Source organism: Durio zibethinus, chromosome 11 (assembly GCF_047325235.1).
Source record: "Durio zibethinus cultivar Kanyao isolate XHJ-2024 chromosome 11, ASM4732523v1, whole genome shotgun sequence".
Lineage (NCBI taxonomy): Eukaryota > Viridiplantae > Streptophyta > Magnoliopsida > Malvales > Malvaceae > Durio > Durio zibethinus.
Window position 1 is genome coordinate 11,348,219 of NC_143172.1, and position 72,089 is coordinate 11,420,307.

Consider the following 72,089-nt stretch of genomic DNA (forward strand, 5'->3'; position numbering starts at 1 on the left):
TTTCAGATAAAACAAAAGGTCATAATGATTTTAAATAGATAATTGTTCAAATACTCACAACTATTTAAACTTATTCAGTAAATATATTTATTTTTTAAAATTTCCTGCCTATTAAGTTTTTGAATGTTTATAAAATAGTATTATTATTTTTGAATAAGCATGTATAAATTGGAACAATTATTTTATGACTAAACCAAAAGTCAAAATAATTTGAAATATATAATTATTTTAATAGTCTTAACTATTTAAACTAGTTCGGCAAACACATTTATTTTTTAAATCTCTTGCTTATTAATTTTTAGAATATTATTAGTTTAGCAATATTTTACTCCAAATAAGCTTGTATAAATAGAAACAATTATTTTATTACAAAACAAAGATCATAACAATTTGAGATAGATAATTGTCCAAATAAACATAACTATTTGAACTGGTTTGGTAAATTGATTTAGTTTTTAAATCTCTTATTAGTTTTTGAGATATTGATAAACTAGTATTATTTTATTCTGAATAATTTTGTATGAATAAAAATAATTATTTTACGATAAAACAAAATGTCATAATATTTGAAATAGATAATAGTTTGAATGGACAAGACTATTTTAACTTCTTTGGTCAACAGATTTAACTTTTAAATCTCCAACTTATTAATTTTTAGAATATTAATAAATTAGTATTATTTTATTTTGAATAAACTTGTATGAATAGAAATAATTGTTTTATGACAAAACAAAAGATTGTAATGATTTGAAATAAATAATTATTTAAATAGTCATAACTATTTGAACTTGCTCAATACATAGATTTATTTTTCAAATCTTTTCCTTTTTAATTTTTGGGATTTTAATAAATTTGTATTCTTTTATTTTGAATCTGCTTTTATGCACACAAACAATTGGTTTATGACAAAACAAAAGCTCATAACGATTTAAAATATATAATTATTTAAATAATCATAACTATTTGAACGTATTCAGAAAATAGATTTATTTTTTTAATTTTGACTTATTAATTTTTGAAATATTAATAAATTTAAATTATTTTATTCAAAATAAACTTGCATGAATAGAACCAATTGTTTTATGACAAAACAAAAGGTCATAATGTTTTGAAATAGATAACTATTCAAATGGTCATAACTATTTAAAATTATTTAGTAAGCAAATTCTTTTTTTAATTTTGTTACTCATTAATTATTGGAATATTAATAAATTAATATTATGTTACTTCAAATAAGCTTATATAAACTGAAATAATTGTTCTATTACAAAAGAAAAGGTCATAATGATTTGAAATTGATAATTATTCAAATAGTCATGGCTATTTGAACTTGCTCGGTAAATATATTTATTTTTTTAAATCTTTTACTTATTAATTGTTGAAATATTAATAAATTAATATTGTTTTAATTCAAATAAAGTTGTATGAACAAAAACAACTATTTTATGTTAAAACAAAAAGTCATAATAAGTTGAAATAATTAATTGCTCAAATAGTCATAACAATTTAAACTTGTTCGATAAACAAATTTATTTTTTTTTAAATCTTTTACTTATTAACTGTCTTAATATTAATAAATTTGTATTATTTTTTTAAAAAATAAGATTGTGTGAATAGAAAAAATTATTTTATGACAAAATAAAAGGTTATAGCAATTTTAAATAGATAATTGTTTAAACAGTCATAATTATTTAAACTTGTTCAATAAACAATTCATTTTTTAAATCTCTTTATTATTAATTTTCATTTTATTAACAAATTAGCATTATTTTTATTTCAAATAAGCTTATATAAACTAAAACAATTCTTTTATAATAAAACAAAAGATCATAATGATTTGAAATATATAATTATTCAAATAGTCATGATTACTGATCTAGTTTGGTAAACATATTTATTTTTTAAATTTTTTACTTATTAAGTGTCAAAATATTAGTAAATTAGTATTATTTTAATCTGAATAAGCTTGTATGGGCAGAAACAATTGTTTTAAAATAGAACAAAAAGTTATAATGATTTGAAATAAATAATTGTTTGAATAGTGATAACTATTTGAACTAGTTTGATAAATAGGTTTATTTTTTTAATCTCTTATTAATTTTTAAAATATTAATAGATTAGTATTACATTATTCTCAACAAAATTTTATGAACCAAAACATTTGTTTTATGACAAAACAAAAGGTCACACGCTTTGAAATATATAATTATTACAATAGTCATAATTATTTGAATTGGTTAGGCAAACAAAATTATTAGTAAATTCACTTTATTTTATTCCAAATAAGTTAGTATTAATTTAAAAAACCTTATTTTGTGACAAAACAAAAGGTCATAACGATTTGAAATAGATAACTATTCATATAGTCTTAAATATTTGAACTAGTTTGGCAAACAAATTTATTTTTTAATTCTCTTAGTTATTAATTTTTGGAATATTATTAGATTTGTTTTATTTTATTCCAAATAAGCTTGTATAAACAAAAATAATTGTTTTATGACAGAAAAAAAGGTTATAATGATTTCAAGTTTACAATTGGTCAAATAGTCATAACTATTTGAACTAGTTCGGTAAATAGATTTATTTTTTAAATCGCTTACTTATTAATTTTGAAAAGATTAATAGATTATCATTATTTTATTTCGAATAAGGTTGAATGTTAAAAAACAATTGTTATATGACCGAACAAAAGGTAATAATGATTTGAAATAGATAATTGTTGATAGAGCCATAAGTATTTGAACTAATTTAATAAACAGATTCACTTTTCAAATCACTTACTTTTTTATTTTTGAAATTTTAATAAATTAGTATTATTTTATTTTGAATAAGCTTGTATGAACTGAAACAATTGTTTTATGACAAAACAAAAGGTCGTAATGATTTGAAATAGATAGTTGTTCATATAGTCTTAACTGTTTGAACTGCTTCAACAAACAGATTTTAATTTTTTAAATTGTCTTAATTATTAATTTTTGGAATATTATTAAAGTAGTATTACTTTATTTTGAATAAGCTTATATGAATTGAAACAATTAGTTTATAATAGAATAAAAGGTTATAATGATTTAAAATAGATAATTGTTTAAACAGGAACTAGTTTCATAAGCTTTCGAATAAACTTGTATGACAAAAAATAATTGTTATATGACCAAACAAAAGGTAATAACAATTTAAAATAAATAATTATTGAAATGGCCATAATTATTTGAATTGATTCGGTAAACAAATTCATTTTTTAAATCACTAACTTATTAATTTTTGAAATATTAATAAATTAGTATTTTTTATTTTGAATAAGCTTGTATAAACTGAATCAATTGTTTTATGATAAAAGAAAAGGTCATAATGATTTTAAATAGACAATTATTCAAATAGTCATAGCTATTAAATTTGTTTAGTAAATAAATTTATTTTTTAACTCTTGCTTATTAATTTTCAAAATATTAAGAAATTAGTATTATTTTTATTTTGGATAAGCTTGTATGAACTGAACCAATTGTTTTATGTCAAAACAAAAGGTCACAATGATTTTAAATAAATAACTATTCAAATAGTGATAACTATTTGAACTTGTTCAGTAAACATATTTATTTTTTCAAATATTTTGCTTATTAATTTTTCAAATGTTAATAAATTTGGATTATTTTATTCTGAATAAACTTGTATGATATGAAACAAATATTTTATGACTAAACAAAAGGTCAAAATGATTGAAAATAGATAATTATTCTAATAGTTTTATGTATTTGATCTGGCTCGACAAACACTTTTTTTTTAAATCTCTTACTTATTAATTTTTGAATTATTATAAAATTAGTATTATTTTTAACCAAATAAGCTTTTATGATAAAAAAAATAACAAAACAAAAATCTTAACAATTTGAGGTTGATAATTGTTCAAATAGTCATAACTATTTGAACTGGTTTGGTAAATAGATTTATTTTTTAAATCTATTAACTTATTAATTTTTAAAATATTAATAACTTAGTATTATTCTATTTTGAATAAGCTTGTATGACCAAAAACAATTGTTTTATACAAAACAAAATATCATAACGATTTGAAATAGATAATTGTTCAAATGGGTATAATTATTTTAACTGATTCGGTAAAATGATTTATTTTTTAAATTTCTTACTTATTAATTTAGGAAATATTAATAAATCAGTATTATTTTATTCCATCTAAGCTTGTATTAGCTGAAACAATTGATTTATGACAAATCAAAAAGTTATAACGATTTTAAATAGACAATTATTCAAATAGTAATAATTTTTTGAATTTGTTCGATAAACAAATTTAGTTTTTTCAAATCTCTTTCTTATTAATTTTTCAAATGTTAATAAATTAGTATTAATTTATTTTGAATAAGGTTGTATGAATTGAAACAATTATTTTATGACTAAACAAAAAGTTAGAACAATTTGAAATAGATAATTGTTCTAATAGTTTTAACCATTTGAACTGATCTAGTAAATAAATTTATTTTTTAAATCTTTTACTTATTAATTTCTGAAATATTATTAAATTAGTATTATTTTAATTAGAGTAAGCTAGTATGAACAAAATAATTGTCTTACAACAAAAGAAAAAGTCATAATGATTTTAAATAGATAATCGTTCATATAGTCTTAGCTATTTGAACTGATTAGGCAATTAGATTTATTTTTTAATTTTCTTTTTATTAAGTTTCAAAATATTATTAAATTATTTTTATTTTATTTCAAATAAAATAGTATGAATAGAATCAGTTGTTTGATGACAAAAAAATATTATAATGATTTGAAATAGTTTGTAAACAAATTTACTTTTTAAATCTCGTACTGAATAATTTTCTAAATATTAATAAATTAGTATTATTTTATTCCAAAAAAACTTATATTAATAAAAACAATTGTTTTATGACAAAACAAAAAGTAATAAAGATTTGGAATAAACAATTATTCAAATAGTTATAATTATTTGAACTGGTTTGGTAAATATAATTATTTTCTAAATCTCTTATAATTTTTTGAAATATTAATAAATTAGTTTTATTTTATTATGAATAAGCTTGTATTGAAATAATTTTTTTTCTGATAAAACAAAAGGTCATACAATTTGAAATAAATAGTTGTTCATGTTGTCTTAACTGTTTGAACTTATTCGGTAAATAAATTTATTTTTTAAATCTCTTAGTTATTAATTTTTAGAATATTATTAAATTAATATTATTTTATTCCGAATAAGTTTGTATGAAGAAACAATTATTTTATAATAGAATAAAGGTTATAACAATTTGAAATAGATATTGTTCAAATAGTTATAACTATTTGAACTAGTTTGGTAAATAGATTTAATTTTTAAATCTCTTATAAATTCTTGAAATATTAGCAAATTAGTATTATTTTATTTTGAATAAGCTTGTATGTTGAAAAATAATTGTTTTATGACAAAACAAAAGATAATAACGATTTGAAATAGATAGTTGTTCAAATGGCCAGAATTATTTGAACTGATTTAGTAAATTGATTGATTTTTTAAATCTTTTGCTTATTAACTTTCGAAATACTAATAAAGTAGTATCATTTTTTTGGAAAAGCTTTTATGAACTAAAACAATTGTTTTATGATAAAATAAAAGGTCATAAGGATTTTAAAAATATAATTGTTCAAATTACCATAACTATTTGAACTTGTTTGGTAAACATATTTCTTTTTTCAAATCTCTTACATATTAATTTTTTTGAATATTAATAAATTATTATTATTTTATTACGAATAAGTTTGTATGAACTGAAACAATTATTATAGGAGTAAACAATAGGTCAGAATGATTTGAAATAGATAATTATTCTAATAGTCTTAACTATTTGAACTGGTTCGACCAACATATATATTTTTAAATCTCTTATTAATTTTCAAAATATTATTAAATTAGTATTATTTTTATCCAATTAAGCTTGTATGATCAAAAATAATTTTTTTATGACAAAACAAAGATCATAATGGTTTAATATTGGTATTTGTTCAAATAGTCATAACTATTTGAACTGGTTTGGAAAATAGCTTTAGTTTATAAATCTTGTACTTATTAATTTTTGAATTATTAATAAATTAGTATTATTTTATTTCAGATAAGTTTTTATGGACCGAAATAATTGTTTTATGACAAAACAAAAGTTCATAATGACTTTAAATAGATAATTGTTCAAATAGTTAAATCTATTTGAACTTGTTTGGTAAACAGATTTATTTTTTTTAAATCTCTTGCTCACTAACTTTTTGAATGTTAATAAATTAGTATTAATTTATTTTGAATAAGCTTGTATGAACTGAAATAATTATTTTATGACTAAAGAAAAAGGTTAGAATGATTTGAAATAGATAATTATTCTAATAGTCTTAACTATTTGAACTGGTTCGACAAATACATTTATTTTTTAAATCTCTTACTTATTAATATTTGGAATACTATTAAATTAGTATTATTTTAATTTGAATAAGCTTGTATGAAAAGAAACAATTGTTTTATGGTAAAATAAAGATCATAATGATTTGAGATAGATATTTGTTTAAATAGTCATAACTATGTGAATTATTTCGGTAAATAGATTTAGTTTTTAAATCTCTTATTAATTTTTAAAATATTAATAGATCAATATAATTTTTTTGATTAATTTTGCATGAATAGAAATAATTTCTTTATGACAAAACAAAAGGTCATAACGATTTGAAATAGATAATTATTCAAATGGACATAACTATATAAACCTGTTAAGTAAACAGATTTATTTTTTAAATCTCCTACCTATTAATTTTTAGAATATTAATAAATTAGTATTATTTTATTATGAATAAACTTGTATGAATAGAAACAATTGTATTATGACAAAGCAAAAAATCATAACTATTTGAAATAAATCATTATTCAAACAGTCATAACTATATGAACTTGCTCGGTAAACAGATTTATTTTTGAAATCTTTTACTTATTAATTTTTGGAATATTATTAAACTAGTATTATTTTATTTTGAATATGCTTGTGTGAATAGAAACAATTGGTTTATGATAAAATAAAAGGTTATAACTATTTGGAATGGATAATTGTTCAAATAGTCATAACTATTTGAAAGTGTTTAGAAAATAGATTTATTTTTTAAATTTTTACTTATTAATTTTTTTAATATTAATAAATTTATATTATTTTATTTAGAATAAGCTTGTATGAATAGAAGCAATTGTTTTATGACAAAATAAAATGTCATAATGATTTGAAATATAAAATTGTTCAAATAGTCATAGCTATCTGAACTTATTTGGTAAATAGATTCACTTTTTAAATCTCTTACTTAATAATTTTCAGAATATTAATAAATTAGTATTATTTTATTTTGAATAAGCCTATATGAACTGATGCAATTTCTTTATGATGAAACAAAAGGTCATAACGATTTGTAATAGTTATGACTACTTGAACTTGTTTGGTAAACATATTTATTTTAAAAATCTTTTACTTATTAATTGTCAAAATTTTAATAAATTAATATTATTTTAATTCAAATAAGCTTGTATGAATAAAAAAACAACTGTTTTATGATAGAACAAAAAGTCATAACAATTTGAAATAAATAATGTTCAAATAGTCATAACTATTTGAACTTATTCAGTAAATAGATTTATTTTTTAAATCTTTTACTTATTAATTGTTTGAATATTGATAAATTTGTTTTATTTTAATTGAAATAAGCTTTATGACTAGAAAATTTTATTTTATGATAAAACAAAAGGTTATAGTGATTTGAAATAGATAATTGTTCAAATAGTCATAGCTATTTGACCTTGTTCAATAAATGATTCAGTTTTTAAATATCTACCTTATTAATTTTTGGAATATTAATAAATTAGAATTATGTTATTTTGAATAAGTTTGTATGAATACGAACAATTATTTTATGACAAAACAAAATGTTAGAATGATTTAAACTAGATAATTATTCAAACTGTCATAATTATTTGCTTTGGTCAGGCCAACATATTCATTTTTTAAATTTGTTACTTATTAATTTTTAGAATATTAATAAATTAGCATTACTTTATTTTGAATAAGACTGTATCAATAGAAATAATTGTTTTTATGACAAAACAAATGAAAATAATGATTTGAAATAAATAATTGTTCAAATTGTTATAACTAATTGAACTAGTTTATTAAATAAATTTATTTTAAATTTCTTATTAATTTTTAAAATATTAATAAATTAATATTATTTTATTTTAAACAAACTTAAATGAACAAAAACATTTGTTTTACGACAAAACAAAAAGTCATAACGATTTAAAATAGATAATTATTCGTATAGCTTTAACTATTTGACTAGTTTGGCAAACAAATTTATTTTTTAAATCTCAAAATTATTAATTTTTATAATATTATTATATTAGTATTATTTTTATTCTGAATAAGTGTGTATTAACATAAACAATTGTTTTATGACAAAACAAAAGGTTATAACAATTTGAAATATATAATTGTTCAAATAGTCATAACTATTTGAACTAGTTTGGTAAATAGATTTATTTTTTAAATCTTCTACTCATTAATTTTTGAAATATTAAAAATTAATATTATTTTATTCTGAATAGGCTTATACAATGAAAAACAATTGTTTTATGACAAAACAAAAATTTATAATGATTTGAAATAAATAATTGTTCAAATGGACATAATTATTTGAATTGATTCAATAAACTGATTTATTTTTTAAATCTCCAAGTTCTCAAATTTTGAAATAGTAATAAAGTAATATTATTTTATTTTGCATAAGCTTTTATGAACTGATACAATTGTTTTATTATAAAACAAAAATGTCATAATGATTTTAAATAGATAATTATTCAAATAGACTTGACTATTTGAATTTGTTCAGTAAATAGATTTATTTTTTAATTTCTTACTTATTAATTTTTTGAATTTTAATTTAATAGTATTATTTTTATTTCAGATAAGCATGTATGAACTAAAACAAATATTTATGACTAAACAAACGGTGAGAACAATTTGAAATAGATAATTGTTCTTATAGTCTTAACTATTTAAACTAGTTCAACAAATAAATTTATTTTTAAAAGTTTTTACTTATTAATTTTAGAATATTATTAGCTTAGCAATATTTTACTTCGAATTGTTTTATGACAAAACAAAAGGTCATTATGTTTTAAAATAGATAATTGTCTAGATAGTCATAACTATTTGAACTTATTCAATAAATAGATTCTTTTTGTAATTTTTTTACTCATTAATTTTTTGAATATTAATAAATTAGTACTATTTTATATCAAATAAGCTTATATGAATTGAAACAATTGTTTTATTACAAAAGAAAATGTCAGAATAATTTGAAATAGGTAATTACTCAAATAGTCATGACTATTTGAATTTATATGATAAACATATTTATTTTTTTATCTTTTACTTATTAATTGTCGAAATATTAATAAATTAATATTATTTTAATCCAAATAAAACAAAAAGTCATAAAAATTTAAAATAAATAATTGCTTAAATAGTTATAACTATTTGAATTGTTTGATATACAATTTTTTTTTAAATCTTTTATTAATTTTTAACATATTAGTAGATTAGTATTATTTTATTCCAAACAAACTTATATGAAGACAAACATTTGTTGTATGACAAAACATATGGTCATAATGATTAAAAATAAATAGGTCATAGTGATTTAAAATAGATAATTATTCATATAGCCTTAATTATTTGAACTGGTTTGGCAAGCAAATTTATTTTTTAAATCTCTTAGTTATTAATTTTCATAATATTATTAGATTCATATTATTTTATTTTGAATAAGCTTGTATGAACATAAATATTTATTTTGTAACAAAACAAAAGGTTATAATGATTTAAAATATATAATTATTTCAAATACTCATAACTATTTAAACTAGCTTGGTAAACATACTCATTTTTTAAATCTCCTACTCATTAATTTTTGAAATATTAAAAATTAGTATTATTTTATTCCGAATAGGCTTACACAATGAAAACCAATTTTTTTATGATAAAGCAAAAGTTTATAACAATTTGAAATAGATAATTGTTCAAATGGCCATAATTATTTGAATTGATTCTATAAACTGATTTATTTTTTAAATCTCCAAATTCTTAATTCTGAAGTACGAATGAAGTAATATTATTTTATTTTGCAAAAGATTTTATGAACTAAAATAATTTTTTTATTATAAAACAAAAGGTCATAATGATTTTAAATAGATAACTGTTCAAATAGCTTAACTATTTGAATTTGTTCGATAAACATATTTATTTTTTAAATTTCTTGCTTATTAATTTTTTGAATGTTAATAGAATAGTATTATTTTATTTTGGATAAGCATGTATGAACTGAAATAATTATTTTATGACTAAACAAAAGGTCATAACGATTTGAAATAGATAATTGTTCTAATAATCTTTAACTATTTGAATTGGTTTGGCCAACAGATTTATTTTTAAAATCTCTTACTATTATTAGTTTAGCTATACTTTACTCCAAATAAGCTTGTATGAACATAAGCAATTGCTTTATGACAAAACAAAGATCATAACGATTTGAGATAGATAATTGTTCAAACAGTCATAACTACTTGAACTGGCTCGATAAACAGATTTAACTTTTAAATCTCTTATTAATTTTTGAAATATTAATAAATTAGTATTACTTTATTTTGAATAATTTTGTATAAAAAACAATTGTTTTATGATAAAATAAAATGTCATAATGATTTGAAATAAATAATTGTTCAAGTAGTTATAACTATTTGAACTCATTTGACAAACCAATTTTTTTTTATTCTTTTACTTATTAGTTTTTAGAATATTAATAAATTTATATTATTTTATTCAAAATAAGCTTGCATCAAAAGAACCAATTGTTTTTTGACAAAGCAAAAGGTCATTATGTTTTGAAATAGACAATTATTTAGATAATCATAACTATTTGAAGTTATTCAGTAAACATATTCTTTTTTAATTCTCTTACTCATTAATTTTTGGAATATTAATAAATTAGTATTATTTTACATCAAATAAGCTTATATGAACTGAAACAATTATTTTATTACAAAAGAAAAAGTCAAAATGATTTGAAATAGATAACTACTCAAATAGTCATTACTATTTGAATTTGTTTGGTAAACATATTTATTTTTTAAATCTTTTACTTACTAATTATTGAAATATTAGTAGATTAGTATTATTTTATTCCTAACAAACTTATATAAACAAAAACTTTTATTTTATGACAAAACAAAAAGTCATAACGATTTGAAATCGATAATTGTTCAAATAGTCATAATTATTTGATCTCATTAGGTAAACAAAATTATTTTTTAAATCTCTTAATTATTAATTTTTGAAATATTAATAAATTCATTTTATTTTATTCCTAATAAGCTAGTATTAAAAAATTATTTTATGGTAAAACAAAAGGTCATAACGATTTGAAATAGATAATTGTTCATATGATCTTAATCATTTGAACTAGTTCGGCAAGCAAATTTATTTTTTAAATCTCTTAGTTATTAATTTTTGAAATATTATTAGATTATTATTATTTTATTTCAAATAAACTTGTATGAATAGAAATAATTTTTTTATGATAGAACAAAAAGTTATAATGATTCGATATACAATTGTTCAAATAATCATAACTATTTAAACTAGTTATGTAAATAGATTTATTTTTTAAATCTCTTACTTATTAATGTTTGAAAGATTAATAATGATTGTTGTATGACCAAAAACAATTATTATATGAGCAAACAAAAGGTAATAATGATTTGAAATTTATAATTGTTGAAATGGTCATAATTATTTGAACTGATTTGGTAAACAGATTCACTTTTTAAATTTCTTACTTATTAATTTTTGAAATATTAATAAATTAGTATTATTTTATTTTGAATAACCTTGTATGAACTATAACAATTGTTTTATAACAAAACAAATGGCCACAACAATTTGAAATAGACAATTGTTCTAATAGTAGTAACTATTTGAATTTGTTTGGTAAACAAATTTATATTTTTGAACTCGTGCTTATTAATTTTTCAAAAATTAATAAATTAGTACTATTTTATTTTTGGATAAGCTTTTGTGAACTAAAACAATTGTTTTATGACAAAATAAAGGGTTATAATAATTTTAAATAAAAAATTATTCAAATAATTATAACTATTTAAGCTTGTTTTGTAAACAGATTTATTTTTTTAAATCTCTTGCTTTTTAATTTTTTGAATGTTAATAAATTTGAATTATTTTATTCCGAATAAGCTTGTAAGATATGAAAAAATATTTTATGACTAAACAAAAGGTCATAAAGATTTGAAATAGAAAATTATTCTAATAGTTTTAACTATTTGAATTGGTTTGGCAAATACATTTATTTTGTAAATCTATTACTTATTAATTTTCATAATATTATTAAATTAGTATTATTTTTAACCAAATAAGCTTTTGTGATCAGAAACCGTTATTTTATGACAAAACATAAGGTCATAATGATTTGAAATAAATATCAATCAAATTGCCATAATTATTTTAACTGAGTTGGTAAACAAATTTGTTTTTAAAATTTTTTACTTAATTATTTAAGAAATATTAATAAATTAGTATTTATTTTATTGTATCTCATCTTGTATTAACTAAAACAATTGTTTTATGACAAATTAAAAGGTTATAATGATTTTAAATAGACAATTGTTTAAATAATAATAACTATTTAAACTTGTTCAATAAATAGAATTATTTTTTTAAATCTCTTATTAATTTTCTGAATGTTAATAAATTAGTATTAATTTATTCTGAATAAGCTTGTATGAACTGAAACAATTATTTTATAACTAAACAAAAGGTCAAAATGATTTGAAATAGATAATTTTTCTAATTGCCCTAACCATTTGAATTGATTTGGTAAACAAATTTATTTTTTAAATGTCCTATTAATTTTCAACATATTATTAAATTAGTATTCTTTTAATTCAAATAAGCCTATATGAACAAAGTAATTGTTATAATGATTTGAAATAAATTATCGTTCATATAGTCTTAACTATTTAAATTGGTTCAACAATTAGATTTATTTTTTAATTTTTTTGGTTATTAAGTTTCAAAATATTATTAAATTAGTATTTTTTATTTCAAATAAAATAATATGAACAGAACCAATTGTTTGATGACAAAATAAAAGGTCATAATGATTTGAAATAGTTAATTATTCAAATAGTCAAAACTATTTGAAATGGTTAGGTAAGCATATTTACTTTTTAAATCTCTTACTAATTAACTTTATAAATATTAATAAATTAGTATTATTTTATTTCAAACAAACTTATATTAACAAAAACAATTATTTTATGACAAAACAAAAAGTAATAATGATTTAAAATAAATAATTGTTTAAATAGTTATAATTATTTAAACTGGTTTCGTAAATAAAATTATTTTCTAAACCTCTTATAAATTTTTCAAATATTAGTAAATTAGTTTTATTCTATTTTGAAAAAGCTTATATGAGCTGAAATAATTGTTTTATGACAAAATAAAAGGTTATAACAATTTGAAATAAAATATTATTCATATAGTCTTAATTGTTTGAACTGATTTGGCAAATGGATTTATTTTTTAAATCTCTAAGTTATTAATTTATAGAATTTTACTTAATAATTATTTTTCTTTTCCGAATAAGCTTGTATAAGAAAAAAACAATTGTTTTGTAATAAAACAAAAGGTTATAACAATTTGAAATAAATAATTATTCAAATAATCATAACTAGTTATAATGGTTTGGTAAATATATTTATTTTTTAAATCACTTATTAATTCTTGAAATATTAATAAACTAGGATTATTTTATTTTAAATAAGCTTGTATGTTGAAAAACAATTGTTTAATGACAAAACAAAAGGTAATAATGATTTGAAATCGATAGTTGTTCAAATGGCCATAATTATTGAAACTAATTCAATAAACTGATTTATTTTTTAAATCTCTTACTTATTAATTTTAGAAATATTAATAAAGTAGTATTATTTTATTTTGATAAGCTTTTATGAACTAAAACAATTATTTTATGATAAAATAAAAGGACATAATGATTTTAAATTGATAATTGTTCAAATAGTCATACCTATTTGAACTTGTTCGATACACACATTTATCTTTTCAAATCTCATGCTTATTAAGTTTTCAAATGCTAATAAATTAGTATTATTTTATTCTGAGTAAGCTTGTATGAACTAAAACAATTATTATATGACTAAACAAAAGTTCAGAATGATTTGACATAGATAATTATTCTAATATTCTTAACTATTTGAACTGGTTCGGCAAACACATTTATTTTTTAAATAACTTATTAATTTTTCGAACATTATTAAAATAGTGTTTTTTTTATCTAAATAATCTTGTATGATAAAAAACAAGTATTTTATGAGAAAACAAAGATCATAACAATTTGATATTGATATTTATTCAAATATTTATAACTATTTGAATTGGGTCAAAAAATGGCTTTAGTTTTTGAATCTCTTACTTATTAATTTTTAAAATATTAATAGGGTAGTATTATTTTATTTCAAATAAATTTTTATGAACTAAAACAATTATTTTATGAAAAAACAAAAGGTCATAATGGCTTTAAATATATAATTGTTCAAATAGTCAAATGTATTTCAACTTATTCGGTAAACAAATTTATCTTTTAAAATCTTTTGCTCATTAATTTGTCAAATGTTAATAAATTAATATTATTTTATTCTGAATAAGCTTGTATGAACTGAAATAATTGTTTTATTACTAAACAAAAGGTCATAATGATTTGAAATAGATAATTGTTCTAATAGTCTTAAGTATTTGAATTGGTTCAGCAAACACATTTAAAAATTTTTTAAATCTCTTACTTACTAATTTTTAAATTTTATTAAATTAGTATTATTTTAATCCAAATAAACTTGTATGAAAATAAACAATTGTTAATAAATTAGTATTAATTTATTTCAAATAAGCTTGAATGAACAGAAACAATTGTCTTATAACTAAACAAAAGGTCAAAACAATTTGAAATAGGTAATTATTCTAATTGTCTTAACCATATGAACGAGTTTGGTAAACAAATTTATTTTTTAATCTCTTACTTATTAATTTTTGAAATATTATTAAATTTGTATTATTTTAATTTGAATAAGCTTGTATGAACAAAAAATTATTTTATGACAAAACAAAAGGTCATAACTATTTGAAATTGAAATTGTTCATATAGTATTGACTATTTGAATTGGTTCAACAACTAGATTTTTTTTTAAATTTTCTTGGTTATTAAGTTTCAGAATATTATTAAATTATTATTATTTTATTTTGAATAAAATAGTTTGAACAAAACCAATTGTTTGATGAGAAAACAAAAGGCTAAAATGATTTGAAATAGATAATTATTCAAATAGTCAAAACTATTTGAAATGATTTGGTAAACATATTTACTTTTTAAATCTCTTACTGATTAATTTTTTAAATATTAATAAATTAGTATTATTTTATTTCAAACAAACTTATATGAACAAAAACAATTGTTTTGTGACAAAGAAAAAGTAATAACAATTTAAAATAGATAATTATTCAAATAGTTATAATTATTTGAACTGGTTCGATAAATGGAACTTTTTTAAAAATCTTTTCCTTATAAAATTTTGAAATATTAACAAATTAGTTTTATTTTATTTTGAATAAACTTTTATGAGCTGAAATAATTGTTTTATGACAAAACAAAAGGTCATAACTTATTGAAATAGATAATTGTTCATATAATGTTAACTATTTAAACTAGTTCAGCAAAGTGATTTATTTTTTAAATCTCTTAGTTATGAATTTTTAGACTATTATTAAATTAGTACTACTTTATTTTGAATAAATTTGTATGAACAGAAATAATTGTTTTATAATAGAATAAAAGGTTATAATAATTTGAAATAGATAATTGTTCAAATAGTAATAACTATTTGAACTGATCATAACTATTTTAAATTGGTTTGATAAAAAGATTTATTTTTTAAATCTCTTACTAATTCTTGAAATTTTAAAAAATTAGTATTATTTTATTTCAAATAAGCTTGTATGTTGAAAAACAATTGTTTTATGACAAAACAAAAGGTAATAATGATTTTATTTAATAAGCTTGTATCTTGGAAAATAATTGTTTTATGACAAAATGAAAGGTAATAACGATTTGAAATAGATAATTGTTTAAACGGTCATAATTATTTCATTTGATTTGGTAAACTAATTTATTTTTTAAATCTCTTACTTATTAATTTTTGAAATATTAATAAAGTAGTATTATTTTTATTTTGGATAAGCTTTTATACTGAAACAATTGTTTATGACAAAACAAAAGTTTATAACAATTTTAAATAGATAATTGCTCAAATAATCATAACTATTTGAACTTGTTTAGTAAACAAATCTATTTTTTCAAATCTCTTGCTTATTAATTTTTAAAATGTTAATAAATCTGCATTTTTTTATTTTGAATAACTTTGTATGAATAGAAATAATTGTTTTATGACAAAACAAAAGGTCATAACGATTTGAAATAGATAATTGTTCAAATGGACATGACTATTTGAATTGATTCAGTAAACAAATTAACTTTTTAAATCACTTATTAATTTTTGGAATATTAATAAATTAGTTTTATTTTATTTCTAATAAGCTTGAATGAATTAAAACAATTTTTTTATTAAAAAAAGGTCATAACCATTTTAAATAGACAATTGTTCAAATAGTCATAACTATTTAAATTTGTTCCACAAACAAATTTATTTGTTTAAACTCTTGCTTATTAATTTTGGGAATATTAAGAAATTAGTATTATTTTATTCTAGATAAGCTTTTATAAATTGAAACAATTCTTTTATGTCAAAACAAAAAGGTCATAAGGATTTTAAATAAATAATTGTTCACATAGTCATAATTATTTGAATTTGTTCGATAAAGAATTTATTTTTTCAAATCTTTTGCTTATTAATTTTTTGAATGTTAATAAATTTGAATTATTTTATTCTGAATAAGCTTGTAAGATATGAAACAAATATTTTTGACTAAACAAAAGGTGAAAATGATTTGAAATAAATAATTATTCTAATAGTTTTATTTATTTGAACTAGTTCAGCAAATACATTTATTTTTTAAATCTCTTACTTGTTCATTTTCATAATATTATTAAATTAGTATTATTTTTAATCAAATAAGTTTTTATGATAAAAAAAAATTGTTTTATGACAAAACAAAGATCTTAACGATTTGAGATTGATAATTGTTCAAATAGTCATAACTATTTGAACTAGCTTGATAAATAGATTTATTTCTTAAATTTCTTACTTATTAATTTTTGAAATAGTAATAAATTAGTATTCTTTTATTTTGAATAAACTTGTATGATAAAAAACAATTTTTTTATGACAAAACAAAAGGTCAAAATGATTAGAAATAGATAATCATTCAAATGGCCATAATTATTTTAACTAATTTGATAAACAGATTTATTTTTCAAATTTCTTACTTATTAATTTAGGAAATATTAATAAATTAGTATTATTTTATTTCGTCTAAGCTTATATTAACTGAAACAATTATTTTATGACAAATCAAAAGGTTATAAAGATTTTAAATAGACAATTGTTAAAATAGTAATAACTATTTGAAGTTGTTCAGTAAACAGATTTATTTTTTTAAATCTTTGATTAATTTTTCAAATATTAATAATTAGTATTAATTTATTTTGAATAAGCTTGTATGAACTGAAACAATTGTTTTATGACTAAACAATAGGTCAGAATGATTGGAAATAGATAATTATTCTAATAGTCTTAACCATTTAAATTGATTTGATAAACAAATATATTTTTTAAATCTCTTACTTATTAATTTTTGAAATATTATTAAATTAGTGTTATTTTAATTTGAATAAGCTTGTGTGGATTAAGCAACTATTTTTGTTAATATAAGTTTGTTTAAAATAAAATAATATTAATTTATTAATTTTTAGAAAATAAATTCGTAAGAGATTTAAAAAGTAAATTTGCTTACCAAACCATTTCAAATATTTTTGACTATTTTAATAATTATTTATTTCAAATCGTTATAACTTTTTATTTTGTCATCAAACAATTGATTCTATTTATACTATTTTATTCAAAATAAAATAATACTAATTTAATATAACCAAGAAAATTAAAAAATAAATCTAATTGCCAAATAGTTCAAATAGTTAAGACTCTATGAACAATTATCCATTTCAAATTGTTATGACCTTTTCTTTTATTGTAAAACAATTGTTCTATTCATACAAACTTATTTGGATTAAAATAATACTAATTTAATAATATTTGAAACATTAATAGGTTAGAGATTTAAAAAGTAAATTTGTTTACTGAATCAATTTAAATGGTTAAGATTATTAGAATAATTATCTATTTCAAATCATTCTAATCTTTTGTTTAGTTCATAAAAGTTTATCCAAAATACTAATTCCTTAATATTTCAAAAATTAATAAGCAAGAGTTTAAAAAAATAATTTTTTTATCGAACAAATTCAAATAGTTATAACTATGTGAATAATTATCTATTTAAAATCATTATGACCTTTTGTTTTGTTATAAAACAAATATTTCAGTTCATAGAAGCTTATTTGAAATAAAATAATACTAATCTAATAATATTTTAAAAATTAATAACTAAGATATTTAAAAAATAAATTTGTTTGCTGAACCAGTTCAAATAGTTAAGGCTATATCAACAATCATCTATTTCAAATTATAATGACCTTTTATTTTATCATAAAACAGTACTTTAAATTCATACTAGCTTATTTAGAATAAAATAAAACAAATATATTAATATTTCAAAAATTAATAAGCAAGAGATTTAAAAAATAATTCTATTGACCTAATCAGTTCAAATAATTATGACTATTTGAATAATTATCTATTTCAATTTGTTATGACCTTTTGTTTTATCATAAAACAAATGTTTTTGTTCATATAAGTTTGTTCAAAATAAAATAATGCTAATCTATTAATATTTCAAAAATTAATAAGAAATTTAAAAAATAAATCTATTTATCAAATCGCAAATTAAGACAATTAAGCAATTATTTATTTCAAATTGTTGTGACTTTTTGTTCTATTATAAAACAATAGTTTATGTTCATAAAAGCTTATTTGGATTAAAATAATACAAATTATTAATATTTTGACAATTAATAAGTAAAAAATGTAAAAATAAATATATTTACTGAACTAGATCAAACAGTCTTGACTATTTGAATAATTATCTATTTCAAATCATTATGACATTTTCTTTTGTTATAAAAAATTATTTCAATTCATATAAGCTTATTCAAAATAAAATAATATTAAGTTATTAATATTTTGAATATAAAAATTAAGAGATTTAAAAAATGAATATGTTTACCAAACAAGTTTAAATAATTATGATTATTTGAACAATTATCTATTTGAGATCACTATAACCTTTTGCTTTGTCATAAAATGATTTCTTTTGTTCTTACAAGCTTATTTCAAATAAAATAATACAAATTTATTAATATTAAGACAATTAATAAGTAAAACATTTTAAAAATAAATATGTTTACTAAATGAGTTCAAATCGTTATGACTATTTGAATAATTATTTAGTTCTAATTGTTATAACTTTTTTTGTCATCAAATAATTGTTTCTATTCATACAAGCTTATTCAGATTAAAATAATATTAATTCATTAATATTTCAACAATTTATAAGTAAAAGATTTAAAAAATAAATATGTTTATTAAAGAAGTTCAAATAGTCATGACTATTTGAATAATTATCTGTTTCAAATCATTGTGATCTTTTGTTTTGTAATAAAATAATTGTTTTAGTTCATATAGGCCTATTTGAAAAAAAGTAATACTAATTGACTAATATTTCAAAAATTAAAGAGTAAGAGAATTAAAAAAAATAAAATTTGCTTACCTAACAAGTTGAAATAGTTAAGACTATCTAAATAATTATCTATTTAAAAACATTATGACATTTTGTTTTGTCATAAAACAATTGGTTTTGGTCATGTAAGCTTATTTTGAATAAAATAATATAAATTTATTAATGTTCCAAAAATTAATAAATAAAATTTTAGAAAATAAAGCTATTTTCTGAACACGTTTAAATAGTTATGATTATTTAAAAAATTATCTATTTCAAATCGCTATAACCATTTGTTTTGTCATAAATCAATTGTTTCTGTTTAAACAAGCTTATTTGGAATAAAATAATACTAATTTATTAATATTTCAAAATTAATAAGTAAACGATTTAAAAAATAAATTTGTTTACCTAGTGAATTTAAATAGTTATGACTGTTTGAACAATTATTTGTTTGAAATCGTTATGATTTTTGTTTTGTCATAAAACAATTGTTTCTATTCATACAAGTTTATTTGGAATAAAATAATACTAATTTATTAACATTCTAAAAATTAATAAGTTGAAGATTTAAAAATTTAATAAGTAAAGATTTAAAAAATAAATGTGTTTGCCGATCTAGTTTAAATAGTTAAGACTATTAGAATAATTATTTATTTAAAATCATTCTGACATTTTGTTTAGTTATAAAATAGTTGTTTCAGTTCATACATACTTATTTGAAATAAAATAAAACTAATTTATTAACATTCAAAAAATTAATAAGCAAGAAATTAAAAAAAATAAATCTATTTACCTAACAAGTTCAAATAGTTATTACTATTTGAATAATTATCTATCTAAAATCATTTTGACCTTTTATTTTATCATAAAAAAATTGTTTCAGATCATAAAAGCTTATCTGAAATAAATAATATTGCTTTATTAATATTTTAAAAATTGATAAGTTAAAAGATTTAAAACATAAATCAATTTATCAAATCAGTTAAAATAATTATGACCATTTGAACATTTATCTATTTCAAATCATTATGAACTTTTGTTTTGTCATAAAACAATTGTTTTTCATCATACTAGCCTATTCATAATAAAATAATATTAATTTATTAATATTTCAAAAATTAATAAGTAGGAGATTTATAAAAAATTTGTTTATTGAACCAATTTAAACAGTTATGACTTTTATATTTCAAATTTTTATAACCTTTTGTTTTGTCATAAAACAATTATTTTTGTTCATACAAGTTTATTCAGAATAAAATAATACTTATGTAATCATATTTTAAAAATTAATAACTAATAAATTTAAAAAATAATTTTTTTGCTAAACTAGTTCAAATAGTTATGGCTATATGAACAATTTTTTTTATTCAAATAGTTATGGCTATATGAACAATTTTTTTTATTTTAAATTGTTATGACATTTTGTTTTATCGTAAAAGAATTTTTTTAGTTCTTACTAACTTATTCAAAATAAAATAAAACAAATTTTTTAATATTTCAAAAAATTAATCAATAAGAGATTTAAAAATAATTCTATTTGCTGAACTAGTTAAAATAATTATGATTATTTGAATAATTATCTATTTCAAATCGTTATGACCTTTTGTTTTGTCATAAAACAAATGTTTTTGTTCAAATAAGTTTGATAGGAATACAATAATAGTAATTTATTAATATTCTGAAAATTAATAAGTAAGAGAATTAAAAAATAAATATGTTTACTAAACCAATTTAATTAGTTATAACTATTTGAACAATTATTTATTTCAAATTATTATGACTATTTGTTTTGTCATAAAACAATTGTTTTTGTCCATACAGTCTTATTTAGAATAACATAATGCTAATTTATTAATATTCTAAAAATTAATAAGTAATGGATTTAAAAAATGAAATTGTTGGCGTAAATAGTGTAAATAGTTATGGCTGTTTGAACAATTATCTATTTCAAATTGTTATAACCATTTGTTTTATCACAAAACAATTGTTCTATTCATACAAGCTTATTTGAAATAACATAATTCTAATTTATTAATATTTTGAAAATTAATAAGAGATTTAGTTATGGTTATTTGAACAATTATCTATTTCAAATCGCTATAACCTTTTACTTTGTCATAAAACAATTTATTCTATTCATAGAAGCTTATTTCAAATAAAATAATACAAATTTGTTAATATTAAAAAAATTAATAAGTAAGAAATTTAAAAAATAAATTTGTTTACCGAATAACATCAAATAGTTATAACTATTTGAACAATTATTTATTTTAAATCATTATAACTTTCTATTTTGTCATAAAACAATTTGTTTCTATTCATACAAGCCTATTAGGATTAAAATAATATTAAAATAAATATATTTATCAAACAAGTCCAAATAGTTATAACTATTTGAAAAATTATCTACTTCAAATCGTTATGACCTTTTGTTTCATTATAAAATAATTGTACTAGTTCATATAGGCTTATTTGAAATAAAATAATACCAATTTATTAATATTCTAAAAATTAATGAGCAAGAGATTTAAAAAATGAATCTGTTTATCGAACAAGTTCAAATAGTTATGACTATTTGAACAATTATCTATTTCAAATCATTATGACCTTTTGTTTTGTCATAAAACAATTATTTCTATTCATACAAGCTTATTTTGAATAAAATAATATAAATTTATTAATATTCCAAAATTTAATAAGTAAAAATTTTAAAAATAAATCTATTTTCTGAACATGTTCAAATAAGTATGACTGTTTGAACAATTATCTATTTCAAATATTTATGACCTTTTGTTTTGTCATAAACCAATTATTTCTATTCATATAAGTTTATTTGAAATAAAATAATATTAATTTATTAATATTCCAAAAATTAATATGTAAAAGATTTAAGAAATAAATTTGTCTACCGAGCAAGCTCAAATAGTTATGACTTTTTGAAAAATTATTCATTTCAAATAGTTATGATCTTTTGTTTTGTCATAAAACAATTATTTCTATTCATACAAGTTTATTAATAATAAAATAATGCTAATTTACTAATATTTTGAAAGTTAATAGGTAGGAGATTTAAAAAATAACTTTGTTTACCAAACAAGTTTAAATAGTCCTGTCCATTTAAACAATTATCTATTTCAAATCATTATGACCTTTTGTTTTGTCGTAAAATAATTGTTTCTATTCATATATAATTATTCAAAATAAAATAATATTGATTTATTAATATTTTGAAAATTAATAAAGGAGTTAAAAACTAAGTCTATTTACTGAACCAATTTAAATAGTTATGACAATTTGAACAATTATCTATCTCAAATCGTTCTGGTCTTTATTTTGTCATAGAACAATTTTTTTTTCATATAAACTTATTCAAATTAAGATAATACTAATTTAATAATAAAAAATAAATGCGTTTTGTAGAACCAGTTTAATAACAAAGAGAAAATAATACTAATTTAATAATATTCTAAAAATTCATAACTAAGAGATTTAAAAAATAAATTCATTTCCCAAACCAATTCAAATAGTTAAGACTATATGAACAATTATAGATTTCAAATCATTATGAACTTTGTTTTGTCATGAGACAATTATTTTAGCTCATAAAGTTTATTCGAAATAAAATAAAACTAATTTATTAATATTTCAAAAATTTATAAGTAAGAGATTAAAAAAATAATTCTATTTACTGAACCACTTCAAATAAGTATAACTATTTGAACAATTATCTATTCAAATTGCTATTATTTTTTGTTTTGTGATAAAACAATTATTTTTGTTCATATAAGTTTGTTTGAAATAAAATAATACTAATTTATTAATATTTAGAAAATTAATCAGTAAGAGATTTAAAATATAAATATGTTTACTAAACATTTCAAATGGTTTTGGCTATTTGAAATATTATTTATTTCAAATAGTTATAACCCTTTGTTTTGTCATCAAACAATTAGTTTTGTTCACACTATTTTTATTTGGAATAAAATAATACTAATTTAATAATATTCTAAAACTTAATAACCAATAAAATAAAAAATAAATCTATTTGTCGAACCAGTTCAAATAGTTAAGACTATCTGAATGATTATTAATTTCAAATTGTTATAACCTTTTATTTTGTCATAAAATAATTTTTTATTCATACAAGCTTATTCGGATTAAAATAATACGAATTTAATAATATTTCAAAAATTAATGAGTAGGAGATTTGAAAAATAAATTTGCTTACTGAACCAGTTCATATGGTTAAGACTATTATAACAGTTATCTATTTCAAATCATCTTGACATTTTGTTTAGTCATAAAATAATTATTTAAGTTCATACAAGCTTATCCGAAATAAATTAATACTAATTTATTAACATTTGAAAAATTAATAAGAAAGAGATTTTAAAAAATAAATCCATTTATCGAACAAGTTTAAATAGTTATTATTATTTGAATAATTGTTTATTTAAAATCGTTATGACATTTTATTTTATCATAAAACAATTTATATGGAATAAAATAATACTAATTTATTAATATTTCTAAAATTAACTACAAATTTAAAAAATAAATTTGTTTACTGAATCAGTTAAAATAATTATGGTCATTTGAATAATTATCTATTTCAAATCATTATGACCTTTTTATTTTACTAGAAAACAATTGTTTTTGATCATACAAACTTATTTGAAGTAAAATAATACTAATTTATTAATATTTCAAAAATTAAAAACTTAGAGATTTAAAAAATAAATCTGTTTATCGAAGTAGTTCGAATAGTTATGACTATTTGAACAATTATCAATCTCAAATCGTTATGATCTTTCTTTTATCATAAAATAATTGTTTTTGATTATAGAAGCTTATTCGGTTAAAAATAATACTAATTTTAAAATATTTCAAAAATTAATAAGAGATTTAAAAAATAAATGTCTTTGTCAAACTAGTTCAAATAGTTAAAACTATTAGAATAATTATCTATTTAAATCATTTTGACCTTTTTTTAGTAATAAATATTTGTTTCATATCATACAAGCTTATTCAAAATTAAATAATCTTAATACATTAACATTTAAAAAATTAATAAGCAAGAGATTTGAAAAAATTAATCTGTTTACCGAACAAGCTCAAATAGTTATGACTATTTGAACAATTACTTATTCAGCCATGGTGTCCTTAGGTTTGGTCTAACCTCCTCTTGGCCTCCTTCCTCTATTTGTTGTCTCAAATGTTGGTTTATGATGGTTAAATGGTGATTATATGTTTGTTTAGAATGTTTTATGGTTGATTGAATATATATGTTGTTGTTTGGCTACCATTTTGTTCATATAAATTCTTTGCCATTTTTGGATCATTACATGTTTGTTAAAGTTGTTTTAAGGTTACATATCCCTTTATGAGGTAAGTATCAAGTGGTTAATACTTGTGTGGATGAAATGGGATGAAGGAAAGCATAGGGGAGTAGGCTAGGTTTGGCCAAATCTTTTTTCACTTGGTTCTTTGATTCATGCTATTTATTATGTTTTTTTGTTATTTGCCAATTTTCTAACATATTTAAATAAGAAGTTTCTTTGAAAAAAATGTTGTTTGATGGTGATTCTTGGTGAATTTTTAAAGTTGTTTGATTGTGTTAAAGGATAAACAATGGTGGAACATTCAAACCAAATTTAAAATTTTCCATGTTTGATCCATTTGTGTCTTCAAATTTAATGCATTACATGTTTGTGTTATTAAGTTAAAAAAATATCTTATTTTGTAATTATGATTCTACGTCATGCATTTGGCACATGCATTCAATAATGGCATTCTTGTAATTTTGCATTCATTTCATATCCATTTCTATAAAACCCCAAAAAAATATTTTGTGAGACCCCATACGCTTGTGTTAATAGAAACAATTGGTTTATGACAAAACAAAAGGTATAACTATTTGAAATAGATAATTATTCAAATAGCCATAACTATTTGAATTGTACAGAAAATAGATTTATTTTTTTAATTTTTACTTATTAATTTTTAAAATATTAATAAATTTATATTATTTTTTTCGAAAAAAACTTGTATGAATAGACCCAATTATTTTAAGACAAAATAAAAGGTCATAATGATTTGAAATAGATATTTGTTTAAATAGTCAAAACTATATTAAATTGTTTGGTAAACAAATTCATATTTTAAATCTCTTACTCATTAATTTTTGGAAAATTAATGAATTAGTATTATTGTATTTTGAATAAGCCTATATGAATTGATAGAATTGTTTTATGATGAAACAAAAGGTCACAACAATTTTAAATAGATAATTATTCAAATAGTTATGACTATTTGAACTGTTTGGTAGATATGTTTATTTTAAAAATCTTTTACTTTTTAATTATCGAAATATTAATAAATTAATATTATTTTAATCCGAATAAACTTGTATAAACGAAAGCAATTGTTTTATGATAAAACAAAAAGTTATAATGATTTGAAATAAATAATTGTTGAAATAGTCATAACTATTTGAACTTATTCGATAAACATATTTATTTTTTAAATCTTTTACTTATTAATTGTCTGAATATTAATAAATTTGAATTATTTTAATTGAAATAAGCTTGTATGAATGGAAAAAATTATTTTATGACAAAACAAAAGATTATAATGATTTGAGATAGGTAATTGTTCAAATAGTCATAACTATTTAAACTTGTTCGATAAATAGATTCAATTTTTAAATCTCTTACTTATTAATTTTTAGAATATTAATAAATTAGAATTATGTTATTTTGAATTAGCTTATACGAATAGAAACAATTGTTTTGTGAGAAAACAAAGATCATAATGATTTAGAATAGATAATTGTTTATACAGTTATAACTATTTGTACTGGTCAAGCTAATAGATTCATTTTTTAAATCGTTACTTAGGAATTTTTGGAATATTAAAAAATTAGCATTACTTCATTTTGAGTAATACTATATCAATAGAAACAATTGTTTTATGATAAAACAAATGGTCACAACGATATGAAATAAATAATTGTTCAATTATTATAGCTAATTAAACTAGTTTGATAAATAGATTTATTTTTTAAATCTCTTATTAATTTTTAAAATATTAATAAATTAATATTATTGATTCTGAACAAACTTATACGAACAAAAATATTTGTTTTACAACAAAACAAAAAGTCATAAGGGTTTGAAATAGATAATTATTCATATAGCCTTAACTATTTGAATTGGTTCAGCAAATAAGTTTATTTTTTAAATCTCTTAGTTATTAATTTTTATAATATTATTAGATTTGTATTATTTTATTTCGAATAAGCTTGTGTGAACATAAATACTTCTTTTATGACAAAACAAAAGATTATAACGATTTAAAATATATAATTGTTCAAATAGTTCAGTAAGCATTTTTTTTAAATCACCTAATTATTAATTTTTGAAATATTAATAAATTAGTATTATTTTATTCTAAATAGGCTTATAAGATGAAAAACAATTGTTTTAAGACAAAACAAAAGTTTATGATGTTTTGAAATAGATAATTGTTCAAATGGTCATAATTATTTGAATTGATTCGATAAACTAATTTGTTTTTTAAATCACCAACTTCTCAATTCTAAAAATATTAATAAAGTGATATTATTTTATTTTGGATAAGCTTTTATGACCTAAAACAATTGTTTTAGGATAAAACAAAAGGTCATAATGGTTTTAAATAGATATTTATTCAAATAATCATAACTATTTGAATTTATTCGGTAAACATATTTATTTTTTTAATTTTTTTGCCTACTAATTTTTTTAATGTTAATAAAATAGTATTATTTTATTTCAAATAAATATGTATGAACTGGAACAATCATTTTATGACTAAACAAAAGTTCAGAACGATTTGATATAGATAATTATTCTAATAATCTCAATAGTTTGAACTCATTCAGCAAGCACATTTATTTTTTAAATCTCTTACTTATTAATTTTTAGAATACTATTAGTTTAGTAATATTTTACTCCAAATTAGCTTGTATGAATAGAAACAATTATTTTATGACAAAACAAAGATCATAATGATTTGAGATAGATAATTGTCCAAATAATCATAACTATTTGAACTAGTTTGGTAAACAAATTTAGTTTTCAAATCTCTTATTAATTTTTGAAATATTAATAAACTAGTATTATTTTATTCTGAATAATTTTGTATAAATAAAGACAATTGTTTTACGATAAAACAAAATGTCATAATGATTTGAAATAGATAATAGTTTGAATGGACAAGACTATTTGAGCTTGTTCGGTAAACAGATTTATTTTTTGAATCTCTATCTTATTAATTTTTGGAAAATTAATAAATTATTATTATTTTATTTTGAATAAACTTGTATGAATAGAAACAATTGTTTTATGACAAAACAAAAGATTGTAGCGATTTGAAATAAATAATTATTTAAATAGTCATAACTATTTGAATTCGTTGGATAAATGGATTTATTTTTCAAATCTTTTACTTATTAATTTTTGGAAATTTAATAAATTAGTATTATTTTATTCTAAATATGCTTTTATGCATAGAAACAATTGGTTTATGACAAAGTAAAAAGTCATAATGATTTGAAATATATAATTATTCAAATAGTCATAACTATTTAAATGTATTCATAAAATAGATTTATTTTTTTAATTTTTACTCATTAATTTATGGAATATTAATAAATTTAAATTATTTTATTCAAAATAAAGTTGCATGAATAGAACCAATTATTTTATGACAAAACAAAAGGTCATAATGTTTTGAAATAGATTATTTTTCAAATAGTCATAACTATTTAAACTTATTCAATAAACAGATTCTTTTTTTAATATTGTTACTCATTAATCTTTGGAATATTAATAAATTAATATTATTTTACTTCAAATAAGCTTATATGAACTGAAACAATTGTTTTATTACAAAAGAAAAGGTCATAATGATTTGAAATTGATAATTATTCAAATAGTCATGACTATTTGAACTTGTTCGATAAACATATTTATTTTTTTAAATCTTTTACTTATTAATTATTGAAATATTAATAAATTAATATTTTTTTAATCCAAATAAACTTGTATCAACAGAAACAATTATTTTATGTCAAAACAAAAAATTATAACAAGTTGAAATAATTAATTGCTCAAATACTCATAATAATTTAAACTTGTTCGATAAAAAAAAAATTTCTAAAATTTTTTTTCTTATTAACTGTCTTAATATTAATAAATTTGTATTATTTTATTCAAAATAAGCTTGTGTGAATGGAAAAAATTATTTTATGGCAAAACAAAAGGTAATAACGATTTTAAATAGATAATTGCTCAAACAATCATAATTATTCAAACTTGTTAAATAAACATATTCATTTTTTAAATCTCTTTATTATTAATTTTCAGATCATTAATAAATTAGTATTATTTTATTTCAAATAAGCCTATATGAACTGAAACAATTCTTTTGTGATAAAAGAAAAGATCATAATGATTTGAAATATATAATTATTCAAATAGTCATGATTACTTGATCTAGTTCGGTAAACATATTTATTTTTAAAATTTTTCACTTAATAATTGTCAAAATATTAATAAATTACTATTATTTTAATCCAAATAAGCTTGTATGGATGGAAACAATTATTTTAAAATAGAACAAAAAGTCATAACGATTTGAAATAAAAATTGCTTGAATAGTCATAACTATTTAAACTAGTTTAATAAATAGATTTATTTTTTAAATCTCTTATTAATTTTTGAAATATTAATAGATTAGTATTACCTTATTCTAAACAAACTTATATGAACAAAAACATTTGTTTTATAACAAAACAAAAGTTCATAACGATTTGAAATAGATAATTGTTGCGATAGTCATAATTATTTGAACTGGTTAGGTAAACAGAATTATTTTTTAAATCTCTTACTTATTAATTTTTGACATATTAATAAATTCATCTTATTTTATTCCAAATAAGTTAGTATGAATTTAAAAAAACTTATTTTATGACAAAACAAAAGGTCATAATGATTTGAAATAGATAATTATTTATATAGTCTTGAATATTTGAACTGGTTTGGCAAACAAATTTATTTTTTTAATTCTCTTAGTTATTAATTTTTAAATATTATTAGAATAGTTTTATTTTATTCTGAATAAGCTTGTATGAATAAAAATAATTGTTTTATGATAGAACAAAAGGTTATAACAATTTGAAGTTTACAATTGTTCAAATAGTCATAACTATTTGAACTAGTTCGGTGAATAGATTTATTTTTTAAATCACTTACTTAGTAATTTTTTAAAGATTACTAAATTATCATTATTTTATTCGAATAAGTTTGAATGTTCAAAAACAATTGTTATATGACCAAACAAAAGATAATAACGATTTGAAATAGATAATTGTTAATAGAAACATAATTATTCGAACTGACTCAGTAAACAGATTCACTTTTTAAATCACTTACTTTTTAATTTTTGAAATGTTAATAAACTAGTATTATTTTACTTTGAATAAGCTTGTATGAACTGAAACAATTATTTTATGATAAAACAAAAGGTTGTAACGATTTAAAATAGATAGTTGTTAATATAGTCTTAACTATTTGAACTACTTTAGCAAACATATTTATTTTTTAAATGTTTTAGTTATAAATTTTGAAATATTATTAAATTAGTATTACTTTATTCCGAATACGCTTATATGAATTGAAACAATTAGTTTATAACAGAATAAAAGGTTATAATGATTTAAAATAGATAATTGTTCAAACAAGAACTAGTTCGATAAGCTTTTGAATAAACTTATATGATAAAAACAATTGTTATATGACCACACAAAAGATAATAATGATTTAAAATAGATAATTGTTGAAATGGCCATAATTATTTGAATTAATTTGGTAAACAAATTCATTTTTTAAATCACTAGCTTATAAATTTTTGAAATATTAATAAGAATAAGCTTGTATAAATTGAAACAATTGTTTTATAACAAAATAAAAGGTCATAACGATTTTCAATAGATAATTGTTCAAATAGTCATAAGTATTGAATTTGTTTGGTAAACAAATTTATTTTTTTAACTCTTGCTTATTAATTTTCAAAATATTAAGAAATTAGTATTATTTTATTTTGGATAAGCTTATATGAAGTGAAACAATTGTTTTATATCAAAACAAAAGGTTATAATGATTTTAAATAAATAACTATTCAAATAGTCATAACTACTTGAACTTGTTTAGTAAATAGATTTATTTTTTCAAATCTTTTGCTTATTAATTTTTTGAATGTTAATAAATTTGAATTATTTTATTTCAAATAAACTGGTAATATATGAAACAAATATTTTATGACTAAACAAAAGGTTAGAATGATTGGAAATAGATAATTATTCTAATAGTTTTACCTATTTGATCTAGTTCGGCAAACACATTTATTTTTCAAATCTCTTACTTATTAATATTTGAAATATTATAAAATTAGTATTATTTTTAACCGAATAAGTTCTATGATAAAAAATAATTGTTTTATGATAAAACAAAAATCTTAATGATTTGAGGTTGATAATTGTTCAAATAGTTATAATTATTTGAACTGGTTTGGTAAACAGATGTATTTTTTAAATCTTACTTATTAATTTTTGAAATATTAATAAATTAGTATTATTTTATTTCGAGTAAGCTTGTATGACCAAAAATAATTGTTTTATGACAAAACAAATTGTCATGATGATTTAAAATAGATAATTATTCAAATGGGTATAATTATTTTAATTTATTCGGTAAATAGATTTATTTTTTAAATTTCTTATTAGTTTAGGAAATATTAATAAATTAGTATTATTTTATTCCATCTAAGCTTGTATTAACTAAAACAATTGTTTTATAACAAATCAAAAGGTTATAACAATTTTAAATGAACAATTATTCAAATAGTAATAACTATTTGAATTTATTCGGTAAACAGATTTATTTTTTAAAATTTCTTTCTTATTAATTTTTTGAATGTTAATAAATTAGTATTAATTTATTCTAAATAAGCTTGTATGAACTGAAACAATTGTTTTATGACTAAACAAAAAGTCAAAATAATTTGAAATAGATAATTGTTCTAATAGTCTTAATCATTTGAACTGATTCAATAAGCAAATTTATTTTTTAAATCTTTTACTTATCAATTTTTGAAATATTATTAAATTAGTATTATTTTAATTAGAATAAGCTAATACAAACAAAATAATTGTCTTACAATAAAAGAAAAAGTCATAATGATTTCAAATAGATAATCATTCATATAGTCTTAGCTATTTTAACTGGTTAGGCAATTAGATTTATTTTTTAATTTTCTTTTTTATTAAGTTTCATAATATTATTAAATTATTTTTATTTTATTCCAAATAAAATAGTATGAATAGAACCAATTGTTTGATGACAAAATAAAAGGTTATAATGATTTGAAATAGATAATTAGTCAAATAGTCAAAACTATTTGAAATGGTTTGTAAACAGATTTACTTTTAAAATCTCTTACTGATTAATTTTCTAAATATTAATAAATTAGAATTATTTTACTTCGAACAAACTTATTTTAATAAAGACAATTGTTTTATGATAAAACAAAAAGTAATAAAGATTTGGAATAAACAATTGTTCAAATAGTTAAATTATTTGAATTAGTTTGGTAAATAGAATTATTTTCTAAATCTCTTACTTATAAAATTTTAAAATATTAATAAATTAGTTTTATTTTATTCTGAATAAGCTTATACTGAAATAATTGTTTCATAACAATTTGAAATAAATAATTGTTCATATAGTCTTAATTGTTTGAACTAGTTCGATAAATGAATTTATTTTTTAAATCTCTTAGTTATTAATTTTTAGAATATTACATAATTAATATTATTTTATTTCGAATAAGTTTGTATGAACAGAAACAATTATTTTATGATAGAACAAAAGGTTATAAAAAATTGAAATAGATAATTGTTCAAATAGTCATAACTATTTGAACTAGTTTGGTAAACATATTTAATTTTTAAATCTCTTATAAATTCTTGAAATATTAGCAAATTAGTATTATTTTATTTCGAATAAGCTTGTATATTCAAAAACATTTGTTTTATGACAAAACAAAAGGGAATAACAATTATTTTAGTTTAAATTGCCATAATTATTTGAATTGATTTAGTAAATTGATTTATTTTTTAAATCTCTTGCTTGTTATCTTTCAAAATATTAATAAAGTAGTATTATTTTTTTTTTTGGAAAAGCTTTTATGAACTAAAACAATTGTTTTATGATAAAGTAAAGGGTCATAAGGATTTTAAAAATATAATTGTTTGAATTGACATAACTATTTGAACTTGTTCGGTAAACAAATTTATTTTTTCAAATCTCTTACTTATTAATTTTTTGAATGTTAATAAATTAGTATTAGTTTATTACGAATAAGCTTGCATGAACTGAAACAATTATTATATGACTAACTAATAGATCAGAACGATTTGAAATAGATAATTATTCTAATAGTCTTAACTATTGGAATTAGTTCGACTAACACATTTATTTTTTAAAATTTCTTATTAATTTTTAAAATATTATTAAATTAGTATTATTTTCATCCAAATAAACTTGTATGATCAGAAATAATTATTTTATGACAAAACAAATATCATAACAGTTTGAGATTGATATTTGTTTAAATAGTCATAACTATTTGAACTGTTTCAGAAAATAGCTTTAGTTTATAAATCTCATACTTATTAATTTTTGAAATAGTAATAAAATAGTATTATTTTATTTTAGATAAGTTTTTATGAACTAAAATAGTTGTTTTATGACAAAATAAAAGTTCATAATGACTTTAAATAGATAATTGTTCAAATAGTCAAATCTATTTGAACTTGTTTGGTAAACAGTTTTATTTTTTAAAATCTCTTCCTCATTAATTTTTTGAATGTTAATAAATTAGTATTAGTTTATTTTGAATAAGCTTATATGAACTGAAATAATTGTTTTATGACTAAAGAAAAGGTCAAAATTATTTGAAATTGATAATTAATCTAATAGTCTTAACTACTAGAATTGGTTCAGCAAACACATTTATTTTTTAAATCTCTTACTAATTAATATTTGGAATACTATTAAATTAATATTATTTTAATTCAAATAAGCTTGTATGAAAAGAAACAGTTGTTTTATGATCAAATAAAGATCATAACAATTTGAGATAGATATTTGTTCAAATAGTCATAACTATATGAATTGTTTCGGTAAACAGATTTAGTTTTTAAATCTCTTATTAATTTTCAAAATATTAATAGATCAATATTATTTTTTTTGAATAATTTTTCATGAACAGAAACAATTGCTTTTTGACAAACAAAAGTTCATAACGATTTGAAATAGATAATTGTTCAAATGGACATGATTATATGAACTTGTTTGATAAACATATTTATTTTTTAAATCTCCTACCTATTAATTTTCAGAATATTAATAAATTAGTATTATTTTATTATGAATAAACTTGTATGAATAGAAACAATTATTTTATGAAAAAAAAAAAGATTATAACTATTTGAAATAAATAATTATTCAAATAATCATAACTATTTGAGCTTGCTCGGTAAATAGATTTTATTTTTTAAATCTTTTACTTATTAATTTTTGGAATATTATTAAACTAGTATTATTTTATTTTGAATATGCTTGTATGAATATAAACAATTGGTTTATGACAAAATAAAAAGGTCATAACTATTTGAAATGAATAATTGTTCAATTAGTTATAACTATTTGAACGTGTTCAGAAAATAGATTTATTTTTGAAATATTATTAAACTAGGATTATTTTTTAAATCTTTTACTTATTAATTTTGGAATATTATTAAACTAGTATTATTTTATTTTGAATATTCTTGTATGAACAGAAATAATTAGTTTATGACAAAATAAAAGATCATAACTATTTGAAATGGATAATTGTTCAAATAGTCATAACTATTTGAACGTGTTCAGAAAACAATTTTATTTTTTAAATTTTTACTTATTAATTTTTTGAATATTAATAAATTTATATTATTTTATTTAGAATAAGCTTGTATGAACAGAAACAATTATTTTATGACAAAACAAAATGTCATAACAATTTAAAATATAAAATTGTTTAAATAGTCATAGCTATTTGAACTTGTTTGGTACATAGATTCACTTTTTAAATCTTTTACTCATTAATTGTTGGAATATTAATAAATTAGTATTATTTTATTTTGAATAAGCCTATATGAATGATACAATTGCTTTATGATGAAACAAAAGGTCATAATAATTTAAAATAGATAATTATTTAAATAGTTATAACTACTTGAACTTGTTTGGTAGACATATTTATTTTTAAAATCTTTTACTTATTAATTGTCAAAATATTAATAAATTAATATTATTTTAATCCAAATAAGCTTGTATGAACAAAAAACAATTGTTTTATGACAGAATAAAAAGTCATAACAATTTGAAATAAATAATTGTTGAAATAGTCATAACTATTTGAACTTATTTTGTAAATAGATTTATTTTTTAAATCTTTTACTTATTAATTGTTTGAATATTGATAAATTTGTTTTATTTTAATTGAAATAAACTTGTATGAATAGAAAAATTATTTTATGACAAAATAAAAGGTTACAGTGATTTGAAATAGATAATTATTCAAATAGTCATAGCTATTTTAACTTGTTCGATAAATGATTTAGTTTTTAAATATCTACCTTATTAATTTTTGGAATATTAATAAATTAGAATTATGTTATTTTGAATAAGTTTGTACGAATAAAAACAATTATTTTATAAGTTAACAAAAGATCAGAATGATTTGAAATAGATAATTATTCAAACTGTCATAATCTTTTGCACTAATCAGGCCAACAGATTCATTTTTTTAAATTTGTTACTTATTAATTTTTAGAATATTAATAAATTAGCATTACTTTATTTTGAATAAGACTGTATCAATAAAAATAATTGTTTTATGACAAAACAAATGGGAATAACAATTTGAAATAAATAATTGTTCAAATTGTTATAACTAATTGAATTGGTTTAGTAAATAAATTTATTTTAAAATTTTTTATTAATTTTCAAAATATTAATAAATTAATATTATTTTATTTCGAACAAACTTAAATGAACAAAAACATTTATTTTATGACAAAACAAAAAGTCATAACGATTTAAAGTAGATAATTATTCATATAGCCTTAACTATTTGAATTGGTTTGGCAAACAAATTTATTTTTTAAATCTCAAAGTTATCAATTTTCATAATATTATTAGATTAGTATTATTTTATTTTGAATAAGCTTGTACTAACATAAATAATTGTTTTATGACAAAACAAAAGGTTATAACAATTCAAAATATATAATTGTTCAAACAGTCATAACTATTCGAACTGGTTTGGTAAACAAATTTATTTTTTAAATCTTCTACTCATTAATTTTTTAGATATTAAAAATTAATATTATTTTGTTTCAAATAGGCTTATACGATGAAAAACAATTATTTTATGACAAAACAAAAATTCATAACGATTTGAAATAGATAATTGTTCAAATGGCCATAATTATTTGAATTGGTTCGATAAACTGATTTATTTTTTAAATCTCCAACTTCTTAAAATTTGAAATATTAATAGAGTAATATTATTTTATTTTGTATAAGCTTTTATGAACTGAAACAATTGTTTTATACAAAACAAAATGTCATAATGATTTTAAATAGATAATTGTTCAAATAGACTTGACTATTTGAATTTGTTTAGTAAATAGATTTATTTTTTTAATTTCTTGCTTATTAATTTTTTGAATGTTAATAGAATAATATTATTCTTATTTCAGATAAGCATGTATGAACTAAAACAATTATTTTAAGACTAAACAAACGATCAAAATAATTTGAAATAGATAATTGTTCTAATAGTCTTAACTATTTTAACTGGTTCGACAAATACATTTATTTGTTAAATCTCTTATTAATTTTACAATATTATTAGTTTAGCAATATTTTACTTTGAATAAGTTTGTATGAACAGAAACAATTGTTTTATGATAAAACAAAGATCATAACGATTTGAGATACATAATTATTCAAATAGTCATAACTATTCGAATTGGTCTGGTAAACATATTTAGTTTTTAAATCCCTTATTAGTTTTTGAAATATTAATAAATTAGTATTATTTTATTTTGAATAATTTTGTATGAATGAAAGCAATTGTTTTTCAACAAAACAAAATGTTATAATGATTTGAAAAAAAAATAATTGTTCAAATAGTCATAACTATTTGAACTCTTTTGGTAAACATATTTGTTTTTTAAATATTTTACTTATTAATTTTTGAAATATTAATAAATTTATATTATTTTATTCAAAATAAGCTTGCATCAACAGAACCAATTGTTTTATGACAAAACAAAAGGTCATTATGTTTTTGAAATAGATAATTGTTTAGACAGTCATAACTATTTGAACTTATTTGGTAAATAGATTCTTTTTTTAATTCTTTTACTCATTAATTTTTGGAATATTAATAAATTAGTATTATTTTACATCAAATAAGCTTATATGAACTGAAACAATTGTTTTATTGCAAAAGAAAAGGTCAAAATAATTTGAAATAGATAATTACTCAAATAGTCATGACTATTTGAACTTGTTTGATAAACATATTTATTTTTTAAATCTTTTACTTATTAATTGTCAAAATATTAATAAATTAATATTATTTTAATCTGAATATGCTTGTATGGATAGAAACTATTATTTTATAACAAAACAAAAAGTCATAACAATTTGAAATAAATAATTGCTTAAATAGTCATAACTATTTGAATTGGTTTGATATACATATTTATTTTTTTAAATCTTTTATTAATTTTTGACATATTAGTAGATTAGTATTATTTTATTCCGAACAAACTTATATGAAGAAAAATATTTGTTTTATGACAAAATAGATGGGCATAATGATTTAAAATAGATAGGGCATAATGATTTAAAATAGATAGGTCATAATGATTTAAAATAGATAATTATTCATATAACCTTAATTATTTGAACTGGTTTGGCAAAAAAATTTATTTTTTAAATCTCTTAGTTATTAATTTTCATAATATTATTAGATTCGTATTATTTTATTTTGAATAAGCTCGTATGGACATAAATAATTATTTTATGACAAAACGAAAGGTTATAATGATTTGAAATATGTAATTATTTCAAATAGTCATAACTATTTGAATTGGTTTAGTAAATAGATTCATTTTTTAAATCTCCTACTAATTAATTTTTAAAATATTAAAAATTAGTATTATTTTATTTCGAATAAGCTTATTCAATAAAAAACAATTGTTTTATGATAAAACAAAAGTTCATAACAATTTGAAATATATAATTATTCAAATGGCCATAATTATTTGAATTGATTTAATAAACTAATTTATTTTTTAAATCTCCAACATCTTAACTTCTAAAATATGAATAAAGTAATATTATTTTATTTTGCATAAGCTTTTATGAACTAAAATAATTGTTTTATTATAAAACAAAAGTCCATGATGATTTTAAATAGATAATTGTTCAAATAGACTTGACTATTTGAATTTGTTCGGTAAACATAGTTATTTTTTTAATTTCTTGCTTATTAATTTCCTGAATGTTAATAGAATAGTATTATTTTATTTTGGATAAGCTTGTATGAATTGAAACAATTATTTTATGATTAAACAAAAGGTCAGAACGATTTGAAATAGATAATTGTTCTAATAGTCTTAAATATTTGAATTGGTTTGGCCAACATATTTATTTTTAAAATCTCTTACTATTATTAGTTTAGCTATATTTTACTCCAAATAAGCTTGTATGAACACAAATAATTGTTTTATGACAAAACAAATATCATAACGATTTGAGATAGATAATTTTTCAAATAGTCATAACTATTTGAACTGGCTCAGTAAATAGATTTAGCTTTTAAAACTCCTATTAATTTTTGAAATATTAATAATTTAGTATTATTTTATTTTGAATAATTTTGTAGAAATAAAAACAATTGTTTTACAATAAAACAAAATGTTATAACGATTTGAAATAAATAATTTTTCAAATAGTTATAAATATTTGAACTTATTCGGTAAATAAATTTATGTTTTAAATCTTTTATTAATTTTTTGAATATTAATAATTTTATATTATTTTATTCAAAATAGGCTTGCATCAACAAAACCAATTGTTTTATGACAAAAGAAAAGATCATTATGTTTTGAAATGGATATTATTTAAATAGTCATAACTATTTAAACTTATTCGATAAATAGATTCTTTTTTAATTCTCTTACCCATTAATTTTTGAAAGATTAATAAATTAGTATTATTTTACATCAAATAAGCTTATATGAACTGAAACAATTATTTTATTACAAAAGAAAAAGTCAAAATGATTTGAAATAGATAATTACTCAAATAGTCATTACTATTTGAACTTGTTTGGTAAACATATTTATTTTTTAAATCTTTTACTTATTAATTATTGAAATATTAATAAATTAATATTATTTTAATTTGAATACACTTGTATGAATAGAAACTATTGTTTTATAACAGAACAAAAATTCATAATGATTTGAAATAAATAATTGCTCAAATTGTCGTAACTATTTGAACTATTTTGATAAACAGATTTATTTTTTAAATCTTTTATTAATTTTTGAAACATTAGTAGATTAGTATTATTTTATTCCGAACAAACTTATATACACAAAAACTTTTGTTTTATGACAAAACAAAAGGTCATAACAATTTGAAATAAATAATTATTCAAATAGTCATAATTATTTGATCTTGTTAGGTAACAAAATTTTTTTAAATCTTTTACTTATTAATTTTTGAAATATTAGTAAATTCATTTTATTTTATTCCTAATAAGCTAGTATGAATTAAAAAAATTATTTTATGACAAAACAAAAGGTCATAACAATTTGAAATAGATAATTGTTCATAAGGTCTTAACTATTTGAATCGGTTTAACAAACAAATTTATTTTTTAAATCTCTTAGTTATTAATTTTTGAAATATTATTAGATTAGTATTATTTTATTTCGAATAAGCTTTTATGAATAGAAATAATTTTTTTATGATAGAACAAAAGGTTAAAATGATTTGATATACAATTGTTCAAATAATCATAACTATTTAAACTGGTTCAGTAAACAGATATATGTTTTAAATCTCTTACTTATTAATGTTTGAAACATTAATAATAATTGTTGTATGACCAAAAACAATTGTTATATGACCAAACCAAAGGTAATAATGATTTGAAATAAATAATTGTTGAAATGGTCATAATTATTTGAATTGATTCAGTAAACATATTCACTTTTTAAATTTCTTACTTATTAATTTTTGAAATATTAATAAATTAGTATTATTTTATTTTTAATAAGCTTGTATGAACTGTAACAATTGTTTTATAAGAAAACAAAAGGTCATAACAATTTTAAATAGACAATTGTTTTAATAGTGGTAACTATTTGAATTTGTTCAATAAACAAATTTATTTTTTTAAACTCATGCTTATTAATTTTTGAAATATTAAGAAATTAGAATTATTTTATTTTGGATAAGCTTTTATGAACTAAAACAATTGTTTTATGACAAAACAAAAGATCATAACAATTTTAAATAAATAATTGTTCAAATAGTCATAAGTATTTAAACTTATTCTATAAATAGATTTATCTTTTTAAATCTTTTGTTTATTAATTTTTTAAATGTTAATAAATTTGAATTATTTTATTCTGAATAAGCTTGTAAAATATGAAACAAATATTTTATGACTAAACAAAAGGTCATAAAAGATTTGAAATAGAAAATTATTCTAATAGTTTTAACTATTTGAATTGGTTTGACAAACACATTGAGATTTTAAATTGTTACTTATTAATTTTTAGAATATTATTAAATTAGTATTATTTATAACCAAATAAGCTTCTGTGATAAAAAATTGTTGTTTTATGACAAAACATAAGGTCATAACGATTTGAAATAGATAATCATTCAAATGGCTATAATTATTTTAACTGAGTCGTAAACAAACTTATTTTTTAAAATTTTTACTTAATAATTTAGGAAATATTAATAAATTAGTATTATTTTATTCTATCTAAGCTTGTATTAACTAAAAACAATTATTTTATGACAAATCAAAAGGTTATAATGATTTTAAATAGACAATTGTTCAAATAATAATAACTATTTGAACTCGTTCGATAAATAGAACTATTTTTTTAAATCTCTTTCTTATTAAATTTTTGAATGTTAATAAATTAATATTAATTTATTCTAAATAAGCTTTTATGAACTGAAACAATTGTTTTATAACTAAATAAAAGGTCAAAACAATTTGAAGTAGATAATTTTTCTAGTTGTCTTAACCATTTGAACTGATTCGGCAAACAAGTTTATTTTTTAAATCTCTTATTAATTTTTAAAATATTATTAAATTAATATTATTTTAATCTGAATAAGCTTGTATGAACAAAACAATTGTTTTATGATAAAAGAAAAGTTTATAACGATTTGAAATAGATTATCGTTCATATAGTCTTAATTATTTGAACTGGTTCGACAATTAGACTTATTTTTTAATTTTTTTAGTTATTAAGTTTCAGAATGTTATTAAATTAGTATTTTTCATTTTGAATAAAATAATATGAACATAATCAATTATTTGATGACAAAATAAAATGTTATAATGATTTGAAATAGTTAGTTATTCAAAGAGTCAAAACTATTTGAAATGGTTTGGTAAGCATATTTACTTTTTAAATTTCTTACTGATTAATTTTCTAAATATTAATAAATTAGTATTATCTTATTTCGAAAGAACTTATATTAAGAAAAATAATTGTTTTATGGCAAAACAAAAAGTAATAACAATTTGAAATAGATAATTGTTTAAATAGTTATAATTATTTGAATTGGTTCTGCAAATAAAATTATTTTCTAAACCTCTTATAAATTTTTGAAATATTAATAAATTAGTTTTATTCTTTTCCGAAGAAGCTTGTAAATAATTTTTTTTTGTGACAAAACAAAAGGTCATAACAATTTGAAATAAATAATTATTCATATAGTCTTAATTGTTTGAACTGGTTTGGCAAATAGATTTATTTTTTAAATCTCTTAATATTAATTTATAGAATTTTACTAAATTAGTATTATTTTATTCCAAATAAACTTGTATAAGCAGAAACAATTGTTTTGTGATAAAACAAAAGGTTATAACAATTTGAAATAGATAATTATTCAAATAATCATAATTATTTGTAATGGTTTGGTAAATATATTTATTTTGTAAATCTCTTATTGATTCTTGAAATATTAATAAATTAGGATTATTTGATTTTAAATAAGCTTGTATGTTGAAAAACAATTGTTTTATCACAAAACAAAAGGTAATAATGATTTGAAATAGATAGTTGTTCAAATGGCCATAATTATTGGAATTGATTCAATAAACTGATTATTTTTTAAATCTCTTACTTATTAATTTTTGAAATATTAATAAAGTAGTATTATTTTATTTTGGATAAGCTTTCATGAACCAAAACAATTGTTTTATGACAAAATAAAAGGATGTAATGATTTTAAATTGATAATTGTTCAAATAGTCATAACTATTTGAACTTGTTCAGTACACACATTTATTTTTTCAAACTCATGCTTATTAATTTTTTGAATGTTAATAAATTAGTATTATTTTATTCTGAATAAGCTTGTATGAACTAAAACAATTATTATATGACTAAACAAAATGTCAGAATCATTTAAAATAGATAATTATTCTAATATTCTTAACTATTTGAATTGGTGCGGTAAATACATTTATTTTTTAAATCTCTTATTAATTTTTGAAATATTATTAAAATAGTATTATTTTTATTTGCAATAATACTAATTTATTAATATTTCAAAAATTAATAACTAAGAGATTTAAAAAATAAATCTATTTACCAAACTAGTTTAAATAATTATGACTAGTTTAAATAGTTATTATTATTTGAACAATTATCTATTTCAAATTATTATAACATTTTGTTCTATCATAAAACAATTATTTCTGTTCATACAATTTTATTAAAAAAAAATAATACTAATTTAATAATAGTTTGAAATTTCATAATTAAGAGATTTGAAAAATAAATCCATTTGCTAAATCAGATCAAATAGTTAAGACTATATGAAATAATTATTAATTAATATTAATATATATTATATGTTTAAATTTATTAACTATAATTACTAATAATAATAATTATAATATAATAATTATAATTAATAAAATATTTATATTAGTCTAATATTAATTATATAGTATTATGAATTAATTATTAATTAGAATAATTAATGCTAATATTACAGTATTATAAATTTACTTAAATTTATAGTAAATAATTTATATTATATAACTAAAATTTAATGAACAAATAATGTTATATGTAATTACTTTATAATAATTTATATAAATATAATATGATATATTATTAATGTTTATATTAATTATAATAATATATTTAGTTAAAGATAGTTGTATTAATTTAAATATATTTTGAAATTAATGTGGATATAATTAAAAAATTATAATTAAAAATATATTTATTATCTATTTGTCAATTAAATATATTTAAAACATTTTTAAAATTAGTATATTATATACAATTATCTATATAATATTATAATTATAATAATTAATAAATTATATTATATTGTTATATAAAATTATTAGATAATTGTATATACACTAAATAATATAATTAATTATATGTAATTAAATGTATAATTACAATTTTATATTAATTCTATTGAATAAATTATTCTACAAAATAGAAATTTACAACATGGCATATTTAATTAATCAAAATAATTATAATTATAATTATAATTATAATTTAATACTTGCAAATATATTAACTATTAGAAATATATTAATTAATACTATTATATTTTCACTATTTATGAGTTAATATTAATATTTACTATTATTTCTTTATATAAATAAATTAAATACTATAAATTTCTATTATATTTTAAATAGATAATTTATTATAAATTTATAAGTTCTACTATAACGTTAAATTAATATATTTCATTTAATTATTAATTAAAGAGTCATAACTATTTAATTAATATAAGTTAACCAAAAAATTACAATTATATTATAATTATAATATTACAATTAATTATTATTATTATTATAATAAATATAATAATTTATAATTTATATAATTATATAAGTTATATAATTAATTAATATAATAATATTTCTTAAAATTATTATTTATATAATAATAAATATAGTTTAAAATAAGTAATTATAAATTAGTATATATTATAATAAATAGTATTGTTTATTATAATAGAAATTTATAATAAACTTATTAGATTCTAATAGTTAATTATTATTACTTATTAAAATTTTAATTAATTGTTAAATTTAAAATTATTTTTAATTTATTTATTACTAATCAAATTGTGATTATGGATAATTATTCAATTTTATAATGATACTAATAATTATGTATTATAATTAATAGATTATAATCATTAATTAACAAATGTTTTGTTTGTACAAGCTTCTTTGGATTAAAATAATCCAATTTTATTAATCATTATTAAAATAACTAATAATAATTTATTAGATAATAAATATGTTATCCAAATATAATTTAATATAATTACTATTTTAATATAACAATTAAATTTATAAATATTATATAAATTTATAATAATATTTATAATTATCGATTAATAATTTAATAATTACTAAATATTAAATTAATAATAATATTAATTTAATATAACATATAAATATATATAATAAAGTTAAATTTATAAATTATAAATATTTAAATAATTATTTTTTATTTATAATTAAATAAATACTTATAATTAAAATTTTATACTATTTATTTATAGCAATTAATTGGATAAATTAATTGTTTATATTAATATAAAGTAATAATAATTAATATAATTATTGTATAATTAATTATATAATCTAAATAAGTTAAATAATAAAGTAATATTATACTATAAATATAGATTAATTTATAAGCATAAATATAGATTAAATCTAAATTATATTATTTATAATTACAATTTATAATTATAAACATATACTAATAGATTGTATAAATATAATATATATTTATATAATTTAATAAATATAATTAAATATATTATTAATTTATTATTATAATATGTATAAATATAAACCCTAATTTTTTTAATGCATATATTTTAAATTTTAATATATCAAAATTATAATTAATAATTATACAATATATCTTCTAATCTACATATTATTATTGTATATTATATAATTATTGTGATCAAATTATCTAATTGATAATGAATCTTCTAGTAATATATATAATTCTGATCAAATTATATATTTATATATATAAATAATATATTATTTAATTAATAATATTTAATATATATTTAATTATATGTTATTTATTAAACATACTAATTTTATTTTAGTCATTATTATAATTTGATTAGTTTAAATTATTATTAATAAATATTAACAAATAAAACCATTTAATTAATTATATTAATATATTTTATTAATTAATTATAATTAATTTAAATATATATTAATATAATTATATATTAATATAATTAATTAATACTATACTTAATTATAATTTTTATATATTAGTTAATTATATAATACATACTAATTTTAAATAATTAAATCCCAAAATAATTAATATTATAATTAATTATAATAATAATTATATACTATTTAATTTTAATTATATATTTATAACTTTATTATTTATCTATTAAATTATTTAGAAATATAATTATGTATTGATTATTTAAATATATAGTATCATAATTTTATTCTGAAATATTATAAACAAAATATTTATTATAACTTATAATTATTAATAAATTATATTAATTATAATATCATTAATATTTATAAATTATAAATGTTTATTTACATATAATAACTATGTAAATAATACATATTTAAAATATTAATTATCCTTGTTTTAATAATGATATGAATATATTGAATATATTAACTAATCTATTTATTATAAACAATTAATAAATTTAATTAATATATAAATTATTATATATAATTAAATTAATATATCAATATATTAAATTTATTTTAATAATATTATAATAATATAATATATATAATAATTTATGGTTAATTAAATTAATTAATTATCTATTTTGTTCAACAATTACTAATTATAATAGTAAATTATTTATTAATTTAATCAAATATAATATAATATATTATTAAATTAGTATTATTTTAATCCAAATAAGCTTGTACGAACAAAATAATTATTTTACAACAAAAGAAAAGGTCATAACGATTTGAAATAAATAATTATTCATGTAGTTTTAACTATTTGAATTGGTTCAATAATTAGATTTATTTTTTAATTTTCTTGGTTATTAAGTTTCAGAATATTATTAAATTAGTTTTATTTTTTCCAAATAAAATAGTATAAACAGAACCAATTGTTTGATGATAAAATAAAAGGTTATAACGATTCGAAATAGATAATTTTTAAAATAGCTTGAAATGATTTGGTAAGTAGATTTACTTTTTAAATCTCTTATTGATTAATTTTTTAAACATTAATAAATTAGTATTATTTTATTTCAAACAAACTTATATTAATAAAAATAATTCGGATATTATATGTATTATAATATTATATAAATTATAATTATATTGTATAATTAGTTTATACAATTTAAATATATTAATAATTAATTAGTTTATATAATTAATAATACATAATTAATTAATTATTAATAGTATAATTAATATACTATAACTAATAATTAATAATTATTTATTAATTAATAATAACAAATATATAACTTATATAGAATATAAGTTAATATAATTTAAATAAGAGTAATATTAATAAGGATTATAATAAATATAGTCTTAATATATTATATAAACCTTATTAACATATTTTATTAATTTTATGGTAATTAATTTAAATAAGTATTATTAAAAATAATTATATAACAATTAATAATATTATTTAATATTTATTAAATTATTAATATTATTATTATTATTGTACTATAAATAAATAATTATAGTTATTATAATAATTTATAATATAAATTTATATAATTATTTTTTTATTTATATTATAATTAAATAATGAATGACTTATTTGAATATTATGTAATTAATTATAATATATACTTATTATTTATTATAATAATTTAATAATTAATTCAAATACTATAAATTCATTATCGTATTAATGAAATAAATTATATTATTATAATAATTATAAATATTTAATTATCGTAACATTAATCTATAATACTATATTATAATTATAGTATTATATTATAATATTAATATATTATATTAATTTTTTATTAAAAATAAGTATATATTATTATAATTTATAAATAAATAATAATTATTATATATAATAATATTAAAATTTTATATTAATATAATTTTATATAACAATTATTTATTAATGTTATATTAATATTATATACTAATTATATATATTGATTATATAATTATCTCTATTATGTTTACTTATATCTATTATTATATATTTTATAATCAATATATATTCTTAAATTATTATAATTAAATAATAATTATTTAATAAATTATATTAAATTTACTAATAATTAGGTTATTATAAATAAAATTTTGATATAATTGACTATTAATAAATTATATATTAAAATATATAATTTTTATAATAATTAATTATTTAATTAAATATTAATTATTATAAGCTAATTGAACATTTAAATATTAGTTATTTAATAATTATCAATTATATGAATAAATTATCCAAATATTATAATAATTATAATAATATTAGTTATAAAACATTCAAATAGTTTTTAATAATCTCTTTAATAATAATTAATTTAAAATTTATTGTAATTTATTAAGCTAATAGTTAATTTATTTATATTACTTATTACTAGTAAATATTAATTATTTATTATAAAATTTAATTTATCACAAATATTAATAATTACTATTAATATTTAATTCAATTAATATAGTATAAGTTTAAATTATTAAACTAAAAATAATTAATATTTTTATAATATTAATAACTTTATTAATAATTTCTATTATAATTATTAATAAAGTTTATCCAAAATAAAATAACTATTTTATTACAATAGTATAATATATTTATTATAATGTACTAATAAATATTTATACTTATGAATATATACTATTGATTAGTACTATTATTTGAATAGTTTAAATAAACATAATAATTTAAAATAATTTAAATAAATTAGGACATCTAAGTGACAGTTGTACAATTATTTATTTGAATAATTATACCTAATATTGATATTATTATTTGTAATTAAATTATTAATTAAATATGAAGTTATAATAAAGAGTTTAATCATAAAATTAGTTATATAATTAACACTAAATAATTAATAATAATTAATAATTTAATTAATAATTTAATGACAAATAATAATATCAATTATATTAAATTATTAAATATAAATTTTAATAATAAGCTATTATTATTAATATATTATTTGTTAAATGATAAATTGTTTATATATTAATTAATTCACAATTGTTTAATAACATTATAATAAATCATATTATTGTTAATACTATTATTAATTTTATTAATTTTGAAATTTTAATTAATTTGTAAATTTCTAATTTAACTAATAATAACTATTATTATAATAATATTAAGTAGAAGTTTAAATTTGTTAATATGTATTTAATTAACAATATATATTATTTAAATTTTATAAATAAATTTACATATATCTATTTCAAATTATATTAATAATAATTCTTATCGAACAAATAATGTTATATATAACTACTTTATAATAATTTATATAAATATGAATATAACTATTATTCAATATTATTTATAATTAAATAATATAATATAAATAGTAAAAAGTTACATGCATGCTACTAATTAATACTATATAATATCTATTAAAATAAATTAATTAATGTATTAGTTAAATATTATTTATTATATAATTTTAAATTATATTTCAATGTAGAATATAATAGATTAATAGTTATCTATTTCAAATCATTATGACCTTTCAAATAGTTATGATTACTTAAATAATTATTTTATTTCAAATTGTTATGATATTTTGATTTTTCATAAAACAATAGTTTCTATTCATACAAGTTTATTCAAAATAAGATAATTCTAATTTATTAATATTCTAAAAATTAATAAGTTGGAGATTTAAATAATAAATATGTTTACCAAACAAGTTCAAATAGTCATGTCCATTTAAACTATTATCTATTTCAAATCCTTAGGACATTTTTTTTTTTGTCATAAAATAATTTTTTCTATTCATACAAAATTATTCAGAATAAAATAATACTATTTTATTAATATTTTAAAAATTAATAAGAGATTTAAAAACTAAATTTGTTTACCAGACCAGTTCAAATAGTTATGACTATTTGAATAGTTATCTATTTCAAATTGGTATGATCTTTGTTTTGTCATAAAATAATTGTTTCTATTCATATAAACTTATTCGAAGTAAAATATTGTTAAACTAATAATATTCCATAATTTTTAATAATATTGTTCTAAATATTAATAATTGAGTTTAATAATTATTACTATTAATTATAATCTATTAATTATCAATTATTGCTAATAATTATAAGAATATAAAATAATTATTAGTTAATATTAATTAAATTATAATCAAATTATAATATTATGATTATATTATAATTCATTTTAATAATATTATTATTTATAATTATTATTAATATAAATATTAATATAAATGTTATTAATATAACTTAAATTAATAAATTATATAATTATTATTATATTCAAATAATTAATAATTAATAATTGTATATAATATATTAGTAAAACATAATACTATTATTTATTTAAATAATTAATTATTGAAATATTAATAAAGTAATACTATTTTATTTTGGATAAGCTTTTATGAACTAAAACAATTGTTTTATGATAAAACAAATAAACTATTTTAATTATAATAAAATAATTTTATTAAAAATATTGTAAATGATATTAAAAAGGAATAATAGATATTTAATTATCTATATGAATCCAATAGATTCATTACTTTTATATATTTGATTGTATATATTACTGGAAGATTCATTATAATAAGTGAATTAAGTTAACATAACTTATATAATTAATATAAGTTATTATTAATTTATATTCAAATTATAATACAAGTTAATAATAAAATAATTGATATAATCTTTTATATTATTAAATTAATACTAATTTAGGGTTTTAATAATAAATATATTATTATATATAATTTATAAAATATAAACATTAAATTTTAAATATTTAATTAGTATTATATTAATTTTTATAATAATTTTAACTATTTTTATTAATATTTAATCTTAAAATGATTAAGATGTAATAAAAGAATTTATAATTATTATAATAGGTGTTTTTTTTAATAACAATTGTGTCTCTATATTATTATTTATTAATCATTTTATAAATTTAATTAATAATAAATAATCATTAATATATTATAATTTATATTTATATTAATAATTATAATATAAATTATAATTACAAACTATCAATAAATTAAATTTTTAATTATAATTTAATTTTATCTATTAAATTAAATAATTTAAGTTTTGGTGGGTTAAAAGAAAGTGAATTATAATTAAATTTCATATAGAAAACCAATTTTATCCAAAATTACAAATAGTGCATAATTAATTAGTGCAAATTTCATGGGCGTTGTGAGGGTGCTAATCTTTTCCCACACATAATTGACTTAGTTAACAAATAATAGCTTACAATAAAATGAATAATAATATTATTATCAATAATATAATTATTAAAATATAATATATAGTATTTTTCCTACTTTATTAACAAATTATTAATTTATTATTATAAAACAATATTAATAATTATTTAATAATATAAATAAATTAATATTATAATATGCAATATTATATAATATAATAATTATCATAATTTATTATTAATTATAATATTAATTATAAATTTAATAAGTTAAATAAAATAAATTATTTTATAATTATTTTTTAAAATTTTAAATAGTTAAATTAAATAATAAGATGATAAGGAATGCAACAAAATATAAACTATATAATATTATCACTATTTAGAAATTAGTAATTATAATTACTAATACTTATTGTATTATAATTTAAAGTTATTATAGCAATATTTTATATATTTATATTATTAATTATTTTTATAAAATTGTTTTAAAAAAAATTACTATTATTTAAATTATAAGTAGATTTAATAATTAATAATTGTCTATTCATATTATTTATTAGATAATTAATCAAATATAATTAATAAACATATATTCATTAACTATATAATATAATTATAAATAATACTAATCTTTTCTATTATTATTATCAAGTTATTCATTATTTAATTATATATAATAATTATCATTAATTTTAAAATATAATTATTTATTTATTTATGACCTCTTTAACTTATAGCTTAAATAATTAATGAATAATAATATTTATTTATAATATTATAGCTTAATTATTATTTTAATTAATAAATTAATATAATAAGTTCAATTAATATTTTTATAATAATATAAATATAATTAATAAGCTAATATTTTATATATTATATTTATATATATTATTATATAGTTAATTGAAATATAATAATTAATTATAAAATAATACTAATCTAATAATATTCTGAAAATTAATAACTAAGAGAATTAAAAATAAATTTGTTATTTTTAATAATGAATTAGCATTAATAAATCTAATAATGAATCTCATATGTTATTTTTATGTCAATGTTTTGAAATAGATAGTTGTTCATATAAAGAGTAAAACCTTTGTTAACCTTTGTTTATCATAAAACAATTAAAAATAACAATGACTATAGTAGCGTGCCATTATGATAACTATTTAAATAAGCTTGCATGAATTTAAATGTTATTTCAAGAGTGGAAATTTAATTATTTAAAGATTAATTTATTATATTTAATGAACCCTGTTATGATAGTTAAATGCATCAATTGCTTAGATTCATAAATAAACTTGAGGGCAAAGAACAATGTAGAATATGAATAAGTACTTTAATTTAATTATTTATTTTAAATTTATTATTCTATATAAATTTTATAATTATATAGAATAATTATATATTTATTTGAAATTATATATATAATTGAATTATTTTATTATATATTTAGTAAATTTTGATTATCATTATTTATTCATTTTATATTATCTTAAGTTAAAAATACTGTAGTTTTAATATGAATAAATTACTGTATATCACATAATTAATATATTATATGACAATTATAAAATATATAATTTATATAATAAATTGTATATATTCTAATAAATTAGAAATATTATATAACTTATAATTTAATATTAATAATTATTCTAATTATTTTATCATTTTTTGTACCATATTTTAATTTGTGACTATTATCACAAATTATAAATTAATATAATACTTAACACATTAATTAACCTTTTATTTATAATGAGGATATAAAACAATAATTGTATCATTATAATTTATAATAATTATTCTTATAAATTAAATTATAAGTTATAAGTTATAACTATATTAATAATCATATTAGTAAAGATTTGTTATAATTTTTAAATAACAAATTTTAAATCCTTTTTTTTTAACTATAATTAAAGTCGATGAGCCTTTATTTGTCAAAGTTGTTGTGCCTCTGTTTAGAAGAGCATTTATCTTTCAAAGTTGTGGTGCCTCTGTTTAGAGGACCATTTATTTTTCAAAGTTGTGGTGTCTTTGTTTAGAGGAGCATTTTATTTTTCAAAGTCGTTGAGCCTCTATTTAGAGGAGCCTTTTATTTATTTTTCCAAAGTTGTTGAACCTCTACTTAAAGGAGTTTTGTGTCATTTAGCCAGTTTGATTGTCTAATTAAAAAAAACAAAAAATGAACTTGTTGGGATGATTATTGAATGTGAGGGGTGTCTACATCTTTGCACAATTTTTGTTGCACAGGAAATGCGCAAAAGAGGGGCAGCTGTAGACACTCCGATCTGTTCGAGGTGTTTATTTTTAATAATGAAAAAAATGAAAAATTAGGAAAATTCTAGGTGGTTGGATTTGTTTTGGATTGTTTCTGTGAGGTTATTAAAGTTGGGATAAACTCAGAATTGAAGATTGGAAGAAATGAAACTCTTTTCTTATTTAGGGTTTTTAAAATATAATATTTTAATGTTATAATTAATGTTAATATATATAATTATTTATATAATTAATATATTAAAATTATATAATAATAAATTGATTCGAAATATTAAATAATATTTCATATATTAATGTTAATTATAATTTTATAAATGAAACTATATAATATTAACTATTTATTTATAATATATTAATAATAATTATAAATCAATTAATACTTAATTTAATTAAGTTAATTATTATTTAAAATATTACTATTTATAATAATATTAATTCATATTAATATAATAATATTAATATAACTATAAGTAAATTAACAATTATAACTTAATGAATAATATTATAAATTGTTTATTAATAATAATAAATATAATAAATATATTTATTAATATATAAATTATTAAATTATTGTAATATAATAACAATATTATAGTACTAATATTATAAATAAAGTAACTTTATATAATTATATAAATTCTATATTCAATTAATATTATACTTTAATTATAAAACTTGTATAATGAACATTTAAATGACAAACAATATTAAATAATTATTATAATATATGATCTAGACAATTTTTAATTTAATAATTATATAAAATTGTTAATATTAATATAGCATTTAACTATTTAAATCCCGATTTATATAATAATTAGAACTCTATTTTATTATATAAGCAATTATTTGTATATTAGTAATAATCGATATTAACAAACCAATTTATAATATATCAATTTATATATTAATAATTTAGATAATTATTCTATTTTTAAAATTGTTATCATTATAATATTGATAATAATATTGATTAAAAATAATATTAATCTATAACATAGATTAACATAATTAACTTATACAAATAATTGTATATAAATACAATTATTAATATATTATTAAATATAATAATATTATATTTTAATATAATTGTATAATAACTATTAATTAATACAATTACATTTATATACTTTTGTATAGTTAATAAATGAATTAACTTAAATTACTTACAAGTTTGTTATATCAATTTATACAATTAATAATTATTGTTATATAGAGATTACAATACTTATAATTATTAATTATTATAAAATTAGTTACTATTTAAATTATTAATATTATAATCTCTATATTCACCACTAATTATACTATAATAATTATTATTACATTATAATTCAAAATAGTAATTATTATAAGATATTAGTAATTAATTTAGTAATAATTATAAACAATTATTAAATTTATATTATTAATTATTAACAATATATTATATACTTATTAATATTATTATGCCATTACTGGTTGCAATTATTTCAAATAATTTATTAATTATTAAATCTATTTAATAGATTGTATATTTATATAATATATTATTTTTTTTGGCTTTCTGATTAAAAATAGATAATAGCTATATTAATATTATATCTATTAATTAAAATATTTAATAATTATCTATTAAATTTTTTGTTACTAAATTTATAGTTTAATTTTTACTATTTAAGTAATTGATTTAAAAATTAAATATGGTTATTTATTAATTGATTAAATAAATAGCTATTCGAATAATTTAATTATTTTGATTTGTCATAAAACAATTATTTCAATTAATCCAAGCCTAGACAAAATAAAATAATACTAGGTTATTAATATTTTTAAATTAATAAGTAAGAAATTTAAAAAATAAATTATTTATTTAATTACTCAAAATTATTCATGATTTAAATAAAATAAACATTAAATAAATATATAATTAATATTAAATTAGAATAATCAAATAAGTCATGATATTAAAATTAATATTTAATATTGATTTATAATATTCATATATTCTATCTATATCAAATAATTAATAGCGAATTAGGGAACCTTTTATTATTAATTTAAATTAGATAATTGAAATATAATTAATAATATAATAAATATTAAATTAAAATAATTTGTATTCATTAATTATAATATATTTATAAGTATAATTATTTAATTCTCAAAGTATATTAATAATTAATATATAAAGTAAGCAATTATAGTATATAAAAATATACTTAATTATAATTAAATTACTAATAATAATATTTATAAAGATATTTATAAACTATTAATTATATTATCAATAATTATTTAACAATTTAATATATTTAATATTAATATAATTAATATTATATTTTTTAATATAATAATTTTAAATAATCAATTAAATATCTTATATTTAATTATTAATAACCTTTAATTATAATTAATTTACTTAAAGTATTATTTAATTATTAAATATAATTAATTCAATTAAATTAAATATTCTATTAAAATGTAATAATAAAATTTTCTTATTATTATGTTATTAATTAATTATCTTAATTGTTATTTAATTAATAAATATTTAATTAACTATATATTAATAAATTTATATAAACAATAATTATATATTATCTATAATTATAATTTAAAATTAATAAATAGTTATGACTCTTTTATCATTAATTAATAATTTTCAAAACAATTAGTTAAATTATTTAAAATAAATAAAATAATATAGAATTTTATTATTATATATATGTTATATTAATCTAATTCATTTTAAATTAATAAATTAAATTAATTATTTAATTTATATTAATATATATAAGGTTAAATTAATTATTATAATTAATAATTAAGTATATTATTTAAAATATAATAATTAATAATTTTTATTATATCTATTAAACAATAAAAAGCTCCCATATATATTAATTATTACTTTTTATTATATATATTTTATTATGATATGTAGTTATTAATTATTAATAAATTAATAATTAATAAATAGATAAATCATTTTAATAATTTAATATTATAATTATAATTATTTAATTTAATGATAAAAAAATTAAATTAGTTAAATAATCATTTTTATTAATTAATATTAAATATAACTAAATTGATATTATTAATTATTACAAATTTATTTATATTATTAAGTAATATTACTTAATAAAATTTAATGTTTTAGGACAAAACAAAAATCATAACAATTGGAGATAAATAATTGTTCAAATATTCATAACTATTTAAACTGGTTTAATAAAGAGATTTAGTTTTTAAATCTCTTATTAATTTTAAAAATAATAATAAAATAGTATTATTTTATTCTGAGTAATTTTGTATGAATAGAAACAATTGGTTTTGGAACATTAATTTTTAAATAAATTTATTTTTAAAATTTTTATTTATTAATTTTTGGAACATTAATATATTTATATTATTTTATTCGAATAAGCTTGAATGAATAGAACCAATTGTTTTATGATAAAACAAAAGGTTGTAATGTTTTGAAATAGATAATTATTAAGATAGTCATAACTATTTGAACTTGTTTGATAAACATATTTATTTTTTTAATTCTCTTACTTTTTAATTTTTGGAATATTAATAAATTAGTATTATTTTATTTCAAATAAGCTAACTTGAATTGAAACAATTGTTTTACTACAAAACAAAATGTTACAATGATTTGAAGTAGATAATTATTCAAATAGTCATAACTATTTGAACTTGTTTGGTAAACTTATTTTTTTAAAATCTTTTACTTATTAATTGTTGAAATATTAATAAATCAATATTATTTTAATCCAAATAAGCTCGTATGGATGGAAACAATTGTTTTATGACAAAAAAAAAAGTTATAAGAATTTGAAATAAATAATTATTCAGATAGTCATAACGATTTGAATTTGTTTGATAAATAGATTTATTTTGTAAATCTTTTACTTATTAATTGTCTTATTAATAACTATTTATAAATTATTTTTATAAGTATAGCTAAAAATTAAATAATTAATATAATTAATATAATATCAAACAAGTTTAATATAATAGATTTAATTTATTTGATACATAAATATTATTACTTTCATATCTTAACAATATTATCAATTATTGTATATTTATCAAATATATTATTAAATTATTCTAAATAATATTAATTATTAGTAATTAACTTGTTCTAATAATAAATATAATAACTTAATCCTTTTGTAAAATTATAATTATAATTATTATAATTATAATAGATTAGAATAATATCATATTAAAATAGTAATATTTGATAATTATATTATCAAATAATTAATTTATTTAAAATAGATAATTAATAGAATAAATAAACAATTGTTTATTACTTAAAATTTAAATTAAGTTTACTAATTATATAGTAATATATTAATTGAAATAAATAATATATAATTGTTGTTTATAATAGTAAATATTATTTAAAATAGTTAATAATATTTTGAAAATTATTTTTTATTTAATTTACATATTATTATAATTAATTTAACTAATAAATTAGATATTATTATACTATATTTATAAATGAAGATTAAATATTATTAAATATTATTATGAGATATAATTTTAATTATTGTAATATTGATATATTATTATTACTGATAATTAATTTTAATATTCATTAATTTTATAGTGTATTAATGAAATATTATTAATAATAATTATATAATTACTAATATAATAATATTATATGTTTATAATTATAATTAATATAATAAATTTAAAAAATTTAAAATTGATAATAAATAAAATTTCTTATAAGCATTTATTATATCTGTTTCTAATTTTTTAACACTAAATAATATTGATATTACTAATTAATATTAAGTCTTGATAATATATTGAATTATATATTATTATTAATTATACTATTATTCAAGTAGTATATTATAAATTATAAATAATATCAATTTATTAATATTAGAAATTATTCAAATATAATCATAAATTATAATAATATAATAATATTATTACTATAATATGAGATTATATAAATTTATTATTATATATAACTTAATAAATATAATGATATTAATAATTAACAATTGTTTTATGAAATTAATTATAATTAATATTTGATATAGTTTATAAACTATTTTAAAATAAATTGTATAATGATTAATTAATTTATTATATAATAATATAATAATTAACAATTGTACAGTTAATACACTAATAATAAATAATTTAATTATAATTAAATTTATAACTTATATATAATAATCTTTTAATAATAGTGAAATAAATATGTTAATATAATTATAACTTATTTTATAAATTATTAATTATTAACATAATATAAACCAATTTTGTTTTAATAACATAAAATAATTATTATTATTATTTATAAACAATAATTAAAGATAATTAATTCAAATTTATTGTTATAATTATCGATTCTAACTAATATAATAATTTAATTATAATTGATTATTTTAAATCACTTATTAATTTTTGAAATATTAATAGATTAGTATTACTTTATTTTGAATAAACTTATATGAACAAAAATATTTGTTTTATGACAAAACAAAAAGTAATAATGATTTGAAATATATAATTGTTCAAATAGTATCATTTTTTGAATTGGTTAGGTAAACAGAATTATTTTTTAAATCTCTTATTTATTAATTTTTGAAATATTAACAAATTCATTTTATTTTATTTCGAATAAGCTAGTATGAATTGAGAAAATTGTTTTATGATAAGACAAAGGTCATAACGATTTGAATTAGATAATTGTTCATATAGTCTTAACTATTTGAATTGGTTCGACAAATAAATTTATTTTTTAAGTCCCTTAGTTATTAATTTTTTGAATATTATTAGATTCGTATTGTTTTATGTTGAATAAGCTTGTATGAACATAAATAATTGTTTTATGACAAAACAAAAGGTTATAATGATATGAAGTATAGAATTGTTCAAATAGTCATAACTATTTTAATTGGTTTGGTAAATAGATTCATTTTTTAAACTCTTACTTATTAATTTTTGAAATTGTTAATTGTTTAATATTTATATTAAAAATTTAAGTTTGAAATTGTTTAATTGTTAATTTAAGTTTCTATTAAAAATTGTATCAATTATTAATAATTAAATTATTAGTATATAGATATATTATATCTTAATTTATATATTATAAATATATATTTAAATATTATAATATATAATATTTATATTAACTAATAATATTAATAATTTAATTTAATACTATATAATTTAATTTAAATTATAATAATATAATTATAATTTTATATAAATTAAATATTGGATATTTATATAATGTTATAATAAACATAACATTATAATAATTAATTATTTTATATATTAATTTAACTTATTAATATTATCATAATTTATAATTGAATTAATTATAAAATTAATACATACTTTAATAAATTATGTTATATTAATATAATTTTTAATAATAATATATTTAAATTTAATAATTTAATAATTAACTTTAGAAATATTAATAAATTTTATAAATATATAATTATTTATAATTATAAAGTAACTAATCATAATACATAATTATTATTAAATTATGTAAATTAGTATTAATTTATTAAAAATATTTAAACAAAAGGTAATAAATTAGTATTATTATTAATAATAAATTATTTCATAATTGCAACAATTATCACTATTTAAAATTTTTATTATTTAATTAAGAATGAAATAAATAATGTTATAATAATAGATAAAATAATAAGCTATTATTTAAATTATTTGAAATAGATAATAGACAATTATTTATTTGAATAATTATACCTAATATTGATATTATTATTTGTAATCTGTATATTAATTAGTTATAATATTATTTTATTATAATATGGATAATATATTTTCAAAAATTATTTACTACAAATAATAAATTTTATTATTAATTTAGTAGTAATAATTGTATAATAATAAATTTAATCATTTAGTTATAGTTAAATAGTTTTAAAGATAATAAAATTATAATATATTCTATATTAATATATCATAATATAGAGCATTTGTTTATAATATAAATTTAATTCATTTAATTATATAAATATTTGTTTAATTAATAAATTATTGTTACTAAAATACATAATTATTCTAATCATTTTAATTATTTGAACTGGTTCTGCAAGCAGATTTATTTTTTAAATTTCTTACTTATTAATTTTTGAAATATTATTAAATTAGTAATATTTTTAACCAAATAAGTAAATAAATTATTCATAAATTTACAATTTGTATTAAAATTATAAATATATTGATATTATATAAATATTAATTAATTAAAAAAATAATACTAATCTAAAATATTATGAAAATTAATAATTAAGAGATTTGAAAAATAAATTTATTTGTTGAACCAGTTCAAATAGTTAAGGCTATATTAATAATTATCTATTTCAAATCGTTATATTCTTTAATTTTTTCATAAAACAAATATTTTTTTAATATAATTTTGTTTAGAATAAAATAATATTAATTTATTAATATTTTGAAAATTAATAAGAGATTTAAAAAATAAATTTGTTTACCAAACTAGTTCAATTAGTTATAACAATTTAACAACTATTTATTTCATATTGTTATAACCTTTTATTTTGTCATAAACCAATTATTTCTATTGACATAGTCTTATTTGGAATAAAGTATGCTAATTTATTAATATTCTAACAATTAATAAGTAACGAATTTAAAAAATAAATCTATTGGCTTGACCATTGCAAATATTTATGACTATTATAATTATAATTATAATTATTTAATAAACACAAACATTATAAATTTTTTACAATTATTATAAATTTAATTAAATAAATTAGGACATCTAAGTGACAATTGTACAATTATTTATTTAAATATATATTAATATATTATGTTATATAAAATAACTAGTTATTATATTATAATAAATAAACAAGTTAAATAATTTATTTGTTTTTTATTTAATTATGTTTTAATTTTTACGTTATACTTAAAACTAAATTATTATATCAGATTTATTACCAATAGTTATTAATATTAATAATATTAATATTTATTATAAATAATATTAATCAATATATTAATTAATAAATTAAATAATATTATTAAATAAATTAAAACTGATTAATATATATTGTTTATAACTATTAATAAAGTATATTAATTATAATATTTGAATTTATATTACTAATTATTATATAATGATATTGTTTATCAAATATTATTTGATATATTATTTGTAAACATTTATTATTGTTTATTAAAATTAATATCTAATTTTGTTTAATTAAAAATTATATTACAATTAAAAATTATAATATTATTATAATTAATTTAATAATATAGTTATTATTAAGAATTTATATTTAAAATAATTTAAATAATTATAATATCCATAATTAGTAATAATAAAAATGTATTAGCTAATACATATTATTTAATAATAATAATTGAATTAATAAGATTTAAAATTAATATTAATTGATTAGAAATTATATTTGAATTAATAATTTAAATTATAATTTTTATAATTATAAATTTAATGTAATTTAATTATGTTACTATTAATAACTATAAAATATATGTTATTAATTTATTATATAATTTATTTAGTACAATATTATCTAATAATATGGAATTACTATCTTATAATATAATGTAAATATATTATATTTATGAACTATATTATATATAATTAATATTTTTAATATTTCAAATAATTATTATTTAATAATATATTAATTCCTAAAATATAATAATATAATTTATTAAAATAATTATTAAATAATATAATTATTTAACTTGTTTATTTATTATAATTATAGCTTATAATATGAATGTAATTTATATAATAAATATATTTTATTTGTATGTAAATAAATAATATATAATAATTATTATTTTATAATTATAATAATTTATAATATATTCATTATATATTAATATTGATATAATTCTATTATTTGTAATAATGTAAACAATAATAAGACAATTTTCATATTAATAATATTTGAATTTAATATTATATTAATTAATTCTATATTAATATTATTTGTGGTTAACAAATATTAATTTATGGCAAAATTATATAATTACTTAATAATATAATTTTAATTTTAATAATTATAATTTACAATTATTAGTATAATATATTATGAATTTGTTATAATTTATAAGCTTATAAATAACTTATATATTTTTTATAAGCTAATAAACAATTTGTTATAAGTAAATATATAACAAGAGCAATATAGTTATATTTATTATAATTATTATTTAATTAATTATAATAATTAAATATTGTTAATTATTATAATTAAACTGTATATTTCTTATTATTATATGTTTAAAATTAATATTATATTTATAAAATTATTACTTTGAATAATATATTTAATAATCTGAATAATTTTGTATGAATAGAAATAATTGTTTAACGATAAAACAAAATGTCATAACAATTTGAAATGGATAATAGTTCAAATGGACATAACTATTTGAACTTATTCAACAAATAAATTTATTTTTTAAATCTCAAACTTATTAATTTTTAGAATATTAATAAATTAGTATTATTTTAGTCTCTATACCGTACAAGTAATTATATTTAACAAACTTATTAATATTAAATAATTAATATTTATCTATTATTTTAATTATAGTTTAATAATTAAATAATATTTAAAAGGTTAAAGTATCATATGTAAGCTATAATCCCAAATAGTTTAATCTATTTTTGATTAATAATTAAATCATTATATTTTAAAAATACATATTAAAAAAATAATTTATATTATAAATTTAATAAAAATAAATTAAAATTTAAAAAACTATAATAAATTAATTATATTTAATTATTAGCTTGGCTAATAATTTATTAACTTGGCTAATAATGGATAAACAAAATAAATTTAAAATTAATAAGTAAGAGATTTAAAAAATAAATATGTTTACCAAACTAGTTCAAATATATAACTATTTGAACAATTGTAAACTTTAAATCATTATAACCTTTTGTTTTGTCATAAAATACTAATTTAATAATATTAATTATTTATAATAATAAATAATTATTATACTAATAAATAATTATTATACTAATAATTTAATAAATTTATATAATAAATAGGCTTTCAAATTATAAATGTTACAAGAAAGTCATAAACAATTTAAACTATTAATAGTTTATTAGTAATTAATTTAAATTAATTATTAAATTAATTATAATAATTAAGACTTAAATTATTATAATTTGAAATTATTGTGAATTACTAAATTAATAAATATAATTTCATTATATTAAATTATACTTATCAATTTATATTTAATGTAATACTAATGTATAAATATTATTAATTATATATTTAACATAAATTAATTTTCTATTTAATAAAAATAGCATCATGAAAAATGAATTTGAAATACTGCATATTTATAAGTTCTTCTTTATCATTTAATCCTACTGTTTGCTCAAGAAAATACGGGAAGAAAAGTTGATGGTTAATTGATTATTAGTTATTATTAATATTTATATAGTATTAATTTTGTTCTATCTTAAAACAATTATTTCTATTCATACAAATTTATTTGAAAAAAATAATACTAATTTAATAATAGTCCAAAAATTCATAATTAAGAGATTTAAAAAATAAATCCATTTACTAAATCAGTTCAAATAGTTAAGACTATATGAAATAATTATTAATTAATATTAATATATATTATATGTTTAAATTTATTAACTATAATTAGTAATAATAATTATTATAATATAATAATTATAATTTAATGATTATTTAACAAAAGATAAATTATGATACATTAATTTATTTACAAATAATAGAGATTTATAATCAAAATAATATAATTCCAAAATTTTGAAATAGATAATAGACAATTATTTATGAACAATTAATAAATTATTAATATATGATATTTATAAAATATAATAATTAAATAATATTTTTAATGTTACAAACAATTATCTATTAATTATTAATTTATAAAAATATAAATAATTTGATAATAATAATAATAATAATAATATAGTATTTTAAAATATATTGATATAATTCTATTATTAATTATAACAAATTATTTATATGTTCATATTTAATATTAATAATTAATAGAATATATAAATAGCCTAATTGTTAATTAAATATTATATTAATAATTCAAATACAATTATTAAATTAGTATATACATAATATAATATGTATAAAATATTATAATTGAATAATAATTATTGAATTGTTATTCGAAGTAACTATTAGTTATGAAATATTAATAAAAATTTATTAATTAATGATTATACTAAATTATATAATCTATACAATTATTAAATTAATTAAATAATAATTAATTAATTTATAAATAATTATTAAAATTACTAGTTATATTTAATACTATAATATATATTAATTTTAAATATTAAATCTAATTTATTTGTATAATTAAATCAAATAGATTAATAAAAGTTAATCATACAGTTGATAACTAGTAAAAATATTATAACTGAATAATATTAATTTAGTATAATCTATTATGAATTATATTAACTTATTAATTAATCTATATAATTAATAATTAACAATATTATAATTTAATATATAATAATATTATATATTACTAAATAAATTATTTGATATTTATATATTAAATCTATAGATAATTGTTGAAATGACCATAATTATTAGATTATTTTATTATTAAGCTTATGTCTTAATTCCTTTATATTATTTAAAAAGAATTAAAGATAATTTTAATTATTAATTTATTAAATATAAATTCTTATTATATATATTTTTACTTAATTATAAATAATTTTAATTAGTTAAATAAATAATAATTCTTATGATTTAAATATATAATTTAAATTATATAATTTATTAAATTATTAACTATAAATATTATTCAATTATAATCTGTACAGTTAAAATTTAAAAAAAATCTTTTAATAATTTTAATTAATTTTAATTATATAAATAAATTAGATTTAATATTTAAAATTAATATATATTATAGTATTAAATATAACTAGTAAAAATATATTTTATAATAATTATTAAGAATATTTAATTAAATATTTATATTTTAATTAATTAATTAAATAAAATTTAAATATTTATTATAGTTATGAATTAATTTAAATATATAATTAAACTAATTATTTATTAAAAACTTATAATTAGAATGTTTAATAATTATAATTAATTATAATTAATTTATATAATTTATTATTATATTATAAAAACTACATAATATAATAATAAATTATAATTATGATAATTGTAATTATAAGTTTTTTACTGTTCCTTTCACAGCTCTTTTTTTATATATAATTTAATTATCTTTCCACCCTTTTTTTAAATATGATTACTATATTGTTTAATAATAATTTAATAATATTATTATAGTATATAATATAAATATAGTTATATAAGATAAACAATAATTATTATTAATGTTATAAATATTTAGTTAATACTATTAATTAAATAAATAAAATAATATTTATTTTTAAAATTTTTTTTCATTAATTTTTGGAACATTAATAAATTAATATTATTTTATTTTGAATACGTTTGTATGAATAGAAACAATTTGTTTATGATAAAACAAAAGGTCATATCTATTTGAAATAAATAGTTGTTCAAATAGTCATAACTATTTATTAATGCAATTATAATAATTTAAGATTAATTATTAAATTAATAAGTTTAAGATTTTAAAAATAACTTTGTTTATTGAATAAGTTCAATAGTTATGACTATCTGAATAATTATTTATTTTAAATTATTATGACTTTTACTTTTCCATAAAACAATTGTTTTTGTTCATACAAGCTTATTCAAATTAAAATAATATTAATCTATTAATATTTTGACAATTAATAATAAAAAATTTTAAAAATAAATATGTTTATTGAGAAAGTTCAAATACTTTTAACTATTTGAATATTTATCTATTTCAAATCGTTATGACCAATTGTTTCATCATAAAACAATTGTATAAGTTCATATAGGCTTATTTGAAATAAAATGATACTAATTTATTAATATTTCAAAATTTAATGAGTAAGAGATTTAAAAAATGAATCTATTTATCAAAAAAGTTCAACTAGTTATGACTATTTGAACAATTTTCTATTTCAAATCGTTATGACATTTTGTTTTGTCATAAAAAAATTATTTCTATCCATACAAGTTTATTGCAAATACAATGTAAACTCATAATAGATTAATTTACTAGTCTTAACAATATGAAGACTTATTAATTATATTAATAAATAATTATTAAATTAATTAAACTATTGTTTATTAATATTAAAGTAATATAACAATTGTTTTATAATATATAAATTATATTATATATAATTATTAATAAATTAATATAGTTAAATATTATAACTAATATTTATAACATTAACTTATAAAAAGTTATAATTATAATTAATTATAATATTATATTTATAATATTTAATAATTTTATCAATTGTTTTAATAGTTATATTAATATTGTTATATAATATTATTATTATTATTATTATTATTATAACTATTGAAATAGTTATAATAGTATAATTATTGTGGTAAACAGATTATAATTAAATAGTATAATTCAATAAATAGATTTATTATAACAATATTATGATAAAATTATTATTTTATCATAAGTTATTTAACTATAACAATTATTTATAAGTATATTGTTATAATAGTTATTATTTTATAAATTAACTTATTATTAATTTAAAACTTGCATACTATTTAATATGCAAAATTAATACTTATTAATAATATATAATTTGGTAATTATTAATAGAAACTATATTTATATATTAAAATTACTAATATTATAAAAAATATTATAATTATTATATTATAATAATATTAATTATTAGTAATATTATAAATATTAATATAATAAATTAAATAATGACAATATTAATTAGTAGTTTAATAATAATATAATAATACTAATTACAATTGATTATTAAATTGTTAATAATAAATAATCATAATAATAAAAATTAATCATTAAATAATTAAATGTTATTATTAAAATCAATAATAATTAAATAATTAAAACAAATAAAATTAATATTATTCTTTAATTATAAAACTTGTATAATGAACATTTAAATAACAAACAATATTAAATAATTATTATAATATATGCTCTAGACAATTTTTAATTTAATGATTATATAAAATTGTTAATATTAATATAACATTTAACTATTTAAATTTCGATTTATATAGCAATTAAACTCTATTTTATTATATAAGCAATTATTTGTATATTAGTAATAATCGATATTAACAAGCAATTTTATAATATATCAATTTATATATTAATAATTTAGATAATTATTCTATTTTTAAAATTATTATTATTATTTGAAATAAAATAATATTACCTTTTTAAATTTGTTCGATAAACAAATTTATTTTTTTAAAACTTTTGCTTAGTAATTTTGGAAATATTAAGAAATTAGTATTATTTTATTCTAGATAAGCTTTATAAATTGAAAAATTCTTTTATGTGAAAACAAAAGGTCATAATGATTTTAAATAAATAATTATTCAAATAGTCATAACCAGTTGAACTTGTTCTATATTATTAATCATTTATTGTTTATAAATTTAATAATTAATATTTAACATATTATATTAAAATACCTGTTATGATCAAAAATTATAATATATTAACTAATTATCGATTAGTTAATATTATTGTTACTCATAAAATATTTAATTACTTACTAATTAATATAATTTATTCTATTATTTATTTGATCCATGATAATTAAATAACTAATATTTAAATGTTGAAATAATCATAATTATTTAAACTTGATTGATAAAAATATTCATTTTGTAATATTTGTTAATTTGTATGATAATTCAAATAATTGCGTATTAATAAGAGATTTATTTGTATTAATTATAATCCTTATTAATTATAATTAATTATTAATATTTATTATAATTATAATAAAAAATTAAATATGTTAAATTTTAATTGGATTATTAAATATATTAATAATATTAATATAATGTTACTAAAATATTAATAATTTATTCAATAGCCGTTAATAATATTGTTAATTATTAATACAATTATTAATTAATGATTATTAAAATTTTTTTAGTACATACAAGCTAATTTGAAATAATATAATATAATTTTATTAACATTCAAAAAATTAATAAGCAAGAAATTTTAAAAAATAAATCTGTTTATCGAACAAGTTCAAATAGTTATAACTATTTGAACAATTATCTATTTAAAATCATTATGATCTTTTGTTTTGTCATAAAACAATTGTTTTAGTTCAATAAAACTTATACAAAATAAAATAATAGTACTTTATTATTATTTCAAAAATTAAGAAGTTAGAGATTTAAAAAATAAATCAATTTATTGAATTAGTTTAAATAATTATTTATTTCAAATTGTTATGACCTTTTGTTTTATTACAAAACAATTGTTTTTGATCGTACAAGCTTATTCAAAATAAAACAATACTAATTTATTAATATTTCAAAAATTAATAACTAAGAGATTTAAAAAATAAATTTGTTTACCAAACAAGTTTAAATAATTATGACTAGTTTAAATAGTTATTATTATTTGAACAATTATCTATTTCAAATTATTATAACCTTTTGTTTTATCATAAAATAATTATTTCTGTTCATACAAATTTATTCAAAAAAAATAATACTAATTTAATGATAGTCTGAAAATTTATAATTAAGAGATTTAAAAAATAAATCCATTTGCTAAATTAGTTCAAATAGTTAAGACTATATGAAATAATTAATAATAATTATTATTATTATAATTTATAGAATATTTATATTAGTCTAATATTAATTATATAGTATTATGAATTAATTATTAATTAGAATAATTAATTCTAATATTATAGTATTATAAAATTACTTAAATTTATAGTAAATAATTTATATTATATAACTAAAATTTAATGAACAAATAATGTTATATATAATTACTTTATAATAATTTATATAAATATAATATGATATATTATTAATGTTTATATTAATTATAATAATATATTTAATTAAAGATAATTGTATTAATTTAAATATATTTTGAAATTAATATGGAAATGTTATATAATTAAAAAAAATTATAATTAAAAATATATTTAAAACATTTTTCAAATTAGTATATTATATACAATTATCTATATAACATTATAATTATAATAATTAATAAATTATATTATATTGTTATATAAAATTATTAGATAATTGTATATACACTAAATAATATAATTAATTATATGTAATTAAAAGTATAATTACAATTTTATATTAATTCTATTTAATAAATTATTCTACAAAATAGAAATTTACAACATGGCATATTTAATTAATCAAAATAATTATAATTATAATTACAATTACAATTATAATTTAATACTTACAAATGTATTAACTATTAGAAATATATTAATTAATACTATTATATTTTCACTATTTGTAAGTTAATATTAATATTTACTATTATTTATTTATATAAATAAATTAAATACTATAAATTTCTATTATTTTTAAATAGATAATTTATTATTAATTTATAAGTTATACTATAATGTTAAATTAATATATTTAATATAATTATTAATTAAATATTCATAACTATTTAATTAATATAAGTTAAGCAAAAAATTATAATTATAATATTACAATTAATTATTATTATAATAATAATAAATATAATAATTTATAATTTATATAATAATTTTCTTAAAATTATTATTTATATAATAATAAATATAGTTTAAAAATAAGTAATTATAAATTAGTATATATTATAATAAATAGTATTGTTTATTATAATAGAAATTTATAATAAACTTATTTGATTCTAATAGTCTAATTATTATTACTTATTAAAATTTCGATTAATTGTTAAATTTAAAATTATCGTTCATTTATTTATTACTAATCAAATTGTGATTATGGATAATTATTCAATTTTATAATGATACTAATAATTATGTATTATAATTAATAGATTATAATCATTAATTAACAATTATTTTCTTCGTACAAGCTTATTTGGATTAAAATAATTCAATTTTATTAATCATTATTAAAACAACTAATAATAATTTATTAGATAATAAGTATGTTATTCGAATATAATTTAATATAATTACTATTTTAATATAACAATTAAATTTATAAATATTATATAAATTTATAATAATATTTATAAATTATTAATTAATAATTTAATAATTATTAAATATTAAATTAATATTAATATTAATTTAATATAACATATAAATATATATTATAAAGTTAAATTTATAAATTATAAATATTTACATAATTAATTATTATTTATATAAAATAAATAGTTATAATTAAAACTTTATACTATTTATTTATAGCAATTAATTGGATAAATTAATTGTTTATATTAATATAAAGTAATAATAATTATTATATAATTGATTATATAATCTAAATAAGTTAAATAATAAAGTAATATTATAACTATAAATATAGATTAAATCTAAATTATATTATTTAAAATTATAAACATTCAAAAAATAATAATATTAAACTTATACTAATAAATTGTATAAATATAATATATATTTATATAATTTAATAAATATAATTAAAATATATTATTAATATATTATTATAATATGTATAAATATAAACCCTAATTTATTTATAGCATATATTTTAAATTTTAATATATCAAAATTATAATTAACTAATCTAAATATTATTATTGTATATTATATAATTATTGTGATCAAATTATCTAATTGATAATGAATCTTCCAGTAATATATATAATTCTAATCAAATTATATATTTATATATATAAATAATATGTTATTTAATTAATAATATTTAATATATGTTTAATTATATCTTATTTATTAAATATACTAATTTTATTATAGTCATTATTATAATTTGATTAGTTTAAATTATTATTAATAAATATTAATAAATATTAATAAATAAAACCATTTAATTAATTATATTAATTATTATATTAATTAATTATAATTAATTTAAATATATATTAATATAATTAATTAATAATATACTTAATTATAATTTATATATTAGTTAATTATATAATACATACTAATTTTAAATAATTAAATCCCAAAATAATTAATATTATAATTAATTATAATAATTATTATATAGTATTTAATTTTAATTATATATTTATAACTTTATTATTTATTTATTAAATTATTTAGAAATATAATTATGTATTGATTATTTAAATATATAGTATCATTATTTTATTGTTAAATATTATAAACAAAATATTTATTATAACTTATAATTATTAATAAATTATATTAATTATATATCATTAATATTTGTAAATTATAAATGTTTATTTACATATAATAATTATGTAAATAATACATAGTTATAATTATTCAAATTATAATTATAAATATTTTAAAATTAATTTATAAATATCAATTATTAATAAAATTTTAATTATTAGTAAATAAACTATTGTGTATTTATAATTAATTACTATATTTAATATCTATAAAAATATTCATGAAACTTAAGTTATAATGTATAACATTAAATTATAATAAGTTATAACTTATTACGCTGAGGTATTAATTTAATTATATAATGCTATTTAAATTATATTAATATATTTAATATTTATAATTATTAAATAGTTATGAGATTTGAAATATTATATTATATATAATTTTACTATATAAAATAATTAAAATTATTAGTATATTATAAATATACTAATAATTATATGAACTAATATAATTTTAAAATAATTAACCATTTAAAATATTTAATTTA